The sequence below is a fragment of the Equus caballus genome, chromosome 14 (genome assembly GCF_041296265.1).
Source record: "Equus caballus isolate H_3958 breed thoroughbred chromosome 14, TB-T2T, whole genome shotgun sequence".
Lineage (NCBI taxonomy): Eukaryota > Metazoa > Chordata > Mammalia > Perissodactyla > Equidae > Equus > Equus caballus.
In genome coordinates this window covers 72713552-72785640 of record NC_091697.1, presented here as the reverse complement: position 1 = coordinate 72785640, position 72089 = coordinate 72713552, and the positions used below count along the sequence as shown (strand labels likewise).

General features: G+C 41.0%; 2 protein-coding genes across 5 annotated transcripts; both read right to left on the bottom strand.

Annotated features, from left to right (window-relative positions):
- Positions 1–24459: 24459 nt before the first annotated feature.
- Positions 24460–45860, bottom strand: TICAM2 (TIR domain containing adaptor molecule 2). Of its 4 annotated transcripts, none has more exons than XR_011424956.1 (4): positions 45682–45860; positions 37421–37541; positions 29823–31043; positions 24460–24669 (listed from the first exon to the last, which is right to left on the bottom strand). XR_011424956.1 is itself a non-coding variant. In NM_001202854.1 (4 exon segments), a coding segment is annotated over 1 exon segment (717 nt). In that variant the 5' UTR covers positions 30994–31043; positions 32696–32723; positions 37421–37541; positions 45682–45753; the 3' UTR covers positions 28156–30276.
- A 12539-nt stretch (positions 45861–58399) lies between these two features.
- TMED7 (transmembrane p24 trafficking protein 7) lies at positions 58400–66418 on the bottom strand. The gene is given in 3 exon segments (NM_001202561.1): positions 58400–59074; positions 61110–61355; positions 66025–66418. Coding segments are annotated over 3 exon segments (675 nt in total). The 5' UTR covers positions 66217–66418; the 3' UTR covers positions 58400–58837.
- Between the last annotated feature and the right edge of the window lie 5671 nt (positions 66419–72089).

Sequence of the window (72089 nt, the reverse complement as noted above, 5' to 3'; positions counted from 1 at the left end):
ATTTTACTCATCACATTGTCACAAGTTAAAAATCTTATGTCACTGTAAAAGAATCCATTGCTTTCCTTTGTTATCTCATTTCTTGAAGTTGTCAGGGCCCTGACTCTAGCTCTCTAAGAGCAATGGATGAGAAGGATTCTGAAGATTCTTTAAGAATCAGCTTCCACCCATTGGTAGCCTCCCCCATGACATCCCAGCCCAGCCCACTCAAATATTGCCCAGCAATTCTGGCAGAGAAGCCCAATTTCTTGGAGAGATGAGGGTATAATTGGTAACTCAGAGCAGAGAGTCTGTTCTGAGGATTTCTTTGTAGCCTAAAAGAGTCTCCCAGGTGTGGACAGATGAGGAAGGCCAGAGTCACCCCAGAAATGAGGCCACTGTCAGCAGCACGCTTCTGTCAGCACATCAAGAGCAGCTGGGAATGATCCCTATGTGTTGACGACCTTTGCTGCAGCTTCAGTCTCAGAACTTCTTCCTGCCCTAACCTTTGTCCATGTCTAACTGGCTCTCTACGCGGGTGTCCATCCAGTCAACCAGGAGTAGCTCCAGCCTCACCAGTAATTCCTTGGCCTCAGCCTCAGTCTGCCTGACAAGTTCAGAGATTATCCAGCCTCTACATCTATCCATCTCATCTCATTTTTATCAGTTATTGCACTGTCTGATGACCACATCTCTCCCAAACTCCTTACAATCACATCTAGGCCATCGTGTATATGCCACATTGGGGCAGATTTCATCCAATAGCCATAAGATGAAAAATCCATCTCCACTTGCTGCAGCAGAATGGGCCTCTATATTATCGTTTCTTAGAATATGGCCCACAGATCACAAGAATAAGAACCACCTAGGAAACTTGTTTAAAATGAAGATTCCTGGGACACATTCTCAGAAATTTATGTTCACTAGTTTTGATGTAAAACATAAGAGTCTGCATTTTTAACAAATCCTAGAGGTGATTCTTATGCCCACTAAGTTTGAGAACCATGGTCTTATTGGTCCTTGTCCTCCAACTTTCTAAAGATGAGGTGACTTCACAGGTGTGGGTCCCAGCCATGTTTCCTCCAATTTTGTTAGTGTCAATTCAGTAGGACACATTGGGCAGAAAACCCAAAGCTTATAGAGCTCTTTAGCTCAGGCCTGAGGATATGGCTTTATGGCTGATGGATTACCCTACCAGTGTTGTGAGAATTGCTTTTTGAGAAATTTACCAACCTGGTTTACAGCCTCATGAGCCACATCCTAAGTGAGGCACCTTGGTACTGAGTTCTCTGTCACCACCCAGACTGATGTCAGATAGGCCAGGTTCTTGTCAGTCACAAACATATGAGACTCCACCCAAAGTCTTAGGAGCCATGCTTTATCAGAGAAGGAGCAGTCAGATCGCTTCTAACCCAGTAGTCCATCTGGGTCCCCTATTGCCACCCCAACCTGGGTCTAGAGCCCTCCTACCCCCTCTCCCAGCTCTGGGGACAGTGCCTCAGACACCATTACAAAGCCCCTGTTGGCCAGGCCCTAATCACCTGAATGATCTTCTGGTGCCTTACTTCTTACAGAGCCCAGGAAAGGAAATTTGCTTTCACAACCTTCACTCCTTTGGTGCTTTCGCATCCTGCCTCAGTTCCAGACTCTACATCAAAGCTGTCTTCTTGGGGCCAGCCTGGTGGAGCAGCGGTTAAGTTCACACGTTCTGCTTCAGCCGCCCTGGGTTCACCGGTTAGGATCCCGGATGTGGACACGGCACCGCTTGTAAAGCCGTGCTGTGGTAGGCATCCCACATATAAAGGAGAGGAAGATGGGCATGGATGTTAGCTCAGGGCCAGTCTTCCTCAGCAAAAAGAGGGGGATTGGCGGCAGATGTTAGCTCAGGGCTAATCTTCCTCAAAAAAAAAAAAAGTGTCTTCTCTCACATCCACCTTATATCCCCACACAAGAGCTCCCAGCCACCTCCTTGGGCACTCAGCTTGAAGACCCTCTTCCTACCCTGCATTGGGATGAATTATTATTGATGATTCTATCTCTGGCAAGGTGACCTCAAATTCCCGAGCTGCTTCAACACCTTCGAGGTGTTCACAGCCCTAGGAACCTCATGCCGTCTGTCCTCCCACAGGAATCCACTGTGTCCTAGTGTGGAATTCTGTGAGCTGATTCTGCCCTAGGATCAGCTCCACCTCATTTCTTATCCTGACTTCCTAAGCATCTAGTGACTGTGTCCACTGTCCTGTCTGGCTCTTCTACTGGCGTTATTCTCTGCAACTAAATTAGTTCTTCAAAGCCTGTCCCATACTAATTAGGTAAGTCTCATGCTAAGTCTCAGTCACTCTTCCTGCCCCATGTGGCCAGAGGAGCCCACCATACTTAGAATCCAATCTTGAGTTACGATTCCTAGTCAGAAGGGGATAAGGCCCTTAGTGTCAGTTTCGTGAGTTCTGAAGTCTTGTGGAGCATGCCTGAGCAACTGTCTGAAGACTTATATTGGTGGTGGATCTCTGTTATAGATGTAAGGTTCTCTCCCTGAGAAGTATGGATTGAATCCTCAGTAGCGGGCTGGCATTTTTAACATGCCACCCAAAGTCTTGAGCACTGAAGCTGAGTACTGCTGTGCATCGATCCTATTTAGGCTCAGTACAACCAATCGGTTCACCATGATTTTATCTTATTTGGGCTTAAAAATTAGTTTAATACTTTGTTATTTTACCTAAGTGTTTCTCCATGCCTCTTGGATAGGCTTCAATTCCTTAGTCTAGGGCACCTGATCCAAGAACCCCAAAACATCCCTTACTTTCTAGTTTCCTATGCAAAGTAACCCTAATATTGGTCATTTGTGGAGGACAGGCATATTTTATCCATCCATTCATTCATTGATTCATTCAGTCATTCCTTCTTTCAACACATATTTTTTGCCAACTATGTGCTATGCTCAGTGATAAGCCCTGGGAATACAGTGTGTGTGAACAAGATCATGTCATTCGTGTCCTCCTGGAGCATCTGAAGCACCTCATCTGGGCTGGGGAAGGGAGTGGGAGGGGAGGGATTTCCAGAGGCAGTGATGATTAAGCAGAAGTCTGCAGAGTAAGTCGGAGTTTTCACAAGTAAGAGGTGGTATAAAGAAAGTTCCAGGCAGAGTGAAAGACTCAGAGGCAAGAGAGGGCCTGGCTGCTGAAGAACTGACAGAAGTTCCACATGGCTGGGAAACAGCCTGAAACAGGGGAGTGGTGAGAAAAGAAGACAAAGAGTTTTGAAGGCATCAGGTCATGGAGCATCTTAGGAAGCCATTTAAGTAATTTGAACTTGATGCTATGACCGTACAGCTTTCCTCAGGTAGAATTCAAACCTGAGCAAATGGTGCAGGGCCAGGTCTAGCTTTTGCTAGCCTAAACGGTGCCAAGTAAACATCAACTTCTGCTTTTACTGAGAGCAGGTGGGACATGATGCTGAAAGCTGTCCAGCTAAGTCCCTGGCCCCGTAGCCAAAGGGCTATCCCAGTACAAGTCTTTTACCTAGTCTCAGGGTCTGCCTTCTGGATCAGTGAGACAAAAAAGCAATTTGTCCATGTTCCACTTCTCTCCCAACAAACAAACAACAGCACACACCCAAACACTAACCCAGTGCATCTATTCAGTAGGTTCTGGTGCTATAATCTCACATTTTCCCCACCTGGAAGAGCCCCACCTGCTAAAGTTATGCCATGTCTGACCTCAGAATAAACAATAATATCCAGGGTGTGTTTTCTGGGCCAAAACCTGTCCTTTAGTTACAATAATGTAACTCATCTCTGAGTCTGACCAAGCTGGACCTTGGGCAGGATGACACAGCCTCTGCCCTAGTTTCCAGACCAAACCAGATACAGGGCACGCAAATCCAAATGTCCTTAGTCTACTCATCAGAATAGCAGGAGCCGCCGACCTCGAGGGAGGGATGTGTGAGCTTAGACCTGAAGGAGGTGTGGAAGTCGTAGCCAGATGCAGAGGAGGGAGAAGAGGTTTCAGGCATATGCAATATCTTATACAAAGTCCTGAAGGAGAAAAGGGGCATGGCAGTTCAGAGCTCGCACCTGAGGACTCTGGTGCTGACCATGGGTTTCCGATTTCTTCCTCAGTTTCCTTGGTTGCTAATTAGTATTATAATTTGTTGCTGCTGACAATAACAGTGAGCATTTATCTAGTGTTTCTGTGTGCAAGGGGTTGTGCAGAAGAGCTTTAGGGGGCTGGCCGGTGGCGCAGCAGTTAAATTTGCACGTTTTGCTTCGGCGGCCTGGGGTTCACCGGGTGGGATCCCAGGTGCAGACATGACACTGCTTGGCACACCATGCTGTGGCAGGTGTCCTACATATAAAGTGGAGGAAGATGGGCACGGATGTTAGCTCAGGGCCAGTCTTCCTCAGCAAAAAGAGGGGGATTGGCAGCAGATGTTAGCTCAGGGCTAATCTTCCTCAGAAAAAAAAAGAAGAGCTTTAGGATTGTTGTTTTATTGATGTTTCACAGCAAACACTGTAAGAACTAGTACACAGATGGGGAAACTGAGCAATTGGGAAGTTGAGTAACTGGAGCAAAATCACATGGTCACTCAGTGGTAGGTAAAATTGGTATCTAGACTCAAGAACTCAATCTCTTAATGATGGTGCTACACTGCCTCCCCAATGTATTTCCTCAAGTTGGCACTTTCCCTGTCCCCTAGGTCCTTAGGTCCTGGGTTGAGCTCCCTGAAGGACTCTCGCCTCTCTGGAACCTGCCCCACGGCCTTCAGCTAGCAGGCCTACCCCTCCACCACTGGGGAAACACCCCTGAGAACGCATCCTCCACTTTGGTCCTGCTCGTGGTTTATATCCTGAGCTGTTTCCCTTAATTGCTTTCCACCTGCCTTCTTACCATTCCTGACTCTTAGACTCCTGCTCCCAGGATTCACAGCCTATTTCTAGACTTATTTGTCCTTCAGATCTGACATGTGACAATTTGTCACTGGATGTCTGTGGATGGCTCATATTGACTATGGTTTGCACTTAACCCTTTTATTTTGCTATTTCTGTCTTCTTTGAGTAAACACCTCACCCCGGAAATTCTACTCTGAACCTTGCCCTCTATGACTGGTTCCCATTAGGGTGTCCATGCCAGTGTAGAGACTAGATGCCCGGCCTTGGTCTGTGGTCAGGGTAGAATCAGGAACATCTTTGTGCCCAGCTAACTTCACCTACAAGGTAAAAAGGTCCTGGGGTGGCATTACTGAGTCCCAGGGGCCAGATGGTAGAGATCATGGTAGGGGTACTTGACATATTCTGTGCTTTGTTACCCATTCACCAAATCTTTACTGAGCACAGTGCTAGGCATTAGAGATCTAGTCTCTTCTCACATGGAGGGTAATGGACATTCACTGGTTGCCTGCCCGGTAATCGTTCTTCCCTCCCTCTACTCCCTAACAGCACCCAGTCCTCACTATGGAGAATGCTTCTTCTCTCATTTTATATTAGCCTTGAAATTTCAGTGGTGTGGTGGACACCATCCCCACCTCCAGAGGTGGGGGAATGGTGAAGGCCCAGTTGGTCTATGCCAATAAAGGTAGTTACATAACACATTTCTTCTGGTGTGATGTGGTATGCAGATATGAAGTCTGGAAACGCCAGACATTTTGCCATGATAAAGGAAGCCCAATGAGCGCGGAGCTTACACAAAAGAGTGAACCTGGTCAACAGGTCAAGGAGCCTAAATCAAACACTCCTGAAGTTCACTCTACCTCTGGACTTTTCAGTTATATAATTCAATAAATTCCCTTTAAGTTTTAAGCAAATTTAAGTTGAGTGTTTCATTGCTTGAAAACTTGAAACCCAGCTGATACACGGAGCTTAAATCTCAAGGCCCAGTAGCCATTCCCCCTTCTTTGGATAATAGCATTCATTTTCTTTTGGGAGACAACTCTCCTGCCTACTAAGTATACTAAGTTTTCGACCAGCTTATGGAAAAGGCCTGCATGGCAGAGATGTTAGTCGTCCTCTAATATCCATTCACTTTCTTCCTTAGTAACGCAACTCCCAGTTTTAGCTGGGCACAGCTTTCCTTGCAGTTAGGTGTGGCCATGTGATTAAGTTTTGGCCAATGGTATATAAGCAGAGTGTTGTGTTCAATTTCAGGGAAATACTTTTAAGGGGAGATAATGTCCTTCTTCCTCTCATGTCTGGCTGGGATACAGACTGATAGCTAGAGTCGGAGCAGCCATATTGGGCCATTAAGTAGAAGTCATGAACTGAGAAAGAGATAGGTGTTTGGGTCCCTGGTGCTGAGGAAGTACATACAAGTCAGAGACCAGTTAATTCTGGATTTCTTTTATCTGAGAGAGAAATAAACTTCTTTCTGTACCACACTTTTATTTTGGAAATCAATTTGGGGACTTTCTGTGGATCTGGTGGTAAAGAGGAACTTTTCCTGCTGGATTTGAAACTGGGAGAATAGGAGCCTAAAGCTACTGGGTGCTACCACCTGAAGTGAGCCTACCAGAGACAGACATGAGCATACATGAAGGAGACATGGAGAGACACGAAGGCGAGCCTGCTGCCACCATTTAAGCCCCCAGATCCTGCCATTTCAGAAGCCAGATATCCCCCAGCCAGTACCACTGTGCTGTGTACCTCCAGACCTGTTGGGTGGTGCTCCCTGGAGTTAGACAACATGCTAACCTGTGCCAGCCTCTCAGGTATGTGAGCCAACACAACCCTCCTCCTACCTCTTTCGTTTTTTGTTTAAGCCAATTTGAGTAAGGTTTCATTCATTTGCTATCAAAAGATTTTTTTTTTTTTTTTTTGAGGAAGATTAGCCCTGAGCTAACTACTGCCAGTCCTCCATGTTTTTTGCTGAGGAAGCCTGGCCCTGAGCTAACATCGTGCCCATCTTCTTCTACTTTATACGTGGGACGCCTACCACAGCATGGCGTGCCAAGCAGCGCCATATCCGCACCGGGATCCGAACCGGCAAACCCCGGGCCGCCGAGAAGCGGAACGTGCGAACTTAACCGCTGCGCCACTGGGCCGGCCCCAAAAGATTTCTTAAAAACAGTAATAAATAAACATAATATATATAAATTGAGATAAGCACTAGAAGGAGAAACAGGATGTTTTTGAGAGAGTATGACAGGGGGCCTGACCTATTCTTCTTCTTTTTTTTTTTTTTGAGGAAGATTAGCCCTGAGCTAACATCTGCTACCAATCTTCCTCTTTTTGCTGAGGAAGGCTGGCCCTGAGCTAATATCCGTGCCCGTCCTCCTCTACTTTATATGTGGGACGCCTACCGCAGCATGGCTTGCCAAGCGGTGCCATGTCCACACCCGGGATCTGAACTGGTGAACCCTGGGCCGCCAAAGCAGAATGTGCAAACTTAACCACTGCACCACCGGGCCAGCCCCTGACCTATTCTTAGGGGTCAGAGTGGGCTGTTCTGAGGAAATGACGTTTGAAGAGAAAACTAGAAGAGGAGCAGTTAACTAGTGGAAATGAGTAGAGCAGGGAGAAAGAATAGTCCAAATGGAAGTAATCACCATTTACTGAGGGCCCGTTCTGAGGTAAAAAAAGAACTTTGCACTTGTGAAAGTAAAAGAAAGCCAACATGTGTGGAATGTAGTGGATGAGAGAACCTGGACTCAACAAGCCCGGAGGCAGGCAAGGGCCAGACCAAGCAGCCCATGGCACTGTGCTCTCATGGGGTATCCAGAGTCACGATGGGTGCAAAATAGGTTTCACCTGGCGGAGAATGGTGATGAATGTAGTAGCGGTGCTGCCAGGGAGCAGAATAGTTTAAAGACTGTCCTATTAACCCTCCCAGACTGAGGCATTCATCTCCTCACCGATCTTCCTACACCTGCTCTTGCCTCCTCCACTTAATTTTCCACTCAGCTACCCAGAGAGAAAGGAACGTACATCATGCTACTCCTCTAAATTCAGTGGCCTCTCACTGCTCTTAGGAAGGAATCTACAAACGTTGATGTGGTTTACAAGGCCCTCCAGGATCTGGTCTCCACCCACTGTACATCCTGATTCTTACCATTCTCCTCCTCTGTGTCTTTTCATCCACCATCTTGGTATTGCAGTCTCTGTCACACGCTTGCTCATCTCTTGGCTTCAGGCCTCATACACATTCCTTTCCCAGCTAATGCCTACTAACCACACTGCCTTTGGGTCTCCACTTAAATGTCTTTTAGGGCCAGCCCAGTGGTGCAGCGGTTAAGTGCACATGTTCCACTTCCGGTCCCTGGGGTTCCAATCCCGGGTGCAGACATGGCACTGCTTGGCAAGCCATGCTGTGGTAGGCATCCCACATATAAAGTAGGGGAAGATAGGCACAGATGTGAGTTCAGGGCCAGTCTTCCTCAGCAACAAAAAGAAAAGAAAAGAAAAGTCATTCATACTTTCTCTAACCTTGAAGACTGAGTTGGGTCTCCCTAATACATATTCGCATCAGCCCTTGCTCCTCACTGTTGTCATGCCTTGGTTACTATTTGTTAATCTGTGAACTCCATGGGCCTGTGCCTATCCTTTTCTGTTACCTAGAGCCGAGTAGTAGTGCCATGCAGTAACTCTGTCCAATATTCTGTGTGCTCTGGGAGATAGGTGGGGAGAGGAAGTTAGAGGAAGAAAGAATTTCTACAACAGTTTTCTATGTGTTGTTCATGAGTCCAGTTTCTCATCATCAACAAGAATTTGCATGAATGAAGAATTTTGAGAATGAATTCTTCTGAAGAGAAAAACATAGGTCATTTCTAGAAGGCCTTCTAATGCTAAAACTCTGCACTCTCTTTGCCTCCAGGCCCTAATTGTGTCCTTGCCACATTTTTGTAATGTTCTTATGGCTGCTAAGCTTAGGGAGTTAGCACATCATGCTAGAGATAGGAGCACAGGCTTTAGAGGCAGACAGTTCGGTTCAACACACATGTATTGCATGCACTAGGTTCAAAATAAGACAAGTGGGGCCAGCCCCATGGCCGAGTGGTTAAGTTCACGCACTTGGCTTCAGCAGCCCAGGGTTTCACCGGTTTGGATCCTGGGCGTGGATGTGGCACCCCTCATCAGGCCATGCTGAGGCGGTGTCCCACATGCCACAACCAGAAGGACCTTACAACTAGAATATACAGCTATGTGCTGGGGGGCTTTGGGGAGAAGAAGAATTTAAAAAATAAAAAAAAGATAGGCAAGAAAAGTAAAATAAGACAGAGTCCCTCTCCTCATGACCTTACAGTCTGATGTAGGCAACAGACACACAAACAGGTAATTTCAATCTAATGGGCAAGCTATGAGAAAAGTATGCAGAGTGTTACTGAGGCAGCCACCACTTACTAATTTTGTGTCTTTGTGCAAATAGCAACCTCTCTCAGGCCCCAGTTTCCTCAACCATAAAATGGGGCCAAAGTTCCTACTGCCAAAGGATTGCTTTGAGAACTAAGTGAGATAACGTCTATAAAACACATAACACAGTGTTTTACACACAGAGGCACTCAGTAAATGGTATCCATTAGATTATCTAATAAAGCCAGAACCCAGAGTTCTTGTTCTATCTGTGCTGGCTAAATTGTATGATTCTTCCACCACAAACTGAATTTTCGCATAACCCTATGCACTGTAATAATTGTAACAATAACCTACTGTCATACTTGTCCTTGTTCACAGGAGAGACTGGACAAGAAATGATGACTCTATTAGCACAAATCTGTGACTACTACTTGAAAAACGCCTCAGAGAACATTCTGTGCTGACATTGGGCCCAGACCATTGTTTTAATATGTGAAGAACAAAATGTCCACGTTATCGCTGTAACTTCTTCCCCCATCATCTCCTCACTTCTGTCCACTGGTCCTTTTTTACTCTATTGCCAGTGTTATCTCTGGCTGCTGTTCCAATGACATTAACTCATCTATTCCCTATATTCAGAAATCTCAAAGATTCCCTCTGAATCAGAATCAGACTCACAATTATGTTCTAGGCTTCACCTACTTGGTGTCCTTACCTTTGCCCCTTTCTGCTATAAATCATTAAACTAAAGATCTCTCTCTTTTGCCCATATTAGCCTTCTCATGACGTTGTCCAAGGCTCCCACCCAGGACAGCCCTGCATGGAGGTGGTCTCCAAGGTTGTATAATTGAAATGCAGCTGCCAAAATTCCCCCAAAGAGTCTTCCATATGCTAGTCACCATGCTTTAGATCAGCTCTTGGGGATTTCTTCTTTTTGATTAAAAAGCTGACTAACCAGCTGGGGACCCTGCCACGGCCTCTGTCATGCTGTAATCTGCACTAATCAAGGGAGTGGTAGGAAGAACCCAGGGAGGCCCAAGAAACCTAGAAATGAACTCAGTGGCCATTGAGGGTGTCGCTGTGAACTACACCTTGGAAGAGGGGGCTTTACTGGATCCTTCACGGAAGAAACTCTACAGAGACGTGATGTGGGAAACCTTTAAGAACCTGTCCTCAATGGAAGTCATGTGGTAGACAGACTTCATGAAGGGAAAGAGAGTAGTCAACATGGAGAGAACTTCAGCCTTATTACAGATCACAATCTGAAAAATAAAACTGTTGGAGTGGATCCAAGTGAATGCAGTGCACGTGGAAAAGTCTTCATGCATCATTCATCCCTTCATAGGGATGTAAACAGCATGGAAAAGACTTCAATTGGCCCACATCCTAAAATGTGAAAAATCCCACTGAAAAGAAATATAAATGTAAGTACTACAAGACAGCTTGGTGGAGCCTAGTTTCATGTGAATTATTATTTTCATATTTGGGCCTTTGCTTGTTGTCCATCCTTCTGACTGGTATTTGGTGAATAGACTTTGAACTAAGAAGAGAGACCTGTGATAGGACAACAAAATACAGAGTTGGAGACAGCCTCCCCATGAATAATGTTAGGAACTAGGTTTTCCATTATCTATGCCCTTTATCGTCCCATGTTAAAATTTACCAATAGCTTCCCTTGCATGAGCTTGGGAAGGCAGTGGCAAAAACACATTGGTCATATTTTGGAACCACCATACAGAGAGAGAGACAGATACATAGGAGCTTTGAGGATACCATCTTTCAGCCCACTTTCTGGATTCTTACCCTTCCAATCAAGAGCATCCTCAAAACTACCACCAACTGTTTGGTTACCATTTTCTTAGAGGTTGAGGTTTCCACTGATGTCTTCACAAGATCTACATCAAAGATCCACCAGAGTTTAGATATTTATGTAGGCCTTCTTGTGTCCACCAGGAAATTAATTCAGACTTTCATGCTTGGGAGTATTCTCTGATACCCCTCTTCTCTAGATTATATCCATGTAAGGTCTAATTTGTATAGTAATCATGTTATGCTGTGAATAGTGCTAGTGAGTGTGTTTTCCTGATTCATCACGACATCTACAATGGTGCAGTCAAAAAGACGTCATGACACCATGTCTTCTCAGACAAGGGAAACAAAAGAAAGAATAAACAAGTGGGACTTCATGAGACTAAAGAGCTTCTACAAGGCAAGGGAAAACAGGATTGAGATGAAAAGACAACCCACCAACTGGGAAAAAATATTTGCAAATCATATATCTGACAAAGGGTTAATCTCCTTAATATAGAAAGAACTCACACAACTCAACAACAAAAAATCAAACAACCCGATCTAAAAATGGGCAGAGATATGAACAGACATTTCTCCAAACAAGATATACAGATGGCCAATAGACACATGAAAAGATGCTCAACATCACTGATCATCAGGGAAATGCAAATCAAAACTACACTAAGCTATCACCTTACACCTGTTAGAATGGCTATAATAACCAAGACAAAAAGTAACAAATATTGGAGAGGTTGTGGAGAAAAAGAAACCCTTATACACTGCTGGTGGGAATGCAAACTTGTTCAGCCACTATGGAAAACAGTATGGGGATTTCTCAAAAAAACTAAAAATAGAAATACCATATGACCCAGCCATCCCACTACTAAGTGTCTATCCAAAGAACTTGAAATCAGCAATTCAAAGAGACTTGTGCACCCCTATGTTCATTGCAGGATTGTTCACAATAGCCAAGATGTAGAAGCAATCGAAGTGCCCATTGACTGGTGACTGGATAAAGAAGATATGGTATATATATACAATGGAATACTACTCAGCCATAAAAAGAGACAAAATCGTCCCATTCAAGGATGGACCTTGAGGGTATTATGTTAAGTGAAATAAGCCAGACAGAGAAAGACAAACTGTATGACTCCACTCATAGGTGGAAGATGAACAAACACATGGATAAAGAGAACTATTCAATGGTTACCAGGGGGAAGGGGGTGGGGGTGGGCACAAAGGGTGAAGGGGTGCACCTATAACATGACTGACAATAATATATGACTGAAATTTCACAAGGTTGTAAACTATCATAACCTCAATAAAAAATTAATTAATTTGAAAAAAAAAGATATCATGAGAGTCATGGAAGCTTGTTTCTCTGCTGCACGGTACAGTGGCTGCCTTGACCCAGGCCTTCCATGACCTTCCTCATGACAGGAAGATTGCGAATCTTCCCTGTTGCTTGTAGCTGAATGTAAACCCTCAATATGTTTTCAATTACATTTGATTGTATGTGATTAAAAGTATGTTCACTTTGGGGTGAAAAAAAAAATACAAGAAGTTGACTACCCAAATGCAAATCAGATTTGGTTGGCTTTTTCTCATTGATGAGATTTGTCTATTCTAGAGAAACCTCAGCTTAAAGAAATGCTAGTGGAATTTGTTTAAAGCATTCACTGTGAACTTTTTTCTCAGTTCTTTGATTTCTTCATACTTCGTCATTGAGATAATCATCTTTCAGATGACCATTCCCAATGGATTCTCCTTACTTCTGGATGCCATCATCTTATGAGTATGAGCTCACTGCTGGGGAAATGACCCATGATCTGATATATAGTGGTTAATATCTTTGTGCTTAAAAATTGGGGTGCCATTTTATTAGCTTTATAAACATTTGGGTTGTGCTTATTCTGCTATGAATTTCTCAAGATACCTGAAATGTTGACACGTGGGCTACGCAAAAATTAACATCTTTGCTCTGGTAGCATTATTCTAAGAATGAGCCCCAAGGACCCTCATCCAGAAGGCAGAACCAAGAGCCTGGAGGGAAAAACCTAGAGTTCAGACGGTGAAGCAAAGAGTGAGGGAGAATTATTCCCAAGCCTTGAAACCTATTGAACTTGGTCCAGCTGGATATCAAAACTGCTTTGGACTGATAATTCCTTTGCACCTTCCATTTACCCCCTCTTTGAACTGAAATGCCTGTAACTTATCTTCTGCCTGTCCCACCGTGTATGTTGGGAATGGGGCACAGATAAGTTGTCTTTTTAGTTTCACAGGTCCACAAATACAGAGAAATTGTGCCCAGAATTAATTAGACCCAGGAGCATCAGAAGCACATAATTTAGATGGTATTTTGGACTTTTGAGCTGACTAAGATGAGATGTTTTACTTCAAACTGATGCTGTAAAGTGATAAGGCCCTTGGGAACCCCTGGAGGAGGTGCATGTATTTTGCATGTGGGACAGACATAGATGATTGGGGGCCAGAGGGTGGACCAAAGTAGTCAGATTCTACCCCAAAGTCCCTCAGTCTTGTATAATCACCTCCCCTTTGAGCGTGAGTGGAACCTGTGAATGTGATGAAATATCACTCCCAGGATTACGTTATGTTAAATGTCAAAGAGAGATTATTCAGGTAGGCCTAATCTAATTGTATGAGCCCTTTAAAAACTGGTGGAAGCAGAAGTCAGAGAGATTCAAAGCATGAGAGGATTTAGCGTGTGGAAGATTCTCGTGCTGGCCTTGAAGGATTCTCTTGCTGTGATGTTGTGAGAGACCCTGTGAAAAGGAATGCCAGCAGCCTCTGGGAGTGGAGAGTGGTCCCCAACTGACAGTCAGCAAGAAAGCAAGGACGTCATTCCTACAGTCACAAGGAACTGTCTTCTGCCAACAACCTGAATGAGCTTGGAAGCAGATTCTTCCTAAGTCAAGCTTCCAGAGGAGAATGCAGCCAGCTGACATTCTTATTTCAGCCCTGAGCAGCTCCTAACTGTGAGCCCAGCTCTGCTCTCCAGACTTCTGACACACAGACCTGTGAGCTAATAAATGGGTGTTACTTTAAGACACTAAGTTTGTAGCATTTTATTACATAGCAAGAGAAAACTAATACAATTCTTACATACGTATTGACTGTTCGATATAAGTTTGTCTTTGTATAATTGAAGTCATTTGTTATTCAAATCATCAATTGCTCATTGTCCTGTTACAATGACTCAACTGCTAACAATCACGTATCCCTGCTTTCAAACTCAATCAAATCACACGTTTCTATTTCCCTTAAATCCCCAAGGGAAATTCTAATTCATTATATCATTACAGCAGTGGAGCTGAACTCAATCAGAATTCTATAGGTGAGGAGTTTCATGAGGGACTTGGGTGATAACAGAACGTGGCAGGCCAAGAATGGTTGATGCAGACAAAAGAGGGGTTGGCAGGCGCTCCAAGTCATGTGAGTGTGGGAGGCAGGCTGGAGATAAGGCCAAGAGAATATGTTTCAAGGATCCAGAGCCCAGGCTAAGATATTAGAGAAGCAAAGGGTCAGGGACATGAGCAAAGAGTCTGCAAAACTGGTCAGGAACCAGCCTAAGAAGACTGGAATCCAAGATTTAGGCTCTAGACAAGTGGTCCAGGAAACAGACTCAGTGACTAGCCAGAAGAGGAGACTTGAGTGTAGGCCACCCCAAACTGATCTCAGTATGTTGAAAGGTTAGATCTGAAAGGAGGAGCATATAACCCATACAGCTGAGGGTTCAACAGATAGACATTTACCAACAGAGTAAAAGTTTTTAAAGTGTTGTTCCTGTATCAGCAGTATCAGCATCACCTGGGAACTCGTTGGAAATACAAATTCTCTAACCATCCCTGAGACCTAAGTAATCAGAAACTCTTGGGGGCAGGGCTCAGCAACTGGTGTTTTAACACACTCTCTGGGTCATTTTAATGTGCAATAAAGTTTGAGAACCACAGCAATAGTGTCTTCACCCTTACCTTCCACTGACAAGCATCTTGAGATCTGCACAGCCAAGCTATTAGCCTAGCTTCCTCTTTCCTCATTAGCTGGCTTCCTCTATTTTCCTAGTAGAGCCTTTCTGACAGGACATGTGGAAGGAGAGCAGCAGTCAAAATGCAGTTCCTTTGCTTTTCATCTTGGGTATATCATAAAGCAGATTATTGTTGAGATGAATATATGCATATTAATTCAAGACAGCTTTACAGTAGATTATAAATTATTGCTGTGGGAAGAAGTCTGGAACGTGATCCAGAGGAGAAGGGGGAAAAAACCAATCAGTAACTTACTATAGCCAAACACATAAGAACAAAAGTAGTGAGCAAGCTCAAAGGGAATCCTTACCTGTGAGATCACTTACATGAAAAAGAAAAAGAATTTACAATATGGGTGCTTATATAGCTTTTCTGAGTGAAGAAATTGGTTTTGAACAAAAATAAAATAAGAAATAAAATTCTGTCTAAGTTAAAATCACATATTATTAGGAGTGTTGTGAGAGAGAGCAACATAGAGTTTTATGCCTATTTTGGGTCAGTAGTTGAACATCTATTCTCTTCATTATCCAAGTACTATGTTTAAAAATTTTTTTCAGAAATGACATTTACTAATATACTTTTATTGTCTCCTTGACTTTTTCCTATGTAAAGTATTTTTCAATTTGTAATCCAGAATCTAATTGCAGCTTTTATCATTATTCCTACCCCCATGTCCTCTTGGTTTATTATCAGTTTGCAACTGACCACACAATTACAGGTTTGTCTTTTTTTCCTCATAAACAACAGAACTTTATTTCTCATGGTCATGGAAGCTAGATGTCTGAGATCGCAGTGCCAGCAAGGTCAAGTTCAGGTGAGAGCCCTCTTCCGAGCTGCAGACTGATGATCTCTTGTATCCTCGCATGATGCAGAGCAGAGCTACAGGTGTGTTCTTGACCGTCAATTGTATGCTATTTTAATTTTAAAAAATGAAAGCCTCTTTAATGAGGATGCCTATGATCCATTAATGCAAGTTATAGAATGGATCTGGAAAGCAATTCATGATTGATCCAGAAGCTCATCTAACAGTTCACTGCTTTGTGCCAACTCATCTAGTTGTTACTTTGCACTATGTTTAATCCTTGAGAAGTCAAACAGCATCGACTACATGGTTTGTATGTTATTTATACACGTAGATTTGGTCAATTTAGAAATGATTATTAAAAAAGAAAGAAAAGAAAACTCCACATCTTGTTAATGATCAAAAGCTACAAAATAAAAATTATACTTAGATAACTTTGACCAAGAAGATTATGATAGCCTCTATTATTCAGCACTTACTATATACAATTTAGCTCACCTAAAACTCAACAAATTTGGAGTGTCTGTGAGTAACAGAATGTACAATTAAAAGTGGTTTAAATAGTGAAGAAAATTTCCCATCCCTCATAGCGCAATGACGTTAACAAGGACTCCCGTGCTTCCCATCTTCCTGAAGCCGTCCTCAGTGTGTCCACGCCGTCTCTCTTTTCGACTGCAAGTTGGCTAGAGTAGTATCAGCTTCACACCACAGGAAATGGAAGTGGCTTCCTAGCATTCATTTTTATTAGAGAGAAAATGTTGCTCCCACTGACTTCCCCATCAGGTCCCGTTGACCAGGACTTGGTCATGTGTCCAGGCCCTAGGTGTAAGGGCAACTGAGAACACGAGTATCTGGAATTTTCAGCCTCAGTTATTAGAGGTGGGCTCCATCAGCAAGGAAGAAAGAGGGAAGGAAGGGTAGCTATTAAAGGACGCAGACAGCGTTGTTCACAGGTGTTATTGTTAGCCCCATTTTACAAAGAAGAAAACTGAAGCTTAAAGAGGTGAAGTGGGGCCGGCCCCATGGCCAAGTGGTTAATTTCACACGGTCTGCTTCAGCAGCATGGGGTTCGCCAGTTCAGATCCTGGGAGCCGACCTATACCCTGCTCATCAAGCCATGCTGAGGTGTCATCCCACATAGAGGAACTAGAAGGACTTACAACTACGTCCTGGGCCTTTGGAGAGAAAAAAAAAAATAGAGGAAGATTGGCAACAGATGTTAGCTCAGGGCCAATATCTCCTTACCAAAAACAAAAGGGTGAAGTAATTTACCAACAATTACTCACCCAGAACGTGCAGTGCAGAATTCAAATCCAGCTCTGTAGAATTTTAATGCCCAAACTCTTTAAGGGCTTAGACTCCAAATCTGACAGACCCAGATTTGTACCTCAACTCTGCCCCTTTCCATTGGTGACCTTGTTTCCTCATTTGTAAAAAGAAACTATTGTGCTACCTACTTCATTGGACTCTGGTAAGGACTAAATAGGTAATGTAAATATAAGGTACCAAGCACAGTGCCTGGTTCTGGCATCACTGCCATCTTCATCATCAATCAGCAACAGCATTATTACCCCATTCCACTGAGGATGCAACCCACTGGGTGAAATTTCTAGGTGGTTGCTCAGAGCCATGTGCCTTTCTCCTGTCTTTCACAATACCTGGTATGTGGAGGTTACTCTAAATACTTCTTAGGACCAGAGGCCACATCTTATTTATCTTTGTATAGTCAGCCTCTTGCACAATGTATGGTGCATGGTATGTGCTCAATAAAAGAATTTGAATGAAGGTGTAGCTGAGGGTAGGAATAGCTCTATGCTGCAACAATTGGGAACTATGAGTCCCATTTCTCACCCTTAGAAAAACCATCACTTCCTAGGAAGACATTTGGTAACAAATATCTTACATGGGAAGGTCTAAATGACAGGCTCAACACTGAATAAAAACCACATATTTTCAAAGAAAATTTTTATTCTCCCCAATCCCCAAAACAAAGAGTTACTATTATACAAATCTTCTTTCATTTTAAACCTTACTGTACTTTCATTGCCTAAAATTTATAGAAACGTGACAACAAAATTTCAGCTCAAAGTACTTAATCATCCAAGTCTCCAGAAAAATCCATGTGTGTTATAAATTGAAGTTCTTAGAAAATTCAGGAATAACATTTAAAAACTCAGCAATAAAATGCTTTTTGGAAGAAAGAAAATGCATTCTAGAAATATTTCAAGTAAAACCAACTTCAGAGAAATGGTCATTTCTTAAAGTTGATTTCAAGTTCTCCCCTTTTGCTGTGTGTGGGGGTGGTAAACATAACTCATCTGCACAGGCTCAGCAGCAGACAGTCTACGACACTCACCCTGAGAGCGCGTAAACACACCTCGGGCCGCAGATGCTGCTCTCCATGAAATAGATGTTTCAACGGTGTTAAAAACAGGGCAGACATACGGGCGTCCTCACCCGCTCAGGGTCCACATCACAATCATATAATTAGCCTTTTTTCCTTCTTGCTGATTTATATACAGTTAAAACTTTCTTTTGACAATAAAATTGGAACAATGGTTGATTTTCTTTATTGTTTTGTTTACAAGAAGTATGCAGTCAAGCTACTGGCATATAATAAAATTGTTCAATGATCATTTTTCATTCTAATTATGCACATTTAATTTGACTATTGTGTTTCCTTAAAAAATTTTTTCTACAAGCCACTATTTTCTTTTTTTGAGGAAGATTAGTCCTGAGCTAATGTCCACCGTTGATCCTCCTCTTTTTTGCTGAGGAAGATTGGCCCTGAGCTAACATCCACTGCTAATCTTCCTCTTTTTTACTGAGGAAGATTGGCCCTGAGCTAACATCCGTGCCCATCTTCCTCTACTTTATATGTGGGGTGCCTACCACAGCATGGCTTGATAAGCGGTGCCATGTCTGCACCTGGGATCCAAACCTGCAAACCCTGGGCTGCCAAAGTGAAGTGTGTGAACCTAACCACTAAGCAACCAGGCTGGCCCCAACAGTCACCTTTTTTTTTTTTTTGAGGAAGATTAGCCCTGAGCTAACATCTGCTGCCAATCTTCCTCTTTTTGCTGAAGAAGACTGGCCCTGGCCTAACAGCCATGTCCATCTTCCTCCACTTTATACGTGGAACACCTACCACAGCATGGCTTGACAAGCAGTGAGTAGGTCCACACCTGGGATCCAAACCAGCGAACCCCAGGCTACAAAAGCGGAACATGTGAACTTAACAATTGCGCCACTGGGCCAGCCCCCAAGCCACCACTTTTAAAGCTATATTTTTATATATCAGCCATCCACTAATGGAACCATGATTTCAATAAGAATTCCTTCAGGAAGGGCAACTATGTCATTTAAAAAATGCGGGAACATTCAGCATTTATAGGCTGCTCTGATTTTGGAAAGTATTTTTCAACCACTAATATACCTCCTATGCCTGTTATTCAACCACAACCTTGTTATGCAAACTACTTAAGATTTTCATTAAGAATTACGTTATTATAAAATCATAATGCTTCTTGTAGAAAAGTTGCAAGATACAATAAAACACAAAGAAAAAATTAAAATTACTGACAATCCAACTCTGTAGATGGCTAATGCTAACATCTTGGTTTACTGCCTTCTTGTCTTTTTCCAAAGCATACATAATATGTACACATTCTACTTTTAAAAACAAATTACAGCCACACTAAATATACTTTTGGTTTCTTGCTTTTTCACTTAAAATTATAACTGGAATTTTATGGTAATACATATTTATGAAAAGAGAAGTTTTGAATAACTGAATGGTATTTCAAGATAAGGATTACCATAATTCTATCAAACCTCTACTGGTGTGTATTTACATCATTTCCAATTTTTGTTATAAAAAATGCAAAAATAGACATTCTTATATACACCATTTTCTACATATCTCTATTTTCTTGCTTTGAAACATGATTATTAGAATATGAATTTTTAAGCTTATTAATACATATCTTTAAGTTAAAAATGCTTACTATTAATTTTAGAGACATAACCACAACACAGAGAGTTGAAATATTTTGCCCAAGTCATAAAGTAAAAATTATTGGTACACTAGTGTAAGGCCTGTTTTAAACCCTTGACACACATAGTGCATACAAAATCTTGGCTTTTTGTTTTTAAAGATTTTATTTTTTTTCCTTTTTCTCCCCAAAGCTCCCTGGTATATAGTTGTATGTTCTTCGTTGTGGGTCCTTCCAGCTGTGGCATGTGGGACGCCGCCTCAGCATGGCTTGATGGCTTGATGAGCGGTGCCAGGATTCGAACCAACGAAACACTGGGCCACCTGCAGGGAAGCCCGCGAACTTAACCACTCAGCCATGGGACCAGCCCCTAATCTTGGCATTTTTGTTAAAAGCTCCCAGGATGGCACATCCATGTTGCTCTTTGGCATAAGATGTTCTTAGATGGTGAGAGACATGTTATTAAGATATCAAATCTCCTTAAACTAAGCCATAAATGTAATGCAGTCCTAATAAAAGTTAAAAAAGGATTTTTGTAGGAATCTAAGCATATTTTACCATCAACATATTGAAATTAATGTTTCACATTCACATAAAATAGTAAACAAGCATAGGAAAAGAAAATTCTGAAAATGAAGAGTAATAAGGATTGATTAGCTTTCTCAGAAATTAAAGCATATTATAAAGTGACCAATAATTAAAACAGCATGATAAGGACGCATGAATAGATTGGCAGATTAACAGGAAATACTATGGCGTCCAGGAATAGGCCCCAAATACATATATAAACACTTAATAATTCATTAGTGTTGAACCAGAATGATGAAGGTGGCATTTGAAATTATCGGGGAAAGCTAGATTATCACAAAAGTGTGTTGAGCAACTGGAAAAAAAAGTAATTACACCAACATTTCATACCTTATACCAAAATGATTCCACAACGGTTAAAGACTTTCATGTGAACAATAAAACCACAAAGGTACTAGAAGAAGTTCTACTTCTAGGGAACTATTATTACCGGGGAAGAACTACTAGGAAAGTTCTATCTAAGCCTGAAAAAAACTAACTAGAAAAAAAAGTCAGATAAAACAAAAAACCAATAAACTCTATTATTTACAAATAAAAAATATTTACTTGGGAAAAAAATTACCATAAGCAAAATTGAAATCTACACTGAGAAAAATATTTGCAACTTAAATCACAGACAAGGCTAATTTATCCAACACATAAAGAGCTCCTACAAATCCACATGAAAAGACCAATAATCCAATAGAAACTTGGACAAAGACTATACATAGATAATTCACAGAAAAGGGAATACCAAAGGCTCTTAAGTGTATGAAAAGATGTTCAACTTCACTTTTTAAAAAAAGCCAATTAAAATTTCGATGAGATACTATTTTTTGAGATGCTGCTTTTTACCTATTAGATTGGTAAATATCAAAAAATTTGTTGACACACTCTTGGAAGGATCTGGGGAAACAGGCACTCATATAATATAGGTGGGAGTATAAATTGATCAACTTTGCGGAGAGCACTTTGGCAGTATCTATAAAACTTTCATATGCATATGCTCATAAACCCAGCAAGTCCACTACTAGGCTTTTATCTTACCCAACACTCATTCATACATGTGCAAAATTTCATACATATAAGGCTGTTTCTAGGAGCATTGTAATAGCAAAAGATTGAAAACAACCTAAAAGCCCATAAATAGGGACTGGTTAAAATAAATTATGGTACATTAAAACAATGAAGAATTAGATACTCAACTAGAAGAAGGAAATGAGGAAACTCTTCATGTATTGATATTGGATGACCACTGAGATAGATTGATTGATAGGTATGGATAGATTAATATATATGTACATATGTACATGAGTTATTGATTGTGTATACATAGAGTATCTTTGGAAGAACACGCAAGGAGCTGGTAATATTAATTGGCTTTGAGAATGGAAACTCGATTGCTTCATTGTAGTCTTTGAATTTGGAAGCGTTTGAATGCATTATGTATTTTAAAAATTAAATAGGACTAAATTAAATCTTTTAAGTTGAGCAGGCATTTGTAACCACAGAAAATAGCCTGGGTCCTAACGAGGCAGTCCAAAAAAAATAAAAGAAATATCTCAGCAAAAGGATAATAACCAGGACCTATTGTTCCCCTAAGTTCTCAATTGTTGGGTAGTCTGAAATACCTACTCTCCAGGCTAACCTTCTAGCAGAGCACTAGGCAATGCCAGAATTTCCCTTGTGGCTGAAATCAGGCCTAGAGTTGCCCTCACCTTCCTCTCCTCACTTGCTAGCAATGGATGAAGCTACTAGAGCACACACTTAGACTGGCCAATGAGTGAATGGCTAGGAGCCTTCCAGTTGTTTAGCAAATGTAAAACGCAGTGAAACAAAGAAAGTACTGAAGTCCCCGGGGTCAGTGACCGCTGATTCTTATGTCACCCCCCCTTTACAGCACAGGCTCTGAGTTCCCTCCCTTGCCTCGGCTCCAGTGACTGGCTGTCTGACTGCGTCACCCTGCCACGCGTGGCTAGAAGGAGGCGGTGTAGATGAGGCCCACCACCAGGCGGAGCTTATCTTTACAGACGTCTTTCCTATTTTTTTAAAGTTAAAAGCAATAAATCTGTTCTTGTTTAAGTGGCAGATGAATTGTTCCCTGGCTTTAGGCAAATTTATCAGAAGAAAGTGAACCCATATCGTCTGGAAGGGAAAAAATAGGGTAACTCTGAAGGTCTGGATCTAATTGCTTAGCTAACTGCTTAGCAGTCAGCTGTGAATAATAGGCAAGGTCAGGATGAAAGTGACTTCCTAGAATGCCTTACTCCTCCTGTCTTAGGCACTTTACCTGTATTAACTCATCTACTTTTCACAACAACTCTAAGAGGTAGTCATTACTATGATTTCCGTTTTGCAAATGAGGCAAGTGAAGCACGGAAAGTTCGACTAATTGCCCAAAGTTAGCCAAGGAGTAAATGGTAGATAGGATTGAACCCGGATACCATGGCTTCACAGGCTGCACTCTCATCAAAACACACGGCATTCTGTGTCATAGTCATTTTACCTTTAGTATGATCTAAACATGAAAAATAATAATTTTTGTTAGAACTAGGCCCTCCTGAAACTCATAGATCAGAGTGTATGTGAAAGTCTGTATTTGTTTCCTTTAGTCGCCGTTTCATACATTGCTGAGCCATCTTTTTGTTCTAAAGACACAAAAAAACAGTTATATGTATCCAGGAGCTTTGCAACACTGATTTTCTCGAAATAAACACGATTTCCATTTATTCTGCCCCTCTCATTTTTCTTCTTCACTCTAAATCAGAGCATTTAACATATGTGTCACCTAGTGTGAGCGAAGAAAGCAAATAAAACAAAGCAAAACAAAATAGGAGTCTTAAGCCAAATTTAGGACAAAACTTCAGTCCTGAAGGCTGGAGACTGGAAAGGTTAGCCAGACAGTGGCACAGTGGACTTAGGACAGGTATCTCCCGACTCCCAGTCATGAGTCATTCATACCAGGCAAAGAAGACTCAAAATAGGGCACCTTGCCATGCTGTGTCTTGCTTTTAGTTAGAAATTGCTATGGTTTTCTCTTTGTACTACTGACTGCTCCTAAGATTCTCCACTGTAAGAAAACAGATCCACTGAAAGGTGGCATCATGGAGCCAAAGAACCACCAGGCTTTGGAGCCAGATGACTCAATATTCCAATGACTCCATCACCTACCAGCCTGTGATCTTGAGCTTATTACTTATGTCTCCAGCTTCTTTCCTAGGACTTATATGCGACATAATAAGACTAACCATGTGGAAACTGGGGAATATTGGAGATAATGTAAGTTAAGTGCCTGACACAGTAGGTGACAAAAAAATGAAAGCTATTTTTACCAGCATATATTTCTCTATTTATCTGTTGAGCCTTCCTCTCTTTTTCATTACTCAAATCATCATACGTGTAAGGAAATTCTACAGCACTTAACATGACATGTGTGCGCTAACTTAAAAAATAATTATTTCAAATATAAAGGAAAGAATGGAAAATAATATACCATCACCTATGTGTGTATCCATTAAAAAACAGTGCCATCTTATATGTTGCTCCACCTTGCCCAGCATTGTTTTTGAGATTTATCCATGTTGATACATGTAGCTTTATTATTGTAAATGCTCTGTACTATTCAATTGTATGAACCTTCCATAATGTATTTCTGCATTCTCCTACTGATAGATATTTAGATTGTTTCCAGTTTTTCACTACCACAAAGAATGTTGCAATAAACATCCTCCGTACACATACTTCTTTGGGTACCTGTGGGAGAGTTTCAATTCAGAGGAGGAATGGCTAGGTTCACATTTTCAACATTGCTAGCTATTGCCAAATTGTGTTCCAAATCACTATAGCATTTTTTTGTTGCAACTTGTGGGGTTTTTTGTTTTGTTTTTTCATTCTTTATTGATATCTTTCACTTGCTACAAAATTTACCCATTTAAAGTGTACAATTCAACAGCTTTTAGTATATTTACAGAATTGTGCAACCATCACAATATAATATTAGATTCATGTCATGGTGTTTTTATTTATAAACATACTTGAGAAATCTGTAAAGTTGGTTATGTGTCCTGTCCAGTGCGTCTATGGAAATTCCCTGGGAGGAGCCAGTTTGTAGAGATATGCTTGTTTTAAACCTGTTGTTTGAGCAGGTAGCTGGAAGGAACATTCCTAATTAGATTACGAAACTGCTTAAAGGCAGGTTCCTGTTATTTCCTAAAAAAAAAAAAAAAAAAAAAGGCATTTCTATTTATTCACCTCAGAGAGTAAAGTGACTCAGAATTAATTCTGTTTGAAGAGAATGGGAGGAGCGCTATACCAAATGAAGCAGTTACTTTCTCCAGAACAATTCTTGCTCATGCCAGAAAGGGGGCGGTGTGAACGTGCATAGAGTTTGGAGTAAACAGTTGTGAAAGCTGGTGCACTGGCAGAGGAGAGAGAGCAAGTGTCTTTTTTTTTTGCCTACAGGTTAACTTGTTGAGCATTTAATCAAATAATTTTCACGCCGAGTTATCAATTAATGGCACTTTCAAGTACTATTTACTCCAATTCAAACAATGTGTTAATTGACAACGAGGATTGCCAAATATGACTTAGAAAAAAAATTTATAAAGGATATTGTTCTTATCCAGCCACTAAATGTTCAAAATCTAATTCATTTTTCTACTTGGAATCTCCTCGGAAACATCAGGTTCATGGACAGCAACTGCAGTTTTGCTGTATTAATTCATTCCCTTTAGCCACTGGCTTAAGGACATCAATTTTCAGATGCTATGGTTTTGTTTCCTCAGGCACTTGGCAGCTTTCTGAAATTTCCTCCTTGCCCTTCAGACTTTCCCACAAGTATAGAGGGTACAGGCACATATTGGGACAGTCCAGCAGGTACTGGACATTAAGACTGGGTAATGTAAGACTGTGATAGGAGGAAAGACACAGACACAGGGCTGACTGCCCAGGGCAAACACACTAAGTCTCACCTCACCAGCAGTGCGGCCACGGCCACAGCTGCTCACAAGTCCTGGGCCAGCCCCACTCCAGCCATGGATGAACAGGTTTACCTAAAGTAGGAAATAGCCTGACTCAACAGAGAAGTGCGACATGTGGTTTCTTGACCTGCACTGAGACGATTCTCCTGAATTGGCTATTTATACTGAGCCACCCTACATCCTTGGCAACTTGGGTCCCAACTCAGATTTCCTCACAAAGAGTCTATGAAAATCATAGTGACCTCTTTCTTGGAAGGTCCTCTGCTGAGCAGAGAGATGGCTCTGCAAAATCTCGTCTACATGTGAATTTACTATTTACCACCTGGGATAAAGGGGTTGGGTTTTTTCAGGCTTTGGAACAACACTCAATTAGCAACCAGGCTTGAGGTTTGAGAATGAGCTGCAGTCAAGGAGAGGACCCACGGAAGCTATTTCTGTGGCTAGTTGTGTCACTCCCTATGCATTGAGGCCTAGGGCCCTTACAGGAGGTTTTGGGTCCCCTCTAAGACCCAACTAATGCCTCAGGCTCTGCCAAGGTGAAGGACAAGGACCTGAGGTGGAGAACATCCGTGACTTGCACTAGAAAGGCTTAAGCCCAGCAGGCAACATTGTCCTCCAGTCTGTAAGGACAGGAAGGAGTAAAGCAGATGAGTGCTTTTCTCACCCCACCCTGCCCACCCCAAGAGGAAACAGTCTAACTAAACTTCATCCAACCCGTACCCCCAAATGATGCAAAATCATCTGGGAATTGCTCAGCCCCAAAAAAGGTCTGAGTTATAAGGGCTATCTCCCTCCTTCCCCTAAGTCAAATGTGTACAAGATTTAAAATACAGCTGAGGCACCCACACCGGCCATTCCCCAGAATCGCCTTCAGAGCTGGCCCTCCTAGGCTCCACTGCCTGCTTTTCTAGTTTCAGACCCAACTTTGCTAACTTGTTACAGTCACAGGCCAAGCTCTTGCATCCTCCCTGCCCCGGGCTCCCTCCACATCCACACCTACCATTAACAGCTCTCACATCTCTTGCTGATCAGGGGGCTGCTCTCAGTTTTCTGTGCCCGGATGGGAACTGTACTGCACACGGAAACAAGGCTCAGCATCTTTCTTTCTATTTGAAACCTATTCCTTATGAGTCGCAAGGGTTCCAAGAATAGGAACGTGGGTAGTTATAAATGCGTATTTGCCCTCTCCCCCATCCCATGTTGCAGAGTCAATGTTTAGGCAACAATAATAGTTCTAGTTGCATAGAACTGGTATGCCAGCTACGTGTGAGGCACTCTCTGAGTGTGTCATATGTATTATTTCATTTAGTCCTCAAATAACCCTACCAGGGAGATATCTTTATTTTTGGATGAGGACATCGAGACCCAGAAAGGCTAGGTGTCTTGCTCAAGATCACAATTTACAGAGGACAGGGTGGGACTCAATCCCAGGTGGTGTGACTCCATAATGGTGGTGCTCAAGGGTGTGGGAGGAGGCGACAGTGGGAGACGACCACCTGGTTGCAGGTGGAGAGAATTTAAAAATAACAATAAAACTAGAAGTCAGACGGCTTGTTATCATCACCAGGCATAAGCAATTTTCAATAGTGCAGTAATGAAATACTTTTCCTCACTAGGGTAGACCGTTCCCATCATCTCATTAGTCTGGATGCTCCCATGTCTGTATATGGTGCCTGACGTGAGCAGCCATGGTACAACCCTGAAAGAAGCTCAACTGAGGATGGTGGAGCAAAAAGATGGAAAGAACCTGGGTTTTAAAAACATTATGATTGTGAGAAATATACATAAGATTTACCATTCTAACCATACAATTCAGTGGTATCAAGTACATTCACAATGTTGTACAACCATCACTGCTATCCATTTCCAGAAATTTTTCATCATCCTAAACAGAAACTCCACATCCATTAAATGTAGCTCCTTATTCTTCCCTCCCCAGCCCCTGGTCACTTCTATTCTTTCTGTCTCTATGAATTTTCCTAGTCTAGGAACCTCATATAAGTGGAATCATACAATATTTGTCTTTTTGCCTCTGGCTTTTTTCACTTAGCATGATGTTTTCAAAATTTGATGTATGTCATAGCATGTGTCAGAATTTTATGTTTTAAGGTGCGATAATATTCCACTGTATGGAAGAGTTGGGTTTTTAGTGACACTTTTGAGGCACCATACCGTAGGGGACCTCTTGTTAAGATGGATGATAACATGTTTACATCATGCTGTAGGTCAGGTGGCATTGGATTTTCTGTTTCTTACCGCTGAAAAAATCCTGATACCTAAGGCACAACTCAGATTTTCCTGTGAAGCTCCAAGGTGGGCAATAACGCCCACAGAGCACTCAGGATGGAAGCTCTCAAGCATGTGGCAACATTTTCCATAATTTCCCGGTGTGTAAATCTGAATCTATACACTTGTACATATGTACACACAAACACACAACTAAGGCCACACCTTTGCCTATCTTCATCCTCAGTTTAGCTATTTTTGATAATCCCTTGTTACAACTGTTAATTTCAACATATACAGTTATTCAGTACTTAACATTTTTCTTCATCATAAAAAAATATATTGAACTCCAAATTGAGTAAGACATTGTGCCTAGCACTCTATGGAGGAGTACAAATTGATGCGTCTTTCTAAAACACTTTTCCACAATCTTCACTGGAGTTAGAAATAATCAAGTTTAGTCAAGGGTAAAGAATAAAAACATTTATTTAAAAAATACCATTCAGCATCAATCGCTCCAGGTTTGGCAGGCATGAAGGGTGGGTGGCTAATGTTTTATTAGTATATGAAATTTGAGATACAGGAAGCAGTATGGCAAAAAAGATGAATACTTATTATCAAAACTGAAAAAGTGAATAGTAAGCTACTATGATAGAAAGGGACTTTAGGTTAAGAAAATGTCACCGCACAATGAAAACAACCTCTTCCTTTAATAAGTACTGATAGAGTAGGATTATGCGGGAATGTTCCCCATGGAACCTTCTGGTTCACGGCTATGAAGAGGTGGACTGCAGAAAGATGTGAGCAGACCCCAGTACTAGTCGGAGATTTGGAAAAGTGGGGATAAGGATGAAGCATAATTAGGCAGAATGTTTTTGCTCAAGCATCCCTATAAAAAATGCATTTTGAAAGAATTTAAGCAAGCAAGTATTATTCTTTTTTTGTGACTATAAAAATATAATGCATGGCACTGGAAATCAATTATGCTGTAAACATATCCTTTCACTGCAAGCATATATAAGCCTCCTGCAACTATTATATTACACATCACATTGTAAAATTCTATTTTTTTGCTTGTTCATTTTTCTGGTCCCCAGATGTTCACATTCTGGGAGAGGACAAAGGCCTTTAGAGATCCATCAACCCAATCCTTTCATTTCACAGATAAAGGAGGGTGAGCAGCTTGCCCACGGTCACATTCAGCCTCAGTGGCAGAGATTGGACTAGAACCTGACACCCCGTCAGGTGCTCTTCTCCTTACAACGCGATGTGATTCATCCTGTCTGTACGACGCTTCTCCCTCATCTCAACTGTGGCAGAAGGGCTGTGAGGAAAAGGAAGAGGTCTGTTTGAGGCTTCTCTAGCTTGCTATGAGTGTGGGACACTAGAAGAGAAAGTGATAAAACACATCTACTTCTACCCCAAGTCCAAAAATAATCTACAAAATACATACGCACAGTCAGGCTACTCTGACGACCTAGCAGAGAAATACTTCCTGGATAGAGCGTTGTGTGTGAGAGGAATTTTCAAAGGCTGCCAAAAGAGGTTATTGATTTTACAGCAGAACATCTGGCCAACGACACATACTCCTCTCAGCAGTTCTCCAAATAAAGCCCCCGTTACAGACGATGACTAACACGGTGAGCTTTAGGCTCCAGGGGACACCTCAACACGACTCCGTGGTGTCCCTAACTACCGCACTATCAAATGGGCTGCTAGTCAGTGGGGGGAACTGCCTCCAAATATGCAAATTCCAGCAGAGAGGAAAACACAGTTGACTGGATTCTTTTAAAAAGCCCCAACATTCTTACATCTATTTCTAATTTCATATTTATCAGCACTCAACTTTCTAAATGTTCCATTCTGGCTATCCATATTTCTGGGTGACAATACCAGGACTGCTTTATTGCAACATTCATGAGGGGTGCCTCAAGAGGGAGGGCTATCAGATCTCTAGGGGCCATTTTCTTCTGCATGTCCTTTTTTTTTTTTTTTTTTTTTTAGGAAGAGTAGCCCTGAGCTAACATCCACTGACAATTTTCTTCTTTTTTGCTGAAGAAAACTGGCCCTGAACTAACATCCGTGCCCATCCTCCTCTACTTTATATGTGGGATGCCTGCCACAGCATGGCTTGACAAATGGTGTGTAGGTCCGTACCTGGGATCTGAACCTTTGAACCCCAAGTCGCTGAAGTGGAACTGTGAACTTAACCATTGCGCCACTGGGCTGGCCCCTCTTCTGCATGTCCTTTGAGAACAAAATTTAGAGAACGAAAGTGTTCCTGTATTTTTTAAATGTCTATTGTAAAAGTTTCTTTTCAAGGTTCAATACAAGGAAAATGAATTGAGAATAACCTTTGTCATAGTCATGAACTAGGAAAACCGTGAGAGGAAAGTTCGTCAAATTCTGACAATCTCGAGTTTATCAAAACATCAAAAAGTATCACAATTTTATCTATTGTCCTGCAGAAATTTATCCTTCTTGTGCTCCAGAGGTTTCTGTAAGAAAAGGTTCTCCTTTATTTAAACTTTTCCTAGACATTGCTTTCTCAAGTGAAGATAAAGGATTTGTTTTACAAAACAAGAGATGGCTGTGCATTGAGTATTCCATCTCAGGCAATCAATTGCCTTTGTACCATGTTTCTTGTCTCTTTCCAGATAGCTTGTTGTATCTTATACACGGACTCCTGAAAAATTCTTTCTACTTGTGTAGGAAAGCCACGACTGTCTTCCTCTAGGGCATTGATAGTTCGCAGAGCAAAGGGAGTCCTTTCTCGAGGCAGTGGATTGTTCAGCGGCCGCATGGGGATAACAGAATTGTATTTGTGCTGCCTGTTAACGGAGTTCATTAGGGACGTATAGAACTGGAACTTGCACCAAGTATCTCTTAAAAAGTTTTCAGTCAACAATAAGATTGTCCATGCAGACCCATTTACCGCATCATCTAAATTCTGTAAATGCTGTCTGCCACATGGCATCTCAGCAAAGATTATTCCAGGTTTGATGCCAAAGTCATTTTCTAGCAGACTCTGGACTCTGAGGGCTTCGTCTGTGTCATCCTCTGCATGCAATATCACAAATTTGAGGAACACTTCTTCTTCTGCTTCCTCTTCAGGCATCTTTACCCCTCCTTCAGCTTTCTCCTGCTTTTCTGGTTGCATCTCTGTCACATATCTATGCTCAGCAGCATCACGCAGGGAGATTTCCTCAGACTTCTTGGAGTCTGACTCATGATGTCTTTGACTTGTATCCATACTGCGGCTTTTACTCCAAGAGAGAGAAAGAGAGCAGGGATCTGTTTTAGACTTCCCGATACCCATTATAAACATCCAAGTCAGAGGAGAAAAGCTTTATTTATTCCTCAGCATTTCTTTTCATCCTAAAAGAAGAAATAACAATGCAGAATATTGTAAATTTAATGAAAATATTAAAAATGAAAACTTTCATTCAACTTGAAAAGCTCAAAAAGATTATATTTAGGTCCCAAGAAAGAAATCCCAAACAGATCATTGGAAACAAAATCACCCGTCTTTTTTTTTCTGCTTTATCTTCCTAAACCCCCCATACATAGTTGAATATCTTAGTTGCAGGTCTTTCTAGTTGTGGGATGTGGGACGCTGCCTCAACGTGGCCTGACAAGCGGTGCCATGTCCGCACCCAGGATCCAAACCCTGGGCCGCCGCAGCAGAGTGGGTGAATTTAACCACTTGGCCACGGAGCCAGCCCCTCACCTGTCTTTTGTGAGCTTCACAAGGGCTACCACAGGTCATCAAGGGTAGGTTAAACAGAGGGTCCTCTTTAATATAAGAGGAAACATTTGGAATTTTAAATGGTATTATAGCAGTATTATAAATCATTAGATTAAAATAAATTACTTTGGGTATTTTAGTAAAAAGGTATCATGCCACTCTATCCATATGGAGTTTAAATCCATCTTCTCCATTATCAAATTATTGTGTAAACTAGAAATAGGAAAATCTAAAGAATATGAAAATATTAAATACAGAATTTGTTTTTGTATCAAACACAAATACAAAACAAAATACAAATACCCTAAAGATGGCTAGCAGGCAGCTCTACTGACGCAGCATAAAGAGAAGATTTGAAATGTCAAATGAAATGATGTCCAGCATTCACTGTTCAGAGCTTTTTTGTTTGTCTAGGGTCAGGCCTTGCTGTTTTAGCGGGGCTGGTGGAGAAATTATCATAAGGGTTGTGAAAAGTAAGGAATACTTAAAAAAACATTTATTCATGTAGGGAAAAATTAACATTCGGTTTGGAAGTGAAATCTGGAAACAAAGACTTGTGATTTTCTCCAGTGAAATCAACAAAGAATCATTATGGTCTATACTCATCCTTTTATTTTAAAAATTCTAAATTCAGACTGGAAGAATGAGATCAGCTGTGAAAGAAAAGTACTCCATGTAAATCGAATTTAAATAAATCTTCAGATAATGTTGGCAATGTTATTAATATAACCCTCGAAATAGGCAGTTTCAAGGGGGAATCTTTTATCAAAAGACAGAAAATTTAGAATAGAAAAATATAGGTTCCATATTTTCAAATATGGGCCCAGGGGCTATATTCCAGAGCATTTTTATTTATTGTTCACGGGCAAAGACCAGAGTTCGAGAAGAAATTAGAATTACATTCATAATAACATCTACATATACCAAAATAATTCAGGTTTATAAGAAACCGTCCAGCAAAAATGGTGGAAAGTTGTTATGGGAAGAAAAGACAGGAAAAAACACAGAGAATTTCTTCCTAATGTATATAACGAGTGAAAGAGTTTGCCAGAGCCTCTGAATAGTGCATGAATTGCTGGCTATTGCCCGTCGTTTATGATGCCTGCGCTTTAGGTTCTGACTTTACAGTATGTTGTGCCAGCTACCAAAAGGTATTCCAACACATAACAACTCTAAAATGCTACATACATACATCTCAAATAATAAAGCTAAATGAATTTGGACCCTCTTCATTGGTCAGGATTAACTGCTGACATTATTGTATTATGAAAAAAGGTTTTACCACACAAAGTTGCAGAAAGAAGTGTCCCCTGCATAAAAAAAAACAATTGTTAAACCATTCAGAGGCATCTATTTACTACATCAATTAAAATGATCTTCACTTTTTCACTGAGATAGCTTTGTTAAAGCAACTTGTCATTATCTTAATCACTAGCTGATGCAGATAACTGCTGTTGAAGTATATAACAGATATTCATTAAAAGTGTCAAAAATTTCTAAGGTAAAATGGTGTGTCAAGCCAGATCACAAAATCTTTTTAAATACATAAAAATCAACAACAACGACAAAAAGAATTACAACTTTATGTCTTATTTTTCTTAAATACCAGTCAGCAAAAAGGAGCAAAAGACTCCAGAAATCTATGATGTGCTGTTCCAACTTCCAAGCATTCCTACCCACCCCGCCCTAAGCAGACCAGAGAGGAGAAAGTTAATGACAATGTCTGAAAAACTGCACTATAACCTTCTGATCTGGGGGGAGAGAGGAAGGAGAAAGCCAGAGGAAAAAGCTGTGGGAAGCTGTGTGCTAGAGATCTTTCCCACCACAGTGATTCAGAGATGGGGAAATGGTCTGGATTCATCACTGCGGTTCTCAAGGCTGGAAGGAAAAGAGAGGGCCTCACTGTGCTCCCTCTGAGCCAATTAACTCCATCAATAAGGAAGGCTTTATTAGATCAGAAGGAATGCTGAAGGAAATAGGGGCGGGGAGAAGGCTGGCAAAAAGAATCCTGGAAACTCCTCCTCCCCTGGATGGTCAGCACCTGGGTTCAAACATTTAGGTTTCACCTCCTTCCTCTCAGCTAAGTGGGAGGAGAGTGAGGGTGGCTGCTGGGAGATGCACGTGGGATCGTCGTTCACAAGAATAAAAACATGTGTGTGTGTGTATTCACTCTTTTAGAAAAGGAAGTGATTAAAACACCTCATGACTTTGAAAACATTTATGTTGAAAAGTCGCACCCCCAACCGTGTCCTCCTTATCCATGCTGTTACCCCGCTGGCTTCCTACTGGTGACCAATTTTATTAGTTTCTCCTATGTCCTTCCACTATTTCTTCATGAATATATATTCTTTTTGTCCTATGCTTTTTTCAAAAAAAGTATCGTAATTTATATATACACACACACACATACACACACGCAGACATACTGTGAAAGGGGGGAGGGGGGAGGAGGAGGGAGAGACTGCTTTTCCCCTTAATACCATAACCTCAGAGCTTTCCAGATCACCACAGACAGAGCTTCCTCACTCTATTTACAATGACATAATCATCGAGCATGTGAATGTACCATAATTGTCCCTTGTTCTTGGATATGTGAGTTGTTTCCACTCTACTACTATTATGAACAATGCTGCAATGAACAGTTTTGTACAAAAATCATTTCATATGTGTGCAAATTCATCTGCAGAATAATTCTCCCAAATGAGATTTCTATATCCAAAGACAACGGCATTTGCAATACTGATAGATTTGGCTAAATTGTTCTCTGTAAGACTGAACATTTTTCTGCTTTTAACTTGAGAGAATGACATCCCTCACCTCCACCCCTTGCCTCAGAAGACCAAACCCACCAACTACTATTGACTAGAGCCCACCTGAGCTAATCACATCCCCTTGGGCAACAGAAGTGTAGAAAAATATAACCCATCAGAATGAAGGCCTTCAAGTGAAATTCTAAAGGGAAGATCAACAGGTCTGAGATAAGAAGGAGGGAGAGTCCACTTCATATTCACTTTATATCCATTTTATATCTAGGCCAAAGAGGGTCCCAATAGAATCCCCCACATTAAATAGGAGTAAGATGAAAAGAACAGCATGGCAAATATGCATACTTGGCAAGTAGGCAAAAATATTACAGTAAATAAAAAAGAATGCAAAGAAGAATCATAGCAGACAAAAGACAATTAAAAATGGCATTGTCATTAAGACTATGTGCTCTAGAATCAGATTGCCTGAGTGTACATTCCAGCCCTGTGACAGAAAAACCATGAGACTTTGTACAAGTTACTTGATATCTTTGTGCGTTGATTTCACCATGTGTAAAATGGTGATGATTATAGTACCTATCGCTAGAGTTTTTATGGAGATCAAAATGGCTTACAACAGTGCTCCATAAATGTTAGGAATTTTTACTGATATTAAAACAAAGAAGCTAAAGAAAAATTTACACAACAAAGGCATACGCTCTAGGACAGTGCCACTCAGAGTGTAGTCCATGGATAAGCTGCTAGTCCCTGAACTGTTTGGTGCCAATCTATGACAGGATAAGGAGATTGTGCCAGTATGTAAATCAACTACATCAGTTAAGTCTGCTGTTTAGTTCAGCTGACTTTTTTTTATAGCAAGACATTCTCAATGAAGAAAGCAAGATGGTTTACATTCTGTGCATGCTTCTTCTATCACCACAGACAAGTGCTGTGAGCATCACTGCTCTAGGAGACACCAAAGAGAATATGTAATCACTGAAACAAAAATATTAAAGATGAGAAAATGGAATTAGATGAAAAGCAAGAATGTAGACAAATCAAAGACACAACACCATTAGGAAAAAATAGAAATGGCAAAGAATGGAATAAATATGACTCAAAACCATGTCAGTTAAACATGGTGGAAAGCTTGGAAAAAAAAATCACAGAATATGGAAAGAAAACAAAAGACAATAAAAGTAAAGCAATTTGTACTGTCAATGAAAATAATCCATAACCAATCTATAAATGAAAATTTGGGATGATTTATTCTGAGCTAAAACGTGAGGACCATGGCCCGGGGCCTTTCTTCCTTTGGGAAGGAAGAAAGGGCACCAAAGAAGTGAGGTACCCAGAGTGGTTATATACCCCCAAAGAGGATGCTTTACATATGATTGAAATGTCCCTCCCACAATAGTCACAAGATTGCCCTGTCAGCACAAGGCTTGATGGACACAGCAGGTAGTGGGTCTGCCATCTTGGCTGGCGTAGCAGGAGGCAAGACTATTGTCTCGAGCTGGGTGGTCACAGGTAAGCCCAGCAATCAGTTCCTAGCCTAAGGAAAGATGCTTAATCCTTAAGGAAATGCCAACTCTGGGAGGGGGAGGGAAGTTGCACCTTTATCTCAAGGGCCTTTGTTCTTGCCATAGGGAATATCTAAAGCAGATATACAATGCATACTCAACAACCAGGGTCAGGCCCTTTTGGAAAGACAAGGTCAGGCCAAATTAGGTTTACACCAAATGGCTTCCTCATATACTCCAATATATCCTATTACTTGCCATTTTTATTCGTCAGTAAAAAAATATAACTATGGAGATTTTTTTTTTAATCTTTTTTTTTTAAGATTGGCACCTCGGCTAACAACTGTTGCCAATCTTCCTTTGCTTTTTGTTTTTTTTTCTTAAGGATTGGCACTGGGCTTACAACTGTTGCCAATCTTTTTTTTTTTTTTCTGCTTTATTTCCCAACACCCCCCCTCCCACCCCCCCACCCCAGCACACAGCTGTATATCTTAGCTGCAGGTCCTTCTAGTTGTGGGATGTGGGACGCTGCCTCAATGTGGCCTGACGAGTGGTGCCATGTCAGCGCCCAGGATCTGAACCCTGGGCCGCCGCAGCAGAGCTTGCGAACTCAACCACTCGGCCATGGAGCCAGCCCTGAGATTTTTTTTAAAAAGCAACCAGTATAATGAAAACCAATGCATCTGAAATAGAAAACCCAAGGAACCTAACAGAAAAATTCAAAGATATAGCAGATTCATCACCCTAATTCAAGTGCTCATTCTTACTGATCACAAACAGACATTAAGTGCCTCCTGATATAATCCAATATGATGCACACAGCACAATGTACAACAAGATTTGCTGATGATGTTGAGTGGGCATGCAATATAGAGTCTGGAGTTTGGGGGAAAGGTCCAGCCAGGAGATGTATATTTGGCATTTATCTGTGGAGAGATTGTATTTTTTTTTTTTTTTAAGATTTTATTTTTTCCTTTTTCTCCCCAAAGCCCCCCGGTACATGGTTGTATATTCTTTGTTGTGGGTCCTTCTAGTTGTGGCATGTGGGACGCCGCCTCAGCGTGGTTTGATGAGCAGTGTCATGTCCGCGCCCAGGATTCGAACCAACGAAACACTGGGCCGCCTGCAGCGGAGCGCGCGAACTTAACCGCTCGGCCACGGGGCCAGCCCCGAGAGATTGTATTTAAAACCTATAAACTTTATGAGATTATTAAGGGTGTATAGATAGAAAAAGGAAGTGGATTTCAGACTTGCCAGACCCACAATCACATGCGCCAATTCCTTAAAATAAATCTCCCTCCTCTCTCTCTCTAACCTATCGGTCCTGTTTCTCTGGAGAACCCCAACACAATCTTCCTTAAAAGTTTGTTGCCCTAGAATTAAGAGCTAATGTCTGCATTTTTAAAACATTATGACCACTTACAAAGAGAGGCTCCCAAACAGCAGTAAGTAAAATAGTGATCAGTAATAATTGGATAAAATATACACATATATACAATTTTAAATCTGTCCATGTGTTTACCACAGAAAAAGCTTGTGTTTAAATCACTACCTCCGAAATCTAACACGTTTAAAATTAAGGCACCCAGGACTTCAATCCTTCAGCCTGGGAGAGCCTTTTCCTTTACTATCTGAACAGCACCATCTTGTGGAAAATATATGTAAAATCAATAGTTTCTTCACTTGAGTTAATAATTAAATTTTGATGTTATTAATAAATAGGTGTTGTTGAAAACTTACTGTGCATCTGGACCTGCCGGATTTCAGGGATGTGAAGCCAGGACCAGTAGACTATTAGGACTCAGTGCACTGGTGCCTCATTCTGGATAACAGGTGCCGGGAAAACACTCGGGAGGGACACCTGCAGCAGGGAACGCTCCGCATTAGTAAGGATGAGAGAGGTAGACGTTTTCCACACAGTGGGAGCAGTATTTGCGAAAACACTGAGGCACCAGAGGGCAAATTATGTTAGGATTCTTTTGCACCACGTGTTTATATGGCTCAAGTCCCTGTGTGTGGGGGTGGGTAGAGTGGGGGTAATGAGAGAGAAGGATGGAGAGATAAACAGGATTAGAGAACATAAGGGATCTAACATATTATGTTCAGGACTTTGAATTTGATCATGTTGGCAGACAGAGAGCCCTTGTAGGTGTTAAGTAGGGGAGTGCCATGATCTGACTTGTTTTAGATAGTTTACAATAGCTTTAGTAAGGAGTCTAGGCTAGAAGACTATGAGGCCTTAGACTGGGAGAACAATCCGCTGAGAGGCCATCACAATAACCTAGGTGAGAAAGCAGAGCCCTGAACTATGAAAGTGATACTGGAGACAAAGATATGTAGGCAGTAATGAAGTGGAGTGGGTGACAGAGAAAGCAGAAGCAACTGTTCCTCCCAAGCCTGCACTTCTCCTAACTTGGTGGGTGGCCAATAGCAACAAATGAACATAGGGTCAGGAGAGGATTTCATTAAGAGAAGAGATACTCAGAATACTTAGAAACTAGGGAACTGCTAGTAGAAAGAGGGTGAAAAATATGGATGGGAGCTTCTCAGAGCTGAGCGGTATCCTCTTGGTCAATGGGCAGCTCTGTCTCTCTCCCACCTACCATTTCCCTGGGAAAGCCGAGAGGCCACTTAACTCCTGAGTGTGCTAGGTCCCAGGATAACGTCTGTGAAGAGTACTGCAGATCATGCGGTGACCTAAGGGATTTGGGGTTTTGCCTTCTGGGGAGAAGGTGAGTGCGCCTTTGTTTTGATGCGGGATAGTCGCATTGTCCAGGGAGAGAGCGTACTGTTATTGCTATTGTTCTTGTCTAAAACTTTAGGTGTGGAAAGAAGAGGGGTATGGATGTTAGTGGCCAAAGCGGTGTCCTATAGCAGATCTGCACACCCCAAATTTATTCCACTTCCCTTTTAGTGTACTTTCCTATACCACAAGTATTAATAACTATATTTCTGAGACTTCCTTGAAGCTAGGGTTTCAGATGCCATGTAAGTTCCACCAATCAGATGTCTAAGTTAAATAAGGAGGGAGGAAGAGCATGAGGCACCCATTTTGCTGGTTAAGACTCTAGCAGAATGGATGTGATTCAGAAGCTGGCAGCTTCCTGATTTGGCAGGTTTCCTGGTCATGGCAAAAGCACCAGCAACCCTAGACCAATTCTGATAGGTGGTGCTATGAGGTGTTCCTAGAAACTCAATCTACAGTCTAGCCTTTCAACCTTCCCAATGATACTGTAAATCTTGTAATACCCTCTAATGTATACCTTTCTGCTTAAACTAGCTAGAGTAGATTCTGTTCTCAGAAGCCAAACTGTGACTGGTACAACATCCAAAGTCAGGACAAGGAACCATACAGCAGAGGTTAGCAGCAAAACACGGCCTGCCACCTGTTTTTATAAAGCTTTATTGAAAGATAACCATGCCTGGCTAATTTCATGCTACAGAGGCAGAGTTGAGTAGTTTCAACAGAAACCATATGGTCCAGAAAGCCTACAGTATTTACTATCTGGACGTTTCCAGAAAAAGTTTGCCAACCCCTGGATTACAGCATGGAAGTGCCAAGCTCTGCCAGGATGCCAGGACACAACAGAACAGACCTGTGCTAGCCAGATGAGGAACGTGTGGACTTTTCTTTGACTTTTTTCACATTGGAAATATTTTCAAAAGCCCAACTAGGGTAATCAATACTTTCAGGAATAGGATGGGTAAGAATTTGAATCCATCTTGATTTTATACTGTGAAAACATTATTTAGAATCAGCTGTCATTTTTTAAATTTTCTTCTTTTGGAGATTGCACAGAATCCATAAGGATGGCAAAGGCCCAGTAAAAATAAAAGGATTAATTATCAAATAGTACCTATTGATACTTATTCCCAGACAACATAAACCAGTACCTGTATTTTTCATATTAGGTTACCAAAGCTTGCATTAGAACGGTTAGAGTTCTGGGCTCCATAGGAGTCTAGCACCCTATATCTTTCCTTCATGGCACTAAGCATGACCACGATTAATTAATTACATGTATGATTCTCTGTGTAGTTTCTCATCATTCCCACTAGACTGTAAACTCTATCAGAACAATGACCAAATCTGTCTTGTTCACTGCTGTATCTCCAGAATCTTGCACATAGTCAGCATTCAAGAATATCTTTTGAATGAATGAATGAATTAGACAACACTAAATATAAGACTAACACAGTTTTTAGGTTCAGAGAGATAGCCAGATAGCTCTTTATCCCCCCTCATCATATAAATTACTGACTCAGTTAGAATAGGGACTAGCTAATCCAAATATATCTTGTGTGATTTTTAATGAGCAATTATGTTACATTTTCAAAAACTATGTGAATAAAAATATGGTACATTCATTTCAAGACACAGCTCAAGGATCATATTTGGTAGAAAGCACTTCCTTTTATCTCCAGGTTGAGTTAAGTACTTCTCCTCTGGACACCCGTAATATCCTGTTTACAAGTCTTATAATATGCATCACACAGCACTCTTTCTTGCTGGCCAGGGAGGTAGCTTCCACCTCACTTTCCCAGACTTCTCCATGAAGGCAAATGGCGCCATCGTTTGCCCAGTTACGACAGCCAGAAACCTGAGGCATCGTTGACGCTTCCCCCTTCCTCTCTTACACTTTCACTTCCAAGCTGTCACCAAGTCCTATCCGATGTACAAAATACAACTCAAACTGTTCCACTTTCCCTCTCCACCTCATTCTCACTCTCGAGCAACAGAGCTCCCCTAGTCTACTGCACTCTTTCCTAGTCTCCTGTGTCCACTCTTGGTCAGTCTAATCCATTTTCCACTCAGCAGCCATAACGATCTTTTTAAACACTTACATCTGATCAAGTTCTCATGTATAACCCTGCAATGGCTTCCTACTGCGCTTAGAATCAAAATTTCCGAATACGGCACATGACGCCCTGCGTAATCTGGCTCCTTCAACTCCAGCCTCATCTCACGCCTGTCTCCCCTTTGTTCCTCAGCTCCCTGCACAGGGGTCTTCTTTTTCAGTTTCTCAAACTTCCTCATCTTTCTTCTGTTACAGGATCTATGGAGACATTTTATTGCAATTTTGAGGTATGGGTTATATGACTATATTTTCTTATCATTAGAGAACTTGTACACAGTATCAGAGGCTGGCCAATATTCTACTGGCGGTAAACAATCAAAACGTCCAAGACCTGGGGCATGACAACATAGACTACGTCATATTATTCTTATAACTGAATTATATTAAATCATTAAAAATGCTTATGAATGTTATGAATAATTTTAATGATATGAGAAAATGTTTCCATAATAATAAGTGAAAAAAGTAGACTATAAAATAGCACATACAGGAGGATCTCAGCTTTGTAAAACTAGAGAAAACAGATTGGAAAGAAGTACACCAATAGGGTAACATTGGTTACCTGTGTTTGGTAGATGTGCGAACATACATATATCTGTGTGTATAGCTATACACATATCCCTCTTCTACAATGATAATGCAATCTGAAAAAAGTGGTTTTTTAGTAAACAAAAAAATTGTTTTCGGGGCTGGTCCCGTGACCGAGTGGTTAAGTTCGCACGCTCTGCTTCAGCGGCCCAGAGTTTCGTGGGTTCGGATCCTGGGTGTGGACATGGCACTGCTCATCAGGCCATGGTGAGGCAGCGTCCCACATGCCACAACTAGAAGGACCCACAACTAAAATATATAACTATATACTGAGGGGATTTGGGGAGGGAAAAAAAGGAGAAAAAAAAAGATTGGCAACAGTTGTTAGCTCAGGTGCCAATCTTAAAAAAAAAAATCATTTTCTAGGTTTTGTATTTTTAAAGAAAGCTCATGTTAACTTGACGCCCCGACAGTATACTCCTTATGTGCCATATCTGCACAATCCAGATGGGTTTAGCCCATCTCCAGGTTTCTATTTGGTCTCCTATTTTTTATCTATACACAAATTTTCCAAGAGTCTGGGCTTGCCAGCTCTAAACCGAACAGAGCTCCTCCAAAATTCTACTCAAATTAAGCACTAGAAGGCAGAATATTCAACTCCAGACTACCTAAAACAGATCATTGAGCAAGTAAATGTTTAATTACTTTAAAAAAAAAAACTGCTTCTATCAGGCAGAAAAGCAAAAACACACAAACTGACCTTCCCCTGAGTACCTGCTTTTTCATCTTGTGGACCCTGTCTTTTGATTCAGCTGCTAGGAATGCAGGTGGACGAGCGTTCTCGAGCCAACACACAGCAGCTGCGGCAGATGCTTTGCTTCTAACTCCACTCCTGCCTTCCCCTTTACCCTCCTACCCTTCTCTTTTTGTTTGATATTCCAAATACACTTATGATTTTTATATTTTATTTAATCTTCTATTGTCCATATTTATTCAAGCATCTCAATTCTGAATGGAGAAAAATTTTTTCTTCTAAAAGAGGGGAAGGTAGTACATATGCTACTGACATCATGGACTAGTTCCTTAGGATTAAAATGAGAAATAAGCATTATGAATTAAGAATGACTTTTTATTCCTCCAACAGCTTCTCCTAAAGATGAAAATATTGTTTTTCATTTCTATTCCTACATATTTTAAAAAGAGAACTGAATTATGCTATAAAATCTTGACATTCTGATATCAGCTTAGTCACAACGAAACTTAAAAACTTGTGCAATATTCTCTGAACAACCTCCTTCACTTTTCTGAAATAACAAGTATTGGAGAGGATCTGGAGAAAAGGGAACTCTCATGCACTGCTGGTGGGAGTGCAAACTGGTGCAGCCACTATGGAAAACAGTATGGAGTATCCTCAAAAAATTAAGAATAGAACTACCATATGATCCAGCTTTTCCACCACTGGGTATTTATCCAAAGAATATGAAAACACAAATGCATAAAGATATGAGCAGCCCTATGTTCATCACAGCATTATTCACAATAGCCAAGACTTGGAAGCAACCTAAGTGCCCATCAAAGGATGAATGGACAAAGAAGATGTGGTATAAATACACAACAGAATACTACTCAGCCATAAAAAAGACGAAATCATGCCATTTGCAATAACATGGATGGACCTTGAGGTTATTATGCTAAGTGAAATAAGTCAGAGGGAGAAAGTCAAATACTGTCTGATCTCACTCATAAATAGAAGATAAAAACAACAACAACAAACAAACACATAGATACAGAGACTAGATTGGTGGTTACCAGAGGGAAAGGGGAGAGGGAGGAAGCCAAAAGGGGTGATTAGGCTCATGTGTGTAGTGATGGATGTAATTAGTCTTTGGGTGGTGAACATGATTTAATCTACACAGAAATCGAAATATAATGATGTACACCTGAAATTTATATAAACCAACGTTACTTCAACCAAAAAAAAAGTCTCCAAGTCAGAGAATATTACTTCCTACTCAAGCAAAGGAATTGGCAAGAAAAATCATTGCACATTCTTTTCGGTAAACTAGATGATATTTTTATTTCATTTTCTATATTTAAAAATGAGAACTGGCATTAAAGGGCCAGTCTTCTCCAAACCAGGAAGAACATTTTATAAAAACACAGAATTTAAGGGTAAACTGTACATCTAATCAAAATTTGGCTCAAGAGAAAGACGGTTGTGCATTTTAATACTAGAGAGCCCACTATCCAACAATATTCTAAAGGTGCCATAAGCTTCCCGGAATACTAGAGAATAGCATTCAGTGTCCAATAGTAACCCACCCTGAGGGGCAGCAGTAAAAGGATGTTGCAGCAGGACTACGGCAGTAACCCCTGAGATGGAGCATTTGAACAGTGACGTAAGGGAAGTGAAGGCATACAGCCCGTGATGGTCCAGCAGAGGCCCACTGCAGGCAAAGGCAGCAGCAACAACATTAACGTCCCTCCAGTGGGGTAAGCAAGAGGGGAGGTAGGAGATGAGATCAGACAAGTAGTCAGGGATTAGATCACACAGGGCTTTGAAGCCATTATAAGAGTTTGGTTTTCATGATTCTGATGAGAAGCCACCAGAAGGTTTTAAAGGGAAGTGAAAGTTCTGATTAATTTTGGGGGGGATAAATCACTACTCTTTGGAGAAAGACTGTAGAAGAGCAAAGGCAGAAGCAGGAAGACCAAATCAGAGACTTCAAAGTCACGCAGGTGAGAAACAATTGTGGTTTGTTTAGACAGGGAGTGAGATGTGGTCAGATTAAATTGTCAAGGCAGAGTCAACAGAATTTGCTGGATGCTTGCATGTGAGCTCTGAGTTAAAAAGGAAGAGTCAGGGGTGATTCCTAGAGTTTCAGCCTAGTTGAATTGCAACAACATTTCCCTAGATAAGGAAGGTAGCTGATGGGGAAGCAGAAATGACGACTGGGTGGGTGCGGTATCAATAACTCTGTTTGGACATCCTAATTTAAATGCCTATTAGACTTTCCAAGTAGAGATGTTGAGTAAACAGCTGGATATATGCATCTGGAGCTCAGGAGAAGTAAAGCTAGAGATAAAAATTGGGAATTCATCAGCTTATAGATGCTATTTATAATAAAGCCAAGGATTTATTGGCTTTGGGATGGAAATAATTTTTTTTTAATTTATGGCTTGGGATAGAAATTGCCTTAGGAGGAAATATGGCTAGAAAGAAAACAAGGCCAACAACTGAGCGCTGTGGTACTCTAATATTTAGTAGCTGAGAAAACGAGAAGCCTGGAGACACAGGAGGAGTGACCAGTGAGGTGGAAGGAGAATGCACGAGACTGGTATCCTGGAAACCAAACGAAGAAAGAATATCAAGCAGGAGGGAGCCATCAACTGTGTCACGAGGTGAAAACTATGCACAGACACTGGATTTCGCAAGTGACATGGGGGTGGTTTCACAGGTGACAGGGGGTGATCGAGGCAAAAAGCCTGAGATGAGAGGGTGGAGGAGGAAATAGGAGGAGTGGAAATAGAAACTTGGAGGCAAGTCTTTCAAAGAGCTTTTAAAAAAAAATTAAAAGGAGCAAAGAAATGGGTGAGACGTAGAAAGGGATGTTTGGTCCAGGGAGGACGACTTAAAGACGAGATTCATCAGCAGACATTTGTTAAACGGATAAATAAAACAGACCATGAGGAGCAAAGGATTCAACAGTATAAACGTGGTTTATACTTCAAGTTTCATACAGTTGCACATATAAGTAACATTTACTTTGCTTCAAAAGGAGGTAAGGGGGCCAGCCCGGTGGCACAGCAGCTAAATTCGCACGTTCTGCTTTGGCGGTCTAGGGTTGGCAGGTTCGGATCCCAGTGCGGACATGGCACCGCTTGGCAAGCCATGCTATGGCAGGTGTCCCATATATAACAAAGTAGAGGAAGATGGGCACGGATGTTAGCTCAGGGCCAGTCTTCCTGAGCAAAAAGAGGGAGATTGGCAGCAGATGTTAGCTCAGGGCTAATCTTCCTCAAAAAAAAGGAGGCAAGGCATTATTTTATACCTGCTCATCTACTTTCTGATGTAAATGACATGTAAAATTGAGTTACTTCACTCCATTTATAACCAACGTGCTATTTAGCGCGTTAAAATGTATCATATTTGAAAGACTTTTTAAGTTTACCGCCATGAAAACTGGGGAGGCCCTAACTCATGTGAAACTGAAAACTAGCTCACGGCTGCTAGCCCAAATGAGGTTTTGGACAAGAAGCCAAATAAGAAAAACAAAACCAAAACCTTCAGCCTGGACTCAGTGTGCCTGGCTGAGGCTCACGCCGAACCACTAAGCCATTTAAGAAGCTGAGCTACTTGCTTATGGTTCTGAGGTTTCCTTATAAAGCAAGTTTTCTGGTCAAAGTGAAACTGACAAGACAGCAGAAAGTGGCTCGGGTTTTCCCTGCAGAGTAAGGCAGCCGTGTGACCGCGGGCCGGCGCCGGACCGCCCGGGCCCCCGAGTCCGCCGCCGCGGCCCGCACCCCGGGCCGGATGCGCTGGGGGAGAGCGCGGCGCTGCGGCCCGGAGCCCGGCCCGGCCCGGCGGCTCCCGCCCGGGCGCCCAGTACTTGCCTGGAGGGCGGCGCCGCGGCCAGCCCGCGACCTTCCCGTCTTCCTCTCCCACTGAGCGGCCCCAGTCGGTGTGCGACTTCCCCGAGGTGGCGGGAGGGAGAGGCGTCCGCAAACCCCGTCCCCGCGACCGCCGCCCGCCGCCGCGCCGGGACGCGCGGAAGTCTGGCCGCGGAGTCCCCACCCCTCGGAGCCGCGCCCACACGTACCCCTGGAGGACGGCCTCGCCGGCCCGCCGGGCGAGTCAGGGGTTAACCGGCCTGGCTCACCGCGCAGAAGGAAGAAGCGGACCCAGAGGGTTGGAGAGGGGCGAATAGCGCCGGGGAATTGTCGCCGAGGGAAAATATGGACCCTCTCTGCGCTGCTGCTGCTTTTTAAAAATGTCCCTATAGGGGCTGGCCCCGTGGCCGAGTGGCTGAGTTCGCGCGCTCCGCTGCAGGCGGCCCAGTGTTTCGTTGGTTCGAATCCTGGGCGCGGACATGGCACTGCTCGTCAAACCACGCTGAGGGGGCATCCCACATGCCACAACTGGAAGGACCCACAACGAAGAATATACAACTGTGTACCCAGGGGCTTTGGGGAGAACAAGGAAAAAAAAAATAAAATCTTTAAAAATGTCCCTATAAGCCCCGACTTCGAGGCCGGCGAGGCCGGCGGGTGGGGATCCGCTGTGTCCGCTCCTTAGACAGACCTGGCTGCTGGGATGGGGGCTGCGGGCCCTGCCTCCGCGCTACCGGGGGAGCCTCAACCCGGAGCCCGCCCCTGAGTCCGGGCCCCGCAGACAGGAGCCCCTGAACTCTAAGGGAAGGACACAGCCGGTCTTACCCAAACAACCCGAGGCCCCTCCCGAGGTGGAGCGATTCTCTCGCTCCTCCGAGCTGGGCCCTTGGCTTTTCCCTTTCCTTTGGGGCTCCCTCACCCACTGTTGCTGTTGTCAACCACACGCCTGACCAGGGATGCGCGACTCATCACCCCCTCCCCAAAAAAGCCAGCCTGAGACACTCCTTTCTCAGGTTCCTTTCCACAACCGAAACAGATTGGAACTCCACTGAACATTAAGGAAGAACAAAAAACCAATCAAGTAAAAGAAGCGTATGAAGCAAATACATACTTGATCCTACCGTATCTACCTCAGCCTCCCAATTCTAGTCATACCCTAAGAACCCGATTCAGAAACCACCCACCCCCCCGCCCCATCTCTTTTAATTCTCAGGCAATCCTTACTTCCTGCCAAAAGAGGGGGACCCAGATACCAAGCTTCAGAGGAGACAAAGAATAGTAAATTGGGGTTGCAGGTCCATACCTGGGTCTCAGAGGCTTACAACAGGTGGGGCTAAGAGTTATTTTCTCCTCCTCTCCCGGCACCTAACAACAGCAGGATGCGCCGTGGAAGGCAGGTGCTGGCAGAGAGAAATTACTTGGTGAAATGCTCTGTTAAGCACTCTGTCAACACAATTCATTGTCCACTGACAGCTGGTTTCTTCTCCTCACTCCACCTCCCAACAATTCTATTTCAACTTTTGAGTAAACAGTGGCCTTGTTACTAAAGCCAATTGATACTTTTGTTGCCTGCGTTTCCCTGAGAGTTTCTCTTTAGCAATTTACAAAGTTAACTATTGTCTCATCCAAATACTCTTATTTCCCTGATCTTACAAACCCACGTGGCCTTTATGCTCATCAACCTTGTTAAAAATTCTTCTCTTTCAGTCTGCTCTGCCTGTTCTTCCTCTGACAACCTTTTCAAAGTTTTTCATTGAAATACCACTAATAACAAATGCGATCGATAAACATTTATCTCCCCATTCACACCCACATCGCATGCATAAATGAATCCAAAGTCGTTAATGTCAAGGGCAAATTCACTTGCTTTGCATTTTATGTTTTAAATTGCTCAAAATTTTGCATTATTCTTCATAAATATTCACGTGTATTAAGAAAATATTTTAAATTGGTTGAGTTTAAGTACTTCAACTTTCTTTCCAAGTTATCAAATGTATCAAGCATACATTTCAAGAAAATGCACCCGTCATTTATGCCACAAATATTTAGTGTCTTCTATGTGCTGGGCACTAGGGATAAAGTGTGAACAAGACAGACACAGTCCCAGTCCTCATGGTGATTTTGCCTTCTAGTTCAAGAGACAGACAATAGACATGTAAACAAACAAGACAATTTCAGATCCATTCATCTTAACGAGTGAATGAATGAAATAAAGCAGAGTAAAAGAGAGAGGAGTGCTAATTAAATCAGAGAAGAGATGATTTCTCTAATATGTAAAATGTTTTTCCTGTGGCTTCACACGCCTGAAACCCTTGGCATTAAATGCTGGTGTTTTCAAGGGCTTGATCATCTGTCCTCTTTAGCTTACTCTACCATTTTCCTGAATATCTTACATATGCTCAGCAGACTGACACATAAATTAGTAAGGATATAAATGATTTGAACATGATTAATGAACCTGACCTGATTGACTATGTGGATTATGGCACCTAACACAATTTCAGAATACCACTCTTTTCAACTACACATGGAACATTAACAAAATCAGACATTAACAAAATTAGACCATATTTTTGGCAATAGGGCAAGTTTCAACAAAGCAAAACCAAAACAAATCAAAAGATTGAAATAATACAGAATATCTTCTCTGACCACCTAGATATTAGTCTGAATACCAAAAACAAAAGATAACTCAAAAAGCTTCTATATATTTGGAAATGAAAAGACGCATTTTGAAATAATCCACGGGTGAAAAATTGAACCACAACAGAAATCACAAAATATTTTGATCTGAATGTTACTAAAAATACTACATATCAAAACTTGCAAGACATAGCTAAAATATAATGAAGGAGATTTCTAGTCTTAAATGTACATATCAGAAAACAAAGCCAGAGAATCAACTATCTAAACATCTATATCAAGAAATTAGAAAAAGAAAATAAAATCCACATAAAGAAAATGATGGAAATAAAAATAAGACCAGAAATTAAAGATATAGAAAAAAAATCACACAGGATCAACAAGAGAAAAAGATGGTTCTTTGAAAAGACTAATTAACTACTGGTATAACTACTCAGAAAAAAAAAGAGAGAAGACACAAATAAGAATACTAGAAATAAAAAGGAAACATCACTACAGATCCTAAGACATTTAAAACACGAAAGATATTATTAACAGCTTTATTCTAATAAATTATTTAGATGAAATGAGCTGGGAGAGACAGTTGTCCATGTGGCTCTTGTGTTCCTGTAAGTCTTGCCGGATATGCCAAGAACGCAAGACCCTGACTACTCATTACCTGAGCCATTGCTCAGGGTAGTGTTTATGGCAGGCAACCTTGAGATACGAGGTCATGTCTCCTTCAGGACAAAGAACAGCCTGGCTATACTGCTTGCTATAAAGATGGTGGATTCCTCAAGCTCAGTGTTCCTCAGATGTGACACAAGCCCACTGCATGTGTAGCATCTACTTGGGCGTCTTCATGTCACCTCCATGGGACTTGTAAGCAAGAGGAACCAATGCAAATATGCTGATGGTAGTGCTGTGCCATGAGTAACAAAGTCCTTTATCTCTGGTCCAGGAGTTTTTTGTCCTCTGCCAGCAGCTACGAAACAGTAACAGGCTAACTTAGATTGTAAGTAGGGTAAAATTAAATCCCAGACCTGACAAAATGAGTAGGTGGGACTTCTGCAGATGGTGGAGTCATCAAAGTTTCTCCCCCCCCAAAAAATATAAACTGGACAAAACTGTCAAAAACAATCATTTGAGGGCTCTGGAAGTTAATCAAAGGCAAACAACAAATTGAGACTCATTTCTTCATTTTTAAAACCCCTGCTGAATTTTGGGTGGGAGTAGTGGGAGGGGATTTGGCGATCATTTTCACAAATCTGTTAGATTTTTCTTACATCAGTCCTTCCGAAGTCAAAACCATATTTTAAACAGAAAACATGACCAAGAATTGTTTATGTAAATTCACACCTGCAGTGCTGGATTCTGATAGACTGAGGCATTCTTGCCAGAAAACTGCTGTCATCTCCCAAAGCCTACATCCTCCCCAGCTCAGTTGGTACAACGGCGCTACCAGGGTAAAGCCGACAATAAAGGCCAGGAGCTCCACGGCTCGGGGGAGCTAACTTTACTTGGAGTGGATGGCAAAAAGGCCATACCTAGTGGTGCTGTTGATAAAAATCACAAACTTGGGAGGAAATAAATGGGGAAAGCCCATAGTTCTGTCCGCCTGAAGTTGTGGTCTCACATGAGGTGAGCAGTAGACCAGTGGACTAGCCAGAAATTTAACAGGGAGATCCCAGAAATGAGGGAGCCATTGAGGGTCAAGATAAGCTCTTCACATATCTCTGTATGACTGGGAGGCTACATGTGACAGGGGAAACACAAACCTGCCCCTGCAGATGTTTGTGTTTGAACACTGGTTCTAGCACTAATTGTGTGACCTTGGGCAAGTCAACTTAACTGTTCTGTGCTTCAGTTTCTTGATCTGTAAAATGGGAAAAAAGCATTGTTGAGAGGAGTAAATAAGTTATATAGCATGAATGTAGAACACAGTATATTAATATTACAAAAGTGTTTACTATTATTATTTCTCAAAATGTGGCAAAACAATATTTGCATCAGGATCCTTGGGGGGATTTCCAAGATTCACTCCAGATCTACCGAATCAAACTCTCCGAGTCAGGGGAAGGAGCCTGAGAAAGATCTCTTTTACAAGTAGACTAGGTGATTCTTATACCACCACCATTTGAGAACTACTACTTTCAGGAGAGATATTATAATTTTCTGTTTGGGGTCTGTGTCCGGATGCCTTGAGGGTAGAAACTATCATATTTACTTCAGTCTCCCCAGTGCCTAGCACACGGAAGACAGTTAGTCAAGCATCCATTGAATAGTAGAAAGTTTTATTTAAAGCTAATCAACATCCAACCCTCCAATTCCCACAATGCAGAATAAATAACAATTGAGGCTTAGACTTTAAAGCTTTATATTAATATGAAAAAGCTAAAATTACTCTAATATCATCCAGAGCAGTGATTCTTTAAAACTTTTTGAGTCACAGACTCCTTGGAGAATGTGATGAAAACTACAGATTCTTTCTCAGAAGACTGAAAATAGATGTAAAATCTTGCAAATAATTTTAAGAGTTAAAAGCCTCTCCTATGACAACTGGCTTATCAATCTGCTACAACAAAACAGTAAGTTCTTGTTTATCACTGAATCCCTATTCCTAGCAAAAGGGTGGAACATACTTGACACTAAATAAATATTTGCTGAATGAATGAATGAGTCACTGATAAAAAGGATCGCATCTGGGGGTTATCTGGAACTCCTTGAATCACCTGGGAGTGATATAGAGAAGGAAAGCACAAATGTTGCACATTTTATTCATGACCGTGATGTGACCTTGAATTTCTAGAGACAGATAATTAGAAAACAGGTCATTTGGACCAATGTCCCCACTGAAGATGAAACATGAGGAAACACAATAAGCATTTTGTTTCTTTTTTTTTTTTTTTTTTTTGAGGAAGACTAGCCCTGAGCTAACTACTGCCAATCCTCCTTTTTTTGCTGAGGAAGACTGGCCCTGAGCTAACATCCATGCCCATCTTCCTCTACTTTATATGTGGGATGCCTGCCACAGCATGGCTTGCCAAGTGGTGCCATGTCCGCACCTGGGATCTGAACTGGCAAACCCCGGGCCTCCGAAGCGGAACGTGCGAACTTAACCGCTGTGCCACCAGGTCGGCCCCTAAGCATTTCCTTGAAGACGTAAAAGATAGAAGTTAGCTGGTCAAATTCAGAGAGAGAATTAAAGCTGAGGAAACAGTGCCAGAGCTACTTTTGCCCTTGAGGTGGAATACGAATCTAGAGGAAGTATTGAGAGGCAGAGTTGTATTTTCATCAACAACCAGAGTTGGAAAGACAAGAGTTGGGTTTGGTATCCACCACAAGCTGAAACACTCCTTGCTCTAGCCTGGAGCCCAAGGGCTGTACCCTGGAGTGGGGTTACAAACTGCAGTGTAGTGGGTCATCTGGAGGGGCATAGAAAATCTAAAGCCTAACTTTCAGACTGCTAATGACCTCAGGCACTTGGCAGAAGGAAACAAAAACCTCTTCAGGAAGATATAATCATCCAGATCTTAAATAATTTCTGTATTTTTTTTCAGGTTTTTCAAGTAAACAAAGATAATGAGGTACAAGGATAACCAAAATGACATTAACTAGAAACAACAGGAACTACAGACAGCAGAAACAGCATCATAGCAGGCTGTAGATATTGGAATTATCAGTCACAAAGGATAATCCATGGAAATAAAATTTTTACTTAAAAATTCAGCAAGGAACTGGATACCATAAAAGTAACAGAGCAGATAAAAAAAAGAAACTAACATAAAAATAGAATTTAAAAATATAAAAACAGAGTCCTGCCCAGTGGCACAGCAGTTAAGTTTGCACATTCTGCTCCGGGTGGGCCAGGGTTCGCCGGTTCGAATCCCAGGCGTGTACATATGCACCACCTGTCAAGCCATGCTGTGGCAGTTGTCCCACATATAAAGTAGAAGAAGATGAGCACGTATATTAGCTCAGGGCCAGTCTTCCTCAGCAAAAAGAGGAGGATTGGCAGTGGATGTTAGCTCAGGGCTAATATTCCTCAAAAAAAATAAATAAAAACAGAAATTATGAACTCAGTGAATGCATCTCATGGCAAATTAAAAACAGCTGAAGAGCTGGCCCGGTGGCACAGCAGTTAAGTTTGCATGTTCTGCTTCTCAGTGGCCTGGGTTCTGCCAGTTTGGATCCTGGGTGCGGATGTGGCGCCGCTTGGCATGCCATGCTGAGGTAGGCGTCCCACATGTAAAGTAGAGGAAGACGGGCATGGATGTTAGCTTGGGGGCAGTCTTCCTCAGCAAAAAGAGGAGGATTGGCAGCTATTAGCTCAGGGCTAGTCTTCCTCAAAAAAAAAATAAATAAATAATAAAAAATAAAAACAGCTGAAAAGTAAATTCGTGATTTACAAGATATAAAAGAAGAAACTATCTAGGATGATGCAGAAAAAATAAATACAAAACATACAGAAGAAAAATGAACAGATATAGGAAATACACCAAGAAGGTCTAACATATGGTTATTTGGAGCCTGAGAAGGTAAGGAGAGAGAATATTGGGCAGAGGCAATATTAAAAGAGGTTCGAGCTGAGAATTTCCAGAACTGATATATCAATCCACAGATCCAAGATGCCAAATAAAACCCAAGTGGGAAAATACAATAAAATCCTCACTTATACACAGCATAATGAAACTGCAGAAAATCAAATACAAAATCTTGAAAGCAGTCAGAGGAAAAGACTGATTAATTTCAACGGAGCGGAAGACTGATGGCTGATTTCTTCATAGCAACAAAATGGAAGCCAGAAGACAATGGGAAGATTTCTTCAAGATAATCACCCAAAGAGGATTCTATGCCCAGCAGAAATCTCCTTTAAGGGGCCGGCCCGGTGGCGCAGCGGTTACGTTTGGGACGCCTACCACAGCATGGCTTGCCAAGCGGTGCCATGTCCGCACCTGAGATCCGAACCGGCCAACCCTGGGCCACCAAAGTGGAACATGCGCACTTAACCACTGAACCACCAGGCCAGCCCCGTGGAAAATGCACTATTATACAGAGGAAACTGTTCACAGATTAAATGTAATTCCAATCAAGGTCCTGACAGATTTATTTTTTTTGTTGAAACTTGTGCTAATTCTAAACTTTATACAAAAATGCAAAGGACAGATGATAGCCACACTCTTGAAGAACAAGGTATAAAGATTTGTTTTTATCAAATAGCAAAAACTTAAAAAGCTTTAGTAATTAAGACAGTATGTCATGGTGTATGGACAAACTGATCAATAGAATAGAACAGAGAGCCCAGAAACAGACTCATGTAAATATGGGCATTTAATAGATTACAGAATTGGCATGGCAAATCAATAAAGATGAGTTTTCAAGAAATTTTAAAAAAGAATGTGGTTACCTACCTCATCCCAAACGCAAAATTCAAGTAGAAGACAAAATTATAAATATTTTAGAACATAGTACAGGAGAAGATATTCATGACCTCAGGATAGAGAAGTATTTCTTAAACAAGACATAAAAAACCAACAATACAGGAAAAGACTGACATATTTCACTAGGAGCAGAAGGATAAACACAAACTGAGAAGATATTTGAAATAGAACCAAAGGATTAGTTTCCTGAATATATAAAGCAATCCTGTTAACCAAAATATGTCAAACAATCCAATTTTTTTGCGTGTGAGGAAGATTGGCCTTGAGCTAACATCTGTTGCCAATCTTCCTCTTTGTGCTTGAGGAAGGTTGTTGCTGAGCTAAGATTTGTGCCAATCTTCCTCTATTTTATGTGGGATGCAGCCATAGCATGGCTTGACGAGCAGTGCTAGGTCTGTGCCTGGGATCTGAACCTGTGAGCCCCAGGCCGAGTACACGAACTTAACCACTACGCCACTGGGCTGGCCCCAAACAATCCAATTTTTAAAAATAGGCAAGTGATTTGAACAGGGACTTCACAAAAAAGGAAATCCAAATGGTAAATAAACCTGTGAGAAAAAAATACTTAACCATATGGAAATGCAAATTAAGCAAGTGAGGTATAAGACCACCTTCTTTAAAAATATATACATATATTTATAAAAATAACTGAAATTTATCAAAATGGATAATGGGATTATATGTAGATTTTATTCTTCAAATCATTATTTCTCAAATTCTTGTGTTGCCTTTTCTTTTTAAGGTAACACTAATCACTAGTAATTATCAGCACTAAAAACAGATTGTATACCAGATCAGTGTAAAACTTCTAGTATATCTTGATTTCAGTAGGCAATGTGATCATTCCTAACCGTGTCTTCTGGATAAAATGGAGAAATGCAGACTAAAACCTAGCACATTTGGTGGTTTAGGGATAACATCCTTGCACTTTCCTCCAGAACCTGGAAACAACTGAGATGGAGAAGTTATGAGATCAAACCTCACCTTTATTATTAACAGAGTTAAAGATCATGTTTTTCCATCTGTAGCAATGGGGCTGGCTAATAGTCCATATGCCTGAATTACAGATTAATCCACTCAATTGCTGGCCTAGCTAGACAACCTCGGCCTCCCGTGGCGAGAGAAAGTTAAATTCCTTGGGGAATAAGTCTTCATCTAGATATTCTCTTTTATCTCCAGCACCCTTATGTCTGAAGACTCTTCAAGTCCATTCTGCTTCATTACTTATGTAACATTACTTGCTCATTTGGCTATTGTCTCCCCAAACTAAATTATGTTCCTGGAGATCAAACTATATTATCCATTTCTGAAACTTCTAGCAGACTATTATGTACATGATAAACACTTTCATGTTTGTGTTACATATTAAGAGCTATATGAGTAGAGGCCACACTAAGAACTTTATAAAGTAAACATCAAGAGATCAGAACTGGACCAATGATAAAAATATAGCTACTATTTATTAAGCGCTTGTATATGATATGCACTGATCCTAAGTGTGTTATAAACACCTCATTACATTCTCATTATAGTAGATATGACCTTAGTAATAGATGAACAGAAATATACAAAGTTAATAAAATCATTTGTGTGAGGTCACACAACCATGATTTGAGCTTGGCTTTGACGCCAAAGCCAAAGCACCGCACTGCTACTGAGCCATACCGAAATCCAGATAGTTAAGCTTTCAGAGATCTATTCAAATTGGTGTTTGTAAGGCAATACTGCAGTGGTTGAGGAAGAGGGCTCTGGAGCCAGACTGCCACAGTTCATATTCAGACTCTGCAAGTTACTAACTGATACAGGCAGGCTTCTTAACCTCTCTATGCCTGTTTCCTTATCTATAACATGGGAATAATATCCTTAGTTCACAGGAATATTGCAAAGATGAAATGTATCAATACAAGTAAAATACTTAGCACAGCACCTGGCACAGGGTAAGCATTCAATACATGTTAACCTATGTTTACTGTTAATTCTCTGCTACTTTCATAGATTTGTGCCCAGGAACCAGAGTATTCCCTGACTATACTATGGAGGGAAAGAAAGAAATTGAGGGAAATCTGTATTATACAACCTAAGGTTAACTTACTCAAAAACTAAGAGCTTTTTAGGGAACTGAAAGCTTAACTGTCTTTCACCCAAAGTTTCAGTAAGAAATGCAAAAAGGTTAAAAATGAGGCAGTTTAGAGGTGGTATTTCTCTTCTTTAACTTTCCTTCTTGGCCAGTCCCTAGTTTCTCTGAAACACCAAATAAATAATCACTCTCTCGCTACAATACCGTGAGCCACGCTACAAGTTCATAAGGAGCTTTAAAAAGATTCAAATCCTGACAGAAACAAGTGAAGTCAGTTTGTTGAAAGATTTTTTTATTCTAGAAGAACTGATGGTGCAATCCTGCAGAACCAATATGTTTAACTTAGAGAAATCTTTTTCTTTTCAAAAGTAAATGAGAAACTCCTTTGAATTATTTATATATTACCTTAATTTTTGAAAACAGTAGTCATCAAATCTGCTTTGTCCTATTTAACTATAAATGTTACACATTTACAAACTGAAGCAAAAATGGATAGTACAGAGATTTAAACGAAATCTTTCAAAGAATAAAAACGCTTTTCAGTGCACTGTATTTTCAAAGTTGATTATCACCAACCCAGGATGAAAGTTGTGAACGACAAACCATTTGTTTCTTTAATAGAAAAAAGAATGTCTAGATTATTAGCAAAGTAATATCTTAAAATGTATCTTCACACAGTTGAAATTTTAGTATAAACTTGTATATCAACTCCCTTTCCATTATTTATTCTACTTTAAAAATATATTCAGCTAATGATGTTTAAATATGTATTCTGAGCCATACGTCCAAACATATTTGGGAAATTCAAACTGTTCCAACAAGTTATGAAAAGATTAAAGAGAAAAGATGAGCTACAAATTATATAGTAGGAGGAAGAAAAGTTCTTACTTAACATTTACATCTGGATAGGTATGTATTTTCTAATTTATACACACCCAGTTGAGTATACACAGCCATCAAACTTTAATCGGTTACATACAGACTAGACCAAGCCTGTACTATTTTCTACAACAGGTAAGAATGATGATTTCAAAAATTTTAATATATCTCAATAGTTTCATCAAGTTACTGTGGTAATAGTCTAATATCATGAAGTTTGGATAGGCATAGATTAGATAACTGCATTATCTATGCCGAACTCCAAACACTGATGATACCTGACTCTGCTTAATTATGGCAGAAGTATCTGAGCACAACTGAGCAGACAACCAGAAAAGGACATTTAACATGTCTGTGCTTATCAATCACATTAACATTAGTGTTTAAAATTTTCAAATCTAAATAGAGAAAGACACTTATAAAGCTGCAGGACAACTCCAAGAACCTAAACAGATAAAGCTGCAAAATCTTAAACTTCAGTTCTTTATCCACTGATAAATATTATTTAAAAGTAGCTATTTGGTCTTCAAAAATTTTAGAATTAAAGGGTTGAAAACATGGTCATCTCTTGCTACATTGTAGCATTTGAAATTAGGAAGCACAACAACTTGAATTCATTTTGATTTACATGCAGAAGTGTATATATGCATCTTAAGATAGCTTAGAATTAAGAGTTAGCTTCCAGTCAGTAGTGGTAAGTGACTAGCATTGCTATCCAATCAGTATTCGATGGTACCGCATAAAGTCTCCATAATACAACAGTCTTGTTCAGTACTCATCACTTTGGGTGGGGGAAGGAGGTACAGCAAAACGCAGTTGCAATTTTTTTTTAAGCAGCAAAAGAGCTTTAAACATCTATACAATTTTGCATCATATTGTATTCTGTTCTAGAATACTTGGAACAAAATCTTATGTCAATCAGCCCAATCCATACAAGTCATAAAATACAAACACAGTCTAAACCCTTTAGGTGCACAGAATATGCACTATTTAATACTCATTAAATGCAGTACAATCAATAAAGATTATCAAGTAAGAAACACACACACAGCATTCTAAATTTTTAAATCATTTTACGGCTGCTAACCAGAGATTGTACAAATTATAGGTGTGAGACAAAAAAAAGAAAGAAAAAAACAACCAAGGAAACTTACTTCTCAGTGCATCACACCCACAAGGATAAAATGTACGGCACTTTTACAATCATATTACAACTGTCAATTTAAGACTCAAAGACATTAAAGCCACATAAGGGCAAGAACCAGCCAATTAAAATGTTAAAATGAAACAGATCACCTTTTTTCTTTGTAAAAGCACTGAAAATGTAATGTGTGCAGATAACTCACTAAAAATCTTCTCATTTCATTTGCCCTCCACTATAGTGTCTTCAATTATTCTGTAATTATTTTATCTTTTTATAACAGTCTAATTTTTAAGACCTGTATAAACTCTATTATGTTATTGAAACATACTATTTTCTGTGTGGTAAGAATGTCTTTTTGAAAAAAATAACATCTGGTTATAAATCATAGAATAAACCAAGAAACAAAAATCTGACATTTTCCGAGCTAGTGAGAAATAAATTATACCATGATGTATCAACTTAAAATTATATCAATATTAACAAACATTTCTACGGTAGTTTTCCCCCCCCATATTAAACAGTGCAGAATAGGCTTGGGCTACTGTTAACCACATTTAGTTTTCTTAAAAACAAAACTTTATTTACTATAAACAATTAAAAGACAATTTTCTTCCTCCACAATACATGTAGACATTAAATTGAAGGTTTTTACAATATCCACTACCAATAAGAAAAGTACTTTTAAATGGCTAAAAGGAATCAAAATACCAAAGTTTAGTGTGCGAAGAGAAGATATAAACAACCAAGAAAAGAGCAGATCATTGGTGTTGAATATTTAACATGAATAGCCCAAAATAAGTTCCAAAGTTTTTCTACCTTTACAAATAAAAAAAGGTGTCCTTTCGACAGTTTGGGGATATGCATTGTACATCCCCCCCAACAAGTGTATGAGTAAGGTTTTAAAAATGTTGCCAATATTAAGTTCTTCGGTACCTAAAATTAATTGGAGGACAGCAATATTACAGTGGCAATGGTGCATCAATTCTCAAAACGTAGTTATGATCCGACACGAGTTGTGGTGGTTCTTTTATCTGAGAAAAAGCTTTTCAGAAGAAACACCTGCCCTATGCTAACCACCAGAAGAATAAGGGCTTCTCCTACTGACCAATAGGCCACTCTTGTATTTAGATCCTCTGCTCGGCTTCGGCCTTGAGCTTCTCTCAAACGGAAATGAGTCTGATAGTCGATGACAGACTTCAGAGCTTCATGAATTGAAACACAGGCAGATTCCATCTAAAGAGAAATATTTCCAGTTAGTACGTTTAATACTTTCTGTACAACACATCTAGCATACTCATCTTTTCTTTCAACTTGATCTCACTTTCTCATTTGATTAACATTCTACTAAACTGGCACTCATTCACTCACTCATTTATGCCAGTGGTCCTGGCAATGCAAGTCATTCCCACAAGGACAACTGGTAAGGCTAGAGATCCCATGAAATAGCTATTTGTCTCAAAATGGAATGTCACAGCTGTGGCATCAGTAAGGTGGTAGATGAAACATTAAGCTAACCGTAGCAGAAATACTTATCAGTTAAGGTTGGTGGCTACAGAATTTCAAGCCAGGTTCCTCAAAGAGGAAGAATTAGGAAGAAGAGAATGGCACGTCAGTAAATTTGACCAATTAAAAGAATATAAATCAAAGTCCAAATATATACAAGAATAAGCCAGATATGGCATAAACATAGATTGAATTAGTCAAGGTTATTTTAAGTATTTTAAAAACAGCTGAATTGGGGCTGGCCCTGTGGCCTCATCGTTAAGCGCTCTGCTTCAGCAGCCCAGGTCTGGTTCCTGGGCACGGACCTACACCACTCCCACTCATCAGCGGCCCATGCTGTGGCAGTGACTCACACACAAAAACGAGGAAGACTGGCACAGATGTTTTAGCTAAGAGATAATCTTCCTCAAGCAAAAAGAGGAAGACTGGCAATAGATGTTAGCCCAGGGCCAATCTTCCTCCCTCACCAAAAAATAATGGTGATTTAGTAAAACTCTATCATTTATTCTATATTTACTAGTTGGTAATTTTTTCAATTTTGAAGTATGAACAGCTAGCTGCTTTAGAAGTATCCCTATTATATGAGAGACTTATTAGCTTTCTGAAAGTAGAAAAATCAAACTTAAAAAAAGATTAAAAATGTGATACAAATAAATGAAGTGGTACTAATTGCTTTATCACCACTCATTTTTTATATTTATCTACTTAGGTTTTTAGAGCAAGCTACCTTTTTATACAAAATTAAAATTCATGAATGTTAAGTTATAAACAATGGCCCCAAAGAAAAATCTTTTTACAAAGCAAAGTGCCATTCATACAGGATGCTAAAATAAAGAGGTCATTTCTAAAAACAAGAGCATTTGAATACATCTTGTTAACGCTTGCAATAGGTTTATGAATTAAGGCTCTGACACATTCTTTAAAACTGCCTGTATCATCACATGACTTTGGCCAAGAGACTAACTGGAATCGGTGAACAATGAAATACCAGTTTAAGGTTTGAACAAGTAGGGATAAATAATTCCTTTGGATACCTAATTGAGTATCTTTTAGATATAATCTAAGCTCATATGGTATTTGAACTAGAAATAAAATAGTCCTTCTCATCGCCTGAGCAGTATCTGCTCACTAACTTTAAATTTCTTCTGCTATCTTTCTTTCATTAAGCTCGTCTTCAAAATAAATGTCAATTTACCTTCCTTAACTATTTTTGTTAGATGACTTACCATTAATCTGTAATATTTTACCTTAAGCTACAGCAAGTTATTGCAATAGCAACTTCAGTAACACTAAACATTGGTATAAAACTACTTCGTGGTATATTTATATATTTATAAATGCACAATATAATATATATTTATAAATATAATATATTTATATTAATTAAGGCATCATTTTGCTTCCAGTTATACCAACCTCCATGGTAGCACGATGCCTCCATGAATTACAGAAAATGCTTCAGAATGCCGGAGCACTGTTTAGCATTCCTAAATTGCCTTTGCCACTGATGTTTCTACCTAAGTGATCCTATTTTAATACTTATTTTCTTTACACTTAAAAGTTCATAAAATCCTTTAACATTGGACTTCACTAAAAAGAAGGCTTAAAATCTCTGCAAAATGCCTTATATACTCTAAGAATTAAGATAGGTCTTAAAGACTGTTAAAATCTCAAAATTCCGCGTTCATTAGTGAGTTAATGCACATTAAATTATGTTTTCCCCCCTTTAAACATACTATCAATATATTACTGACTTTATATTTACCTGGGTAAGAGCACTGACTCGGTTCTCACTAGGAAACAAAGGTGGGTCTTCTCCAACTTGAAAATCAAAATACACGGTTTTATGTGTGAAAGTAGAAAATTCATTGCTGAAGCAAAATTTGTATGTCCCATTTTTGGAGGCTGTGAAGGTAAAACTATCATACTGTTTCTTCATCTCTTTGTATAACACATTACCATCAGGATCTTCTAATCGACAATCAACATCATAGTGACCACCAGTAATGACCTATAAACAGAAAAAAAAATTGAAGTGATCACTGCAACTAGCAAGTTTAAGAAATTAGCCAGGTTGCCTGTTAAAATGGCAATAAGGTTATAGGCAAAGGACTTTTACTATCACAGGCAACTTTACACTCTGATTTTCACCAGTGGATGGGAACTTGGGAGGCAGATTTCAGTTCAACTAAAGCTTTAGAGAAACTGGACAAATTTCCACGTGACAGGTAAGAGTAAACTAGCTTACTAGCCAGACAACTGTTCTAGTTAATGTAGATCTCTTATATCACTTAATTCTCCCAACAACCCTACAAGAGAGGGGTTTTTCCCTCCCATTTGACAAACAGAGAAACTGAGTTAAGATAAGCAACCCACCCAAGATTGCTCATCTAGTAAGAGGCAGAGGTAGAACTTGAACTCCAAAGTCATACTCTTGATCCTTAAGCTTACTGCCACGTAATTTTTCCTTCTCCAAATTTTCTCCCCCAGTTTCCTATTAGCATCATTCAAGCACACACATGGGTAGTGTAGTGAGGTAGTAAAGTAGGGCAGTCCTCAGCAGAACACCCAAAGCATACTTCAACCATAGAACTTAAACTCGTTTGACTGCCAAGTTACAAATAGGTTGTTTCTTAAGTTCTTTATAGGTCAGTTATATGGAATTTGATGCATATTTTGTTTTGAACTACATTACGAACTGAATAGACCTGTGGGCGTTCTAAGAGTATATCATCATTTACAAACTTGTTTCTAGGAAAAACATAAATGATTAAACTATATTGTTTACACACTTGTGATTAAAGCAAAAACAAAACAGAACAATACAAAAGCAACTAAATCTTTTGTTTATCTGGAAAGCTTGTATTTAAGGGCAAGCATATTGAAAAGAAAGCCAGGGGGTAGATGAAACACTTCTGAAGAGGATTTTGGAGCTATTTTCAAAGGCTTATGCTTAATCAGTTATAATTTGGGCCATCTGGGCTGTACAAAGATAGGAAGAAGAGATTTTTCTGAGGTAACTGGACAAGCATAATAAAAGAAAAAAGGGGAAATTATTAAAAAAGAGAAAGGCCTCCATATACGAGAAAGAATTGATGGGAAGAAAGAGGGAGAGGAGCCTGGAGAAGAAACATAGGGTGTATGTATCCACTTGAGAAAGAACTGATGAAGAAGAGACACTGGGTTTGAAGGTTCCCAACCAAGAGATTGGCTGGCACAAGTCTCTCTTTCCAAGCTTGAACCCTCTTGGTTAGCATAATATTGACATTCGAGATCTGAGAACAGACAGACCAAACTTTGGACTTCAAAGAAGGATTGGTTACTTATGTGACCTTTTGTCACTTAAGAGATATGATGAATAACTGAACTATGTTACAAGATCATTTTGATAATTAAATGAAATAAAATTATGCACTTAGGAAACTGTAAAAATATGTAAATATTAATATACAGATACAATGTTTTGATCTAAAAACAGTTTCTTATCATTTTGGCATTTACTCCTCCTCTTCCTCAACAACTTTTCCTCTAGGTGAAATAATGACTTCATTTTTATATACCCAATTACTCATTCTTGACTGTTGTACTTTGAATAATCAAATACATATACAAACTGAACAGGACCAGAACTGATCATCACACCACTTTTCTTCCAACAAACTTTAAGACAAGTAATCTTATTTCAGATAAAAGTACCCCTTTACAACCTGTCTGGTCACGTAAGATAGAAACTGGGAATCATCTCAAATTAAGTGTCCCTACCTGTCCAGTTAATCACAGAAATCTCTTGATGGTATTGCCTCTCTCAAATTCATCCCATCTCTTCCATTCTTAATCCACAATCCAAACAGGACTATTGCCACAACTTCCTAAAAGGTCTTCCCACAACCCAATTTCCTCCCTCTAATCCAGGGTTTCTCAATTTTGGTTAGATAATTTGGCTGGATAATTCTTTGTTGTAGGGGGCTGTGTTGCCCTGCGCATTATAGCACGTTTAGCAGCATCTTGGGTCTCTTATCCACTAAATGCCAGTAGAACCCTCCCTCCCCACATCTCCTGGGTGGGGGGCAACCTCCCTATCCTTCCTCATCCCCCACTCACTTAAAACCTTTTGATAATTCCCTGTGGCCTAGGGAAAAATCCAAACCAACTGTTAACAATGACATACCACTCCCCTGTACCTCCTCAACGTAACCTTAGCATCTCTTTTATACCCTTTCTCATTCTGTGTTCTAAAAATACCAGACTGCAAGAAATCCTCTGAACCAGTCTTTGCTTTACATCTACACTAACAGTAGCAAGTTAAACAGGTTTTCTTTGAATCACAGGACCCTAAATAACAATGCTTACAAATCTACAGTTTATTACAAGAAAAGAACACAATATAAAACATTACAGCCAAAAGCTGTCTCATAGGAAGAGGTCAGCAGAGGTCAGGGGTGGGCTCCTTTGTCCTCCCTCTGTGGGCAGGGGCAGCCATACACTCACTCTCAGATCAGGAACCACCCAAGTGTGCAAGGAACACTCTGGAACCAGTGAGCCCAAAACAAAGTCTTGGCTGGGTTTTTTTTTAATATTTTGCTGGTCACACAGCCATATTCCTGCTATGTAACCAGCCTCAATAGCAGAGCCTTTGGGGGGGGAGGGTCTCACTGAGACCAGGTGCAACTCATCAATCTCACTGTTATCAATAAACAATGCTGACAAACTGGTCCAACTGCCCCTAAAGCTCTTGGACCCACAGTTACAAAGCAACACTACTACTTGTGTATTTCAGTGCCAGCTCAGGCTAATTTCAGGAATTAGGTCTCACAAACATACCTGCCTAGGATGTCCTTTTCCCTTCTGCCACCTTGTAGAGTAACTCCTATTTCTCCTTCTAGACTCAGGTCAACATCAGCCCTTCAGCTAAATTTCCCCTGATGATTCCTCCCCCTTTCTCAGCACTATACCTAGAGTGTACTTTCACTGTTGCATTTAACATTATATGACTGTATTTGTCTATGCAGACTGCCTGAGGTCAAAGTCAGTCTTATTTACCTTTGGGAGGTAGTATAACAAAGTAGTTAAGAATTTAACCTGGGACTGCCTACTGATTATGCTACTAGCTAAGTTTTGTGACCTTGAGTATTAACCTCAAAGCCTCAGTTTTTTCCATCAATAAAAAAGGAATAAGAACTATACTTATTTCACATCGAATTGTCCTGAGAATTAATACACCTGAAATGCTTCTCATACTGTCTGCCACATAACAGATGCTCATTTTTTAGCCCACTAAGAGTAGCAGTCGCAGTATTCTCAGCACCAAGCAGTGTCTGCACATAAAAGAATTCAAAAAACGTTTGTTAAATTCCAACAGAACTTTACATTACAATTCTTGTTTTCTTTTCTGTCCCCTGATCCTAATCCATGTAGTTAAGCAAGTCTAAGGGTCATCTTTAGCCTCCCCTCCCTCACTCCCTATAGCTAAATCCTCATCAAGTCCTGTTGATTTTACCCACTAAATTCTCTCCAATCCTTTCCCTCTTCTCCTTTTCCACTGCTCCCACCCTAGTCTAAGCCGAGACCACTACAATAGCCTCCTAGTCAGTCTTCTGTATCCATTCGGCAACATTCTGTCATACTTTCTCTACCTGTGCAATAATCAGACAGCTATCATGAATATCTGGACCGTGTCACTGCACTGCTTACAACTCTCTGATGGCTTCCCAGTTTCTTATGAAAAACTAAAATCTCTAACACGGCTGGCAAGGTACTACATGGTCTGGCCCCTGCTGACCTCCCTTCCTCCGGCACGGACCTTGCAAAAGCTATTCCCTCTTCCTCCTTACCAAAGTATTTGCAACTCATCCTGTACAACTCAACTTAAAATCATTTCCTACAGGAAGCCTTCATAGATACCGAAGACCAGACAATATATCTCCTACTTTCCGCTCTTAAAGCACAGTGTTGATGAATGAGCAGGTCCTAACTAAGAAGGGCAGGATGGGTGACAGCAGCGACCTATCTGTTTTGATCACGTCTGCATCACCAGCACCTAGCAATCAACAGCTGCTCAAATAAGTTAAATAAATCTACTAACAAAAATAGAAACAGAGTAAAGATGGTTCTAACCAACTTAAGAAACTACATTCTGTTAAATAAGGTTTCTTTTTTAGATAATCCCAAAGATGAGAAGGGGCTTCTCATTTATCACACCAGTTTTATATCTGTAACACCTTTGGTAAACGCTCATCCGGCCTCGAATGGAGCTGTTCCCATGACAGAGACAGCACTAATGTTAATGGAGAAACTGAAAAGTAATGGAGTTAAGATATTGGCAGTACTTTGATTAAAGTGGAGGCGCGGGTCAGAGGGTAGGGGATGGACACTGGGCACTACAGAACAGGAATAACTTTTCAAAAGGAAAGTCTTTTAAGGAAGCAAGTTCAATAGGCCTTAAAATGAAGGACATTAGAGAAGGAAGGAAAAGTCACAGCTACAGGAAGCATTTCTGGAATTCCTGTATCTTAGTATCTGCTCTTTAATGTCTCACCCAAGATTTGGAAGAGGAAAGCCAAATGCCCTGCACCAGCTACCTAGAGGTGACTCCTGAATCAGCCAAATAGAGAAAAACGGACAGGAAGGGGGCACCCTGCAGGTGATAGCCCAGACCCCGAAACTTCCGGAGCCCGCAGTACCTGGAACTCGAGGGTGCACTTGGTGCCCTGCGTGATGTCCTCGTAGAAACACTGCTTGGCGTTGTCGGGCAGCTCGAAGGTGATCTCAGAGGCGCCGCCGGGCCCCGGCACCAGCAGCAGCAGCGCGAGCAGCCTGCAGCTCCAACGGCCCGCGGCGGCCAACCAGCGCCGCGCGGACCCCGGCCGCAGCATCTCGAGGCGACGGCGACGGCCTCACCGGAGCTGCGCGGAGACGCGGGGTCAGGTCTGAGAGGACGCACCGCCCGCGGCAGGCCTCAGCCCGGCCGCCCCGCAAAGACGCACAGCAGAGTCGCTCCGAGCCTCACAGAGATTCGGGATAGGAGGCGACCGCTGGGCGCGAGCGCGGGGTGCTGAGGGAACGGGGCCGGGGGCCGGGGGCCGGGGGCCGGGAGAGACTTGGGGAACAGAGAAAAACCGGCAGAGAACAGGCGGAAAAGGCCTGAGGTGGCCGGAAGTGGGGCGAGCGCTCGGGAGGAAGGGGAGGGGCCTCAGGCACCTGCTTCAGCGACCCGGATGTTCTTTCCCCGGGCTGCGGGCAGAGGCGTTGGAGCGCGTACGTGGAAGCTCGCGAGGCGTCCGCTTGGCCTCTGCCGCCGCCGGAGGGGCGGGGCCAGCGTACTGAGCGTGACGGGGCGGGGCCAAAAGAAGGGGTGCGGTTTGCGAGTGCGTCGTTGGGGCGTGCGGCGGTCCCAGCCAGAAGCCAGTGCTTCCCGGGCTTACGTCGATGCGTGCTCCCGTCGCTGGGGGAGCTCCCAGGAAGTTGTGAAGACCTCATTTTGTGCTAGGGGGCTAATCACCGGTGGTAGAGCGTTTTGCAGTTTGCTGAGAATTACATCATAAATAATAAAAAAGTATTTGGGGGGAGCAATTTAGCAAGGAGGGCGAATTCTGGGACCATCACACTGCAGGAGTTTTAATTCCTGCTCTGCTACTTAGTGGCTATGTGACCTTGGGCCAGTTGCTCACTTGCTTAACCTCTCTGCCTTAGTCTTTGCATCTGTAAAATGAGGATCATAGTACCTAACCCGGATGATTATTTCAAGTCTTCAATATTTGGAAAAAGGGCTTAGAAGAGTGGTTGTCATATAGTAAGCACTAGATAAGCTTTTGTTAGATAAACATCTATTGAGTGCTCCTGATCAGTGACATATGTCTTTCAATCCTTCAAACAACCCAATATGGTAGATATTATTATGCCTATTTTACTGATAAGGTAATTGATCCAAAAAGTTGAGTAACTTGCATATGATCACATCACTGGTTTGTGTTAGAGTGCTTAAAAAATAATAGTGGATAATGTGAATAGTAGCTAGTAGTTGTTGGTTTCTTAAATTATACATTTTCTCGTGCATATAAACGCGAATTAGGTATTAATCTCTTTTTTATAAAGGACCTTGGTGAGGCTTATACACTTTAAGATGGTCAACAGAGGCTGAATAGAGGGTTTTGTAAGAAGGAACTAGAGTCAGGTGGGTAGGAGCCAGGCAGGGAATTGAGGGGAGGTTTGGAGGGGGCGGTCGTTGATGACAGGGGAGCTGCAGGACCTCTAGCAGCCTGGGTGCCCAAGCTTCTGCCATGGGGAAAGGAGTCCTTAGGAAATGAGATTGGGGGGAGATTGCACCTTCCTGAGATCTGGGTCAGACACAGAAGCATTATCTGTGCGTGAGTGAAAAGAAGAATGAATTTCAAAACAGAAAATGTGATTTTGTCACTGACTAGTTACCCCAAGGAACTGAAGGGTGGGTTTGGATATTTTAGCTGTTTTTCCAAATTGTTGCTTTTCCTTTTGTTGTGTTAAGGAGATGCAATCACCAACCTCCTGAACCAAACCAACCCTCACCACAAGAGCTATGCCTATGACCTTTGCATTATTTTTTAGTGCTAAGATCTCTCCAGGAGGAGCTTAGGCCTTGTTACCATAACCTGCAGTGTGTGTGGAAGCATGTTTTCCAGCTGAGCCTGTGCAAGCGAATACCCACCTCTCTCTTTTGAATATATTCATCTCCCATCCAAAATAAATGTCCTTGCTTCCCTTTGTTCGCGGATGCCATGACTTTGGAAATGATTCCTCATTGTCCCCTGTTTGCTGCAACTATACTTTACTTTGTGAGACAACTACTTCTGGTGAAGAGTCTGATTTAACCTGCTGGGAGGGAACCCACTTTGGTTTCGGTAACAGGTTCTATTTTCTAACTCTTGACTTTGGGCAAGTCACATTGCTATTCTAAACCTCAGTTTCTTTCTTTTTTTTTTTTTTAAAGCTTGGCACCTAAGCTAACAACTGTTTCCAATCTTTTTTTTTAATTGCTTTTTTTTCCCAAATTCCCCCAGCCCATAGATGTATATGTTAGTTGTGGGTCCTTCTAGTTGTGGCATGTAGGACTCCGCCTCAACATGGCCTGACGAGTGGTGCCATGTCCACACCCAGGATCTGAACCAGTGAAACCCTGAGCCGCTGAACTGGAGCGCGCAAACTTAACCACTCGGCCACGGGGCCAACCCTGTAAACCTCGGTTTCTTCATACATAAAATGGCAATATAAACAAAGAATGAATGAATGAACGAATGAATAAGATTAAAACCGCAACGTAATATATTACACACCACCACTAGACAAAATTTTTAAAGTGCAACAATAGCGGATATTGCTGAGCGTATGGAGCACCAAGACCCCTCATACACTGCTGGTGGAAATGTAAACTGATACAACCACTTTGGAGAATAATGTGGCATTATCTAATAAAGTAGAAGATATGTACGTATGTATCTATATATCTATATCTCAGAAATTCCACTTTGCATATACTTTAAAGTATGTACTTTGGAGCAGTTGTTCTCAAAGTTTTCTCCAAAGACCCCTTTCAGAGGATCTGAGATTGTCTATGTGAGGCTGGATTTTCATCATATAGCTCAACCCAAACAACAAATAATGGATTCAGTGTAAAAGCAGATGAGCCCCCACCTTCTCAGTGAATCTAGATATTAAAGAGAGTTACTAAAAAGGAAAGCAATGTTGCTCTTATCACTACATTTTTATTTGGAAGACATAGCTATTTTTCATTTAAAAATATGTTGTTTATGTTAACATGTGTGGTGGGTTGAACTGTGTCCCCCCAAAAACATATGTCCAAATTGTAACTCCCAGTATCTATGAATTCAACCTTACTTGGAAATAGGGGTTTTGTAGATGTAATTAAGTTAAGGATCTTGAGGTGAGATCATCCTGGATTTAGGGTGGGCCCTAAATCCAATGACTGGTATTCTTATGGGAGAAAGGAGAGGGAGATTTGAGACATACAAACATAGGCACACAGGAGAATGCCATTTGAAGACAAACGCAGAGACTGGAGTGATGTGTCTGCAAGCCAAAGAACACAAGGATTGCCCACTGCCCCCAGAAGCTGGGAGAGGGGCATGGAACAGGTTCTCCCTCAGGGCTTCCAGAAGGAACCGAGCCTGGTCACACTTTAATTTCTGATTTCTGGCCTCCACAACTGTAAGAGAACAAATTTCTGTTACTTTAAGCCTCCGCGTATGTGGTAATCTGTGATGGCAGCCTCAGGAAACGAATACAACATGTAATGGGTTTATTATTGTTATTTTAAATGAATTATTCAATAAATATTCCTAAGGGTCTCAGATCTCAATAACTTCACATTTTTAAATAAAAAAATTTAGTTAGTTACTTTTATTTATTTAATTTTTACTTTTTAAGATTCTGGAATCAAAAATTTGAGAACCACTGCGTTAGAGAAACTCGTGCCCAAGTATACCAGGATACATAGACAAGAAAACTTAAAGGCAAAGTCTAGGAATAGTCCCAAACCACAAATACCCGAAATATCCATAAACCTGGGTATATTCATAAATATACATATAAATATACATATAAAATATAAAATAGGACAATACATAGCAATGAAAATGAACAGATCACAGCTACACAGGACAACATAGTTGAATCTTATAAACAATGCAAAATAAGCTAGGCAAAAAAGAAATCACATAGAATATAAAGGCTGACAACAGGCAAACTAAGTGATACTGTTTTCCCTAATACATGGTGAAGCTATCAAAATAAGCAAGGGAATGATTATCTCAAAAGTCAGGATAGTGGGGAAGGATCAGGGAACAAGCGAGAAGCCACACAGATGGGGAGGGTGGGGGCTGCTTCTGTGCTGGCAACGCCCTTTTTCTTGACCTAGGGGGTGATTACACGTAATTTCACTTTATAATTGCTTGTTAAACTTATGTTTTATGTACTTTTCTGTATGTATTTTATATTTCACAATAAAAGAAGGAAAAATTAATACGCTAGATGCATCAGTTAGCCACTATTGTGGGAAAAAAACACCTTAAAACTTGTGGCTTAAATAATATGCATTTATTACTGGTCAGAAGATCATAGGTCAGCTGGTGGGTGTGCTCTCAGCTGGGCTCACTTATCTGTGGTCAGCCGGGGGTGGGGTAGGCAGCTTTGCTGGTCATGGCTGGGATCACTCATATTTTGGTGGGACAGCTGGTTATGGCTAGTCAAGAATGGCCTTGTCTGGGATGACTTGACTCTCCTCCATATAGTATTCTCTCATCTTCCAACAGGCTAGCCAGGGATTGTTCACACAGTGGTTACAGGGTTCCAAGAGAGAAAACTTGCAAGGCTTCTTGAGGCCTAGGCTCAGAACTGGGCCCTGTCACTTCTGTCACGTTCTATTAAGCAAAGCAAGTCACAAGGCCAGCCCAGATTCAAGGGGAAGAGCTGTAAAGACACAGTCAGTTAGGGCTCCATTAGAGAAGAAGAGCCACTAGAAGAAAAATCAACTATATATGTATATGTAAATACATATCTATATATAAAATTTTGAATATAAATATATTTTATATTTATATAAATGTAAATACATATGTGTATGTGTGTGTGTATATATATAGAATAAGGAGTCGACTATAGGAATTTGACTTTACAAATTGTGGCAGCTGGTTAAACAGTGTGGGAGGCTGATGCTTTTTTGTCTGGTGCTGGAGCCTGAAGTCTGCAGATAAAGCAGTCAAAAAGGGAAGATGGATGTGAAGTGGAAGAAGGAGGAGAAACTGGACCTACAAGGATGGGCCACAACCCACATCACTTTCTCACTGCTTCCAAACCTCTGCAGGAAAGGCTAGTATTCTTCATGGAGTTAAACATGCATCTGGCCCAATTTGTGAGTACTTCTACAGCATATGATTTTTCCACAGTTGGCAATAGATTTGAAATTTTAAACTTGATGTGACCTCTGTAGAATCTTGCTGAGATGACTGCCTACTTGATAGCGAATATCAAATAAAACCATAAAATCACAAGGAAACTCTGATGTTGGCCAATCACGCACATCACATTTGTGTCTCAAGAAAAGAGCAGGTTGTCAGAAGCCGCCAGTCTTCAGAAGTCTCTCACCAATGGCTGAAATGGAAAACATGGAATCTATGGAAGCCAGGAATCCACTCCTCTGTACTGTCAGCTCATCAGAAACCTCTGTTGTCAGACCACGTTGTTTCCTGGGCAAAGAAATTTCTTAACATTGTAGAGTTAAAATTTCAGGTTATGAGCATAAGATTATGGGGCAGTTACAAAATTGAAGTTGAAGGCAGCATCAAACACACCATCTTCCTTCAAAACATCAACTTTGCATTCTCCAAGATGCAGGAAGCGGTGGATGAAGATGCTTCACTTGCAAACGGGCAGGTGGCCCTGTTAACGCACGGTAGGCGTTCAGATTTCATCTTCTCTTCCCTTCAACTCTCGCTCATCGGCTCCGCCAACACCATGCTGGCCACTAGGGAGTGCTGCTCCCTCTCCAATATTTCTGTCCTGGCACAAACACTCTATTGTTCTTTTTCATCTGGGATTTACAGTAGCACAGCTGAAAAATATAAACAAAACTTTGCTAAAGGCACCGGGGTAACAAAAGGGAGATGAGGATGGAAAGTGATTAATGAATGGATCACAAAGCTTCTGGAAAGTCGTGTTAATAGATTTGGAATATAAGCAAAACTTTGCTAAAGGCACC

What these genes read in the sequence shown, in the direction of transcription:
- TICAM2 (XM_070232802.1), bottom strand. Translation starts at nt 30,993, where the DNA reads ATGTTTATAATGGGTATCGGGAAGTCTAAAACAGATCCCTGCTCTCTT.